General features: G+C 53.9%; 1 protein-coding gene and 1 long non-coding RNA gene across 3 annotated transcripts; one reads left to right on the top strand and one right to left on the bottom strand.

Moving 5' to 3' along the window:
* Positions 1–23755: 23755 nt before the first annotated feature.
* Positions 23756–26873, bottom strand: LOC106005141. The gene is made up of 4 exons (XR_006608193.1): positions 26613–26873; positions 25521–25715; positions 24811–24929; positions 23756–24648 (listed from the first exon to the last, which is right to left on the bottom strand). It is a non-coding gene; the product is annotated as an uncharacterized LOC106005141 (long non-coding RNA).
* Positions 26874–26981: 108 nt separating this feature from the next.
* Positions 26982–46327, top strand: SALL3 (spalt like transcription factor 3). 2 transcript variants are annotated; one of them, XM_045085250.1, is made up of 4 exons: positions 26982–27513; positions 39081–42020; positions 42237–42577; positions 43604–46327. In XM_045085250.1, the coding sequence occupies exons 1-4, from the start codon at positions 27432–27434 to the stop codon at positions 44033–44035; spliced, it is 3795 nt and encodes a 1264-aa protein (XP_044941185.1). In that variant the 5' UTR covers positions 26982–27431; the 3' UTR covers positions 44036–46327. The 2 variants fall into 2 exon arrangements, with proteins under 2 accessions (XP_044941185.1, XP_044941184.1); XM_045085249.1 differs by having other exon boundaries at positions 39081–42577.
* The last annotated feature ends 23351 nt before the right edge of the window (positions 46328–69678 follow it).

The following is a 69678-nucleotide window of genomic DNA, read 5'->3' on the forward strand; positions in this document are numbered from 1 at the left end:
TAAAAGAAAATTTAATTTGTTCATGGTTGTTGACCTTAACATACGATAGGGTCTCTTGGTTCCCAAAGCAAAGGCCGGTGTTCAGAAAAGACCTGGAAACTCCGAATTGTCCCATGCCCCCAGGGACACAAGAGTCTCCGGACACTTTTTCCTATGTCTGTGTGGTTCATTTGTGCCTCACCAGGAGCCTGTAGCTTGAAGAAACCGTTCCCAGCTGAGGAGAGTGGACACGTTCTCACTCATGAGCCTCCGTCTTGCTAAAATCCTCAAAATACAGCTTCATGGGTCGACTCTGCTTGGGTGTCACAGAGACGCAACCGCCCCACCCCAGCGGTCCTGCCGAGTTTCCTCTGGTGCCTCCCTGTCTGTCCACCCCCTGTAAGACGGACACCGTAGTCACTTTCCACGCATCCGTCTCTCTGGCTGGCACCAAATTCAACAGGGAACCGCGAGGAGCTAGGACATAACCAGGATAAGGATCGGGCCCTCTTTAAGTCACCAGGGAGGGGCCCACTCGGAGGCTGGCTCTTCCCTCAACATCCATCCACGCGGCCCACACAGGCACAATTTCCAGGATTTGGACTTGCTGCATAGACAGGTCTGCGCGAAGAACGCTGTAGAGAGAAAGATTCAGCTGAAGGTTACACATCACTGTCTCGGGGAGCGGAAGAGAGAATCAAATGGAATAATGCCCCAAGAAGAAGGGACAGGACACCCAGTGACGGAACGGATTCAGAGCAAAGTGGAGGGGCGCCTGCGGGGCTCAGTCAGGTAAGCGTCCAACTCTGGGTTTCGGCTCCGGCCATGATCTCAGGGACGTGGGATCGAGCCCCGCATTGGGCTCCGCACTGGCCTGGAGTCTGCTCGGGGCTCTCTTCACCTCCCTCTGCCCCTCCCCTCCCGTGCGTGAGCACCTCTCTCTCTCTGGCTTCCTCTCTCAAAAAAATAAATGAATGCATGGATGAATAGACAAATAAATAAGAATACTGTAAAAAGCCACATTAGGTCCTCCCCAAAGGGCAAGCTAACATCTTCTCAGATTCTCCAAGAAACCCCAGAAAATCGTGGGCCCCCTTCCCTGACTCCCTGTGTTTCACATGAGCTGCGGCATCCGCGTGCTCGAGAGCCTGGTGAGCCTCGAGGGTCGAGGGCAGCCAGAGAGCCGTCGCGTCCTCAGGCGTGGGCTTCGCAAGCCACAGTGCAGAGAACCCTAGAGGACCGGGCAAGGAAGGGTGGCCGTGGCGGCGCGGGTTGTAAACAGAATTTCGGGAATGGACGGCTCCGCTTCAGAGCTTTGGGAAGGAAAATCTCTGCATCTTACAGTCTCGGTTTTACAGTTTGTGTCGTTCACACGTGAAGGGAAACGTAGGAAATCTCAAGTACGACCAAGGCCTGCAGGGACCCTCCACCGCGAGACCCTGCACACTCACCCACCACCGCGAGACCCTGCACACTCACCCACCACCGCGAGACCCTGCACACTCGTCCCACCACCGCGAGACCCTGCACACTCGTCCCACCACCGCGAGACCCTGCACACTCGTTCCACCACCGCGAGACCCTGCACACTCACCCACCACCGCGAGACCCTGCACACTCACCCACCACTGCGAGACCCTGCACACTCGTCATCCCTCCACCGCGAGACCCTCCGCACACTCATCCCACCACCGCGAGACCCTCCGCACACTCGTCATCACCGAGAGAAGCTTTTGCCCCAAACTGCAATCCGCAAGACGAGGAGAGTGACGGCAGCGGCCGGGAGCGGGACGTGGGAGCTGCGGGGCTTCTAGGCGGCGACTGGGTCCCTGGGTCCCGTGCGTCGTGCGCCCGCTGGAGGGGGTCGCTCGCCCCACGGGCAGCCCAGCTGGACGTGCTCGCTTTCCCTGCGCCCTGGGCCACCAGCTTCCTGGACGGAGATGCCTACGACATTCTCTTCTCGGTTCAATCTGTTTTACCCTCTTGTCTGATATTTTCCAGGCCTTTTAATCACAAGGCCAGCGGATTGATCAGTGACGGATATGAGCAACGACTTTTGCATGCTAACAGTGCTGGATTTTTTATCTGAGATAATATTTCTCTCTTAAAAAGCCTCTGCACGGCTATGTATTAATTAAAATCTAAATACTAAATATTGATTGATGCGTTATCAGGCCATAGCAGTTGGGCCCTGCCACATTGATTTTTTGCTGTGATTTATTATCATATTTAAGAAAAATCATTTTGTGTGATTATACGAGGAAATAGACTTTAGCGAGGGTGTAATTCTTTTGTATCACTGCTGTTGTGGGGGCCGGACCAGCCCCTCAGTGCGGCTGTGATAGCTGATATCCTCCACCGCGTCGCCGCGCGGCCTCCGCCGGCTAATGCTTTAAGCCTGCTTGGTCTTGTCATTAGAAATAATGGGTATTAGGATTTCCTCCTTAATCACAACCGAGATTAACAGATGGATGAACCCACGTTCTTGAAATTATCTGGTTATTAACAAGTATTTCTTTTTATCACATTAATAACATTGTTGCAGAGGATTTTTCTTTAACAAGTAGAACGAAGCAGAGCCCCAGAGCAATGCTCAGCCTGGCCCGACGGGGAGCCGTCAGTCGCTCCATCTCTCCTCTTGGTGCAGAAGCCAGGGGTGTGGGACGACCCCCAGCCATGAAGAAAAACGGAGCGTGTGTCTGGGGCGGACGAGGGCTGTCTCCTACAGAACACACCTGCAGTCCTTCAGCCCCTCGCACAGGAACGACACGGACTATTCCAGGGGAGACCGCTGACCGCCTTGGATGCCGACTGTTTACATCATTCCCCAAACAGCAAAGGCAGAGACACAAAATTGACCATATGAAAATATTTGCACTTCAAATCACAGATTAAAGTATTGATGGAAATATAATCACTCTGGGTCATTTGAATTATTGAGTCTAAATGTTCCTCGTATTTTATTTTCTTCACATTTATTTGTATATTCATCTTGGGCGAATAAAATTACTTTTGTATTAGTTGAAACCAAAGACCACTCATTGTTTTCCCACTCGCCATCTCTTACCTAGGGATAAAAACTAAAGAAAACAAACGTGTTGCCTTTAACTTTGTGCTGGTGATTTTTTTTATTATATTCAGTGATCCTTCCATTCTACAGAATTTCGGCAGTAAGGAAGGACAAACAGAGAGGAACAGAGGAAGGACAGGGAGAGGCGAGGAGAGGCAGGAGTGAGGCGGGAGGAGGCCGGCGCTCGCAGTGAGGGCTCGTGTCAGGGCTGTGCACTGCCAGCCTCCAAGCCCGAGGCCGGACCCAGAAATGGGCCCAACACCAGCCCCCGAGCTGCCCGCCGCGTCGTGAGGGGCCGTCCCGCGGACAACCTGAGGCCCCACGCGCGCTACGGGGACACGGACAGTTGCCATCACAGCCACGGCAGCCGGTGTCCCCGTGATGAAAAGGCACCTGAGCGGCGTGTGGAAGAAGCGGTGGAGGGGAGGCCGCTGGGCCGGGGCCGCCGAGCGCAGGGCTGGAACCTCGCTAGGGGCGTTTTGTGGGTCATGAGGAGTGTGCGTTCCACGGAGTCCAAAAATGTATTCGGGATCCGGCCTCCTACTCCCGAGAAGGGAGCCTGAAGCTAAATCTGTGGAAATTATTTTATAGGAAAAGCACTAAATTCAGTCCCACCTATAAAACCCTGTTTTCATGCCTTGGCGTCTGTGGCTGAATTATGAGACAGGACCTAACAGTCGGTGACCCGTCCGTCGACTCGTCAGCTCCGCACACGCCCGAGGACGGAAGGCACAACGTGAGGGCGGACGGAGTGGCCTTTAGTGGCCTTGCGGGCCTCTCACAATGCTCACGCCTTTTCCTGGACGAAACCCAGAAAAGCGGCTTGACCGCACGACGGACGGCCTGGCCCTCGAGCTCACACAGCCTCTGCCGGGAGGTGCGTTTGCGTTCGGTCGTCTTCCTCACACTTGGGCAAACACCATCATCCGTGCCGTGTGGCAGGGACGGTGTGGCTGCGAACGTCCCCACTTGGGGGAGGGCAGGTACCTGCAGTGCAGGACAAACGGACGGATCGCCCCCCCCCGCGGAGGTCAGTGACCTCACACGCAGAGGCGGGGGTCACCCTGAAGGACAGGTGACGGGTCTGGGCCCCGGGACTCGAGGTGAAGAAAGATGAGGACTGAGAGAAAGAGGCTGGCTCTGACCCAGCCTGGACTTCATTCTGCTCCGCGGTCACGGGGCCGGGCACCGGCGTCACACACGCAGCGCTCCCAGTGGAGGGCCACTCGAGCCACAGCTGACCTGACGGTGGGGAAGAGGCGCTGCTTACAGCAGGGCCGGGTGGGCGGAGATCCCACCGATTCTCAGAATCACGGCCGCTGCCACGGACGGCACAGAGACCCGCGTCGGGACATTGCCGCATAGGACTCGCCATGCCACCCGTGAGACGCACGGTCTCACAGGGTCACGCGACGCGCGTATGGGACCAGCCCCGTGTAAACGGCTTTGCGGAAAGTCAGCTCTGCGGACACGGGAACTTACTACGACGTGACGCCTGCCCCGTCGCATATCCCATTGCCATGTGGACGTGGCGGAACGCCGCGTGGGCGAATCCTCATGGCACAGGAACAAGCAGGACGCACCTTCGTGGCTCCCTGCCCGCGCCCGCCAGCTTCACCCCTGCACAGACACAGGTTCCCGTGCGGGGGCGGTTTCCGCTCCTCCCGATCGACATCGGCTCTGGTATTGTTTGTTACTTTCTCTGTCTTTGTGAGTCACGGTCACCACCGCTTGCTGATCCGGTTTTCCAGTCACACGGAGGGACCGGACGCAGCCCCGGCACCCTCAACGCCCAGCCTGGTGGCTGCCCAGTAATAGCCTGGTGACCGGCGTCCCCCGCTGTGCGGGACCGACAGTCCCGGCAGGAACAGGTGGTGCCCATGAGAGATGCGCGACACGGTCACTCGTGACCGCGGGTCCCTGCGTGCACATTATCTTCCCGTTATTGAAAAATTTTGCCCCCAAGTGAGAAATCGCTGATTTCCTCAACCGCAGCTCAGCGTTACATACAGAATCCTGCATTTGCACATCTAAACCGACTCGTTGGCTCACAAGCGTGAGTACGTGTGTCATGTTCTTTCTTTTTCTTGGGGTGCGGGCATGATCACAGTGGGCTGAACGGTGACCCCAGAAAGATCTAGTGAAGCCCTAAACCCCGCTCACCGGGAATACAGTCCCCAGAGGCAGGGTCTGCAGGTAGGCAAATTGGAAGGAGGTGACGGGGAGGCTCGTGCCGTACGGCCAAGACCCTCGGAAGGAGAGGAGTCAGACGTGCAGGGGGAGACAGGAACACGGGCCAAACACAGATTGCCACGGACCGCTAGCCACCACCAGAAGTGGGGACCAGGGCCAGATCCCAATGGGTCTCCATGAGAGGCGGTCCCACACACACGTGGGTCCTGGACTTGTCCTACAGAACCTGGCAGGGGAAATGTGGTGTTCCACTGGGGGTCTCAGGAAATAACCTCTGGGCACACGTCTGCCACAGGGATGCTGAGGGGAGACCCAAGGCCATCCTGTGAAATGCCTGCACCCTCAGCCGAGCCTTTCCTCACTCCTGCTCGGACCGCCTTCTTCTTGTCAAAGTCTGCTCTGAAGCACACTTTCACCTTGCTTTTGTTTTTGTATTAAAGACTTTATTTATTTATTGGGCAGAGAGAGAGAGAGATCACAAGTAGGCAGAGAGGCAGGCAGACAGAGAGGAGGAAGCAGGCTCCCCGGTGAGCAGAGAGCCCGATGCAGGACTCGATCCCAGGACCCTGAGATCATGACCTGAGCCGAAGGCAGAGGCTCAACCCACTGAGCCACCCAGGCGCCCTTGTTTTTGTTTTTAAGTAGGGCTCCACGTCCAGTGCAAAGCCCAGGGTGGGAACTCATGACCCTGAGATCCTGACCTGAGAACAGGTGCTGTTCTCACCTGACTGAGCCACCCAGGTGCCCTTGGAGCCAACCTTCCAAGCCTGTCGTCATCACCGTCCACAGCAGCAAAAGGACGACACTAATCGCCACCGTGAGCAGACACCCTCTCTGGCTTCCTGGTGAGCACAGGATGCTGGCGTGTTCTTCATTACTGGTGGCCCCTGAGATCTGCTCTCTACGTGGTCAGTTCTGAATTGGGTATGAGAGTCCAAATTAGGTCCTCCATTCCACTAAGTCACGATTTTAGTGGGGACCACGGAGCGTGGAGCTAACCTGTTAACAGGCAGAACAGAAGTGGCGACAAGTGTGGGTTTGCACGTGCTGCAGCGCCCACACGGACTGGACCCGTCACACAGTGCGGCTTGCCTGTCCCACATGCCCTTGTGTGTCCCAGGCGGACGAAATCGGGCTGTGAGCCGGCAAGGTAGATTAGAATTGCACTCTGAAAAGTTTCCCACATTTGCAGGATTTAAAACATCAGCTGCAAAGTAAAGATAAAACATCATCATTACTTTGACTTCCCAAAGAAACCGGACAAGGTCCTCACTCAGACAGAAAGATTCCAGTGTGGGGGACCAGTTCTGTCCCAGCGTCCGTCCCTGCCGCTCACTGAGTTACGCTGACATCCCCAGTGCCACGCACTGCTGATCAAGGGCAGCCAAGGCCAGCGGACATGGCATTCTGAGAACGGGCTCACCGTTTTTGTCCCTTCCCTTTGCTGCCCCGAGATGGGGAGGCGGCGTGGCATATCTGACGGATCCTCCCGTCTGTGGCGACATCTGTAATGTTCGACCCGCTGCCACGTCCCCAAACTGTCCTCTGCGTGCGTCCCGTCTGCTGTTCACCGGCCTCAGCTAAGTGCAGAATTCCTATGCTACGTGGATGGAAATGAAGACCATAAATCTGTATGGACGGTCCCGTGTGCCCAAATCTCATCACGGATTTTTCCACTAGAGCGGCACGATGGTGACCCGGCTCCGACCCCGTGGACACGCCCGCGAAGAGCAAACAAAACCACACGGCTGCCGTGGACCCACAGTCCTGACTTCGTCACCTGCCACGGTTCCACGTTGCCCAGCGTGGCTGAGTCTTGCACACTTCGGCGCATAACCGCTAAGAACACCCACCCAGTACGGGTGTCACGGGCTTCAATTCACACATCGAACACCCCCCGACAGAGAAGGCTGCCTGTCCCCCACGTCCACATCACTGAACGCAGAATCCCGTGGGACATCTAACAGACAGGTCCCACAGAAAAGCCGTCACTCTGAGAACCCAGGGCTTGCGTGGGCTCTCCCTCCTCACCCAAATCAAGGAAGCTCCGCCTTCACACTTCCTTCTGACCCTGCCAGGCCAGGAGCCAAAAGACACACACCTCCGTCCACAGCGCCCAGCCTCCCTAGCTGGCGTGCTGGTGCCACCGCCAGCAGGCACGGGGGGCGGGTCCAGCCATGCGGAGAACCCGGAGAGGGGCAGTGGCCACATCGGCCTCTAGTACGGGGTCCACAGGGAGCTCCTGCTGTGACACGAACCGTGCCAAGGAAGGAAACCCATGCGCGGAGAGCCAGGAACACAAACACCCCATTACACGAGGTCCCCCCCCCGAAGACCGGCTTGCTCTGGAAGAAGATGCCTTTCTTGGAATAATGACCAAACTAACAGACATAGGAAAAGTCTTAAAAACTGCTAAGACGAGAAAAAGTTATAAGCTATAGCATTTTCAAACACCCTGACCCACAGATCCCGGACAAGGTCACACGAGAACAGCTCTCCAGACGTGGAAAGTGCAAAGTGTCTCTGTGGCATGACTGTCCCTAAAGTGTCTGTGTCCAGAGAGACGGCCCTGCACCCACCCCCGCCGCCGCCCTGCCTGTCCCCGCCAGCATGTGGTTTCCCAATTCACCAGGGCACCGTCCTCCGCTTGCTGCAGAGGAGAGACAGGGCGGAAGAAAAGGCGCATGGCTTCCCCACTCCTACGTTCACTCGACGTTCTTCCCGTGGCTGGCGTCCCCGATAAGCCCCCGCAGACCTCTCCCCAGGATTTCATGTCCTTAGACTGCGGGACGCACGGCTGTGAAACCCTGGCCGTTCAAAACACAGAGGAACTTCGCTAACTGAGAAGGGCACAGCAAAGTCTTTGTGACCAGGTGGGAATCTGATCATGTTGTTTTTTCCTATTAAAAACAAAGAAAGAAAGGAAAAGAAAAAGATAAAAGAAAGCTCTGTAGCATTCCCAAATACAGTACGACCGGAAACGTGATGTCTACGCGCGGTGGTAGCTGACATCTGGCTACCCCCTCCCCAGTGTCCCGGAACTCGTATCCAGTGAAACACTAAGATGTGTGTGACCTTCTCAAGCCTACAAGGAAATGACAAAGTTGGAAACAAAAATATGTTTTTTGAAAAAACATAAATACTTGCTGCTTCCAGGAATTTCTCCTAAAATTGGTGCCTACATGTGCCATGCAGCAGGGCCCCAGCCGCTCGGTCTCCGGGCTTCTGGGTGGGCTGGGCCCCGGGTACCGAGCTGTCCCAAAGCCCCAGAAGAACCCCACCATGTGCTCACAGACCTGTGCACCTCACGGGCGAGTTACAACACCATCATCGCTGTAACCGTGAGCTCAGGGGGACGAGAACGTCATTCCCCCCAACCCCACCCCCCGCCGCCACTGTAAGCCCCCAGCGAGCAGGTGCCGGCTCTCGGCCTGGAGGGACACGCCCAGCCATGGCGCAGCCCACTTACCAAAACCAGTGACCAGAAATCCCAGGGGAGAAGCTGTTTAGTTAGGAGTCAAGTCGACACTTACAATGCGTGCTCCACGCCTTTCCGCGGCAACCTGGGAGGTGCGGTTGCCCGGCTTGGTTCTTCCACACACCACAGCCCCAAGACACCAGCACCAGAGAGACCGGAGCTGTGTGCTTGCGGGAAACACCTGCTGTAGCAGAAGACATAGAGCAGACAAGACGAGAGGCTGCAGACGTAGCTCGCTCGCCGGGCAGCATTGAATTTGGTAAATCTGGAGGCCCGACCCCTTCCTCTGAGTCGCCAGTGTCCTGGGGACACGCTGCGGGTCGGGTGCTGCCTGGGTCCCCTAAAGGGTCCGATTGTCACCGTAAAACATGCTGGGCCATTGGGCTCGCTCTGTGGTCACGGTTTTGCTGTTACTCCCTAAAAGTAACACGTTGGCGTCACGAAGCGCTCCTGGCACAGAGACCTGGTGAGGTTTGCGAGCCATCGCCAAGTGGAGACGCCCGTGATGACAACTCCAGACCTTGGCGTGGGGCCTGCCCAGCAGCAGAGGCAACATGGCCTGGCGACAGCAAGCTCGGGCCACACTGTGGACCTAAAAAGAGACAAAAAGGCCATGGCTGTGGGCAATGTGGGGTCATGTTTCTTCTGCTCACCGGCTGCCCTCACTCCTCCCCGCTTCTTCGGGACAATGCCTGTTTCCTCCCACACGGGGGGCCAGCAGTGGGCGCGACGGGCTCAGTCAGAACACCAACACACTGTCAGCAGCTGGACGTCCTTCTGTGAATGTCGGGGGTGGGGGGGGTCTGGCCCAGAGGGCTGGGGTCCAGCATGACGGAGAGCTGGAGCCTCGAACAGCATGTGTCCATGAGCGCATAGGAGGAGCTCCCAGGAAGGGGACCAGCACTCGGGACCAGTACTTGCGACCAGCACGCGGACCAGCATTTGCAACCAGCACTCGCGACCAGCACTCGGGACCAGCACTCGGGACCAGCACTCGCGACCAGCACTCGCGACCAGCACTCGGACCAGCACTCGGACCAGCACTCGCGACCAGCACTCGGGACCAGCACTCGCGACCAGCACTCGGGACCAGCACTCGGGACCAGCACTCGCGACCAGCACTTGCGACCAGCACTCGAGACCAGCACTCGGACCAGCACTCGGACCAGCACTCGTGACCAGCACTCGCGACCAGCACTTGGACCAGCACTCGGACCAGCACTCGTGACCAGCACTCGCGACCAGCACTCGTGACCAGCACTCGGGACCAGCACTCGCGACCAGCACTCGCGACCAGCACTTGGAGCAGCACTCGCGACCAGCACTCGGAGCTCTCTCCAAGCTGCAGCAGAGCTCCCAGCTCGGGGCCGGCATCGCTGTCCTCACCACACACCGTGTTCAGTCTGACTTAGAAAAAGCGTCACCAGCACTCAGGTGCCCTTTGGCTGGGATGTCTGGCCCGGCACATGTGCTCATAGAAGGACCAGTCAGGCAGGAACAAGCGCCCCCGGGGACTGCCCACAGGGGCTGCCTAAGGCCTGTGCTGGGCAAGTAACCTGCCTGGGCCCCAGCACTTCCACCTCCAAGGGCACAGCCTTCAGCCGAGGACAATTCAGGAGCATTGTCCCCGCTCCATTCAGTAGGCGGGCACAGCAAGGAACGCGCTCGCCCAGGCCACAGGCTCCTCTGGGCTCACTGACGCCCCACATTAAATCACAGTAATTCCACTCACCTCCAGCTGAAGCCCCAGCCCCAAGTCTCACATTGGGCCACCATCGGCTGAGCACAGAGCAGCAGGGGACGCTCGGAACCCACCCCCCACTCAGGCTTGCTTTTCTGCAGACGACAGAGGCCAGTGACCCACAAAGGGAAAGTTTAAACAAAATTCCCACTGGTGAATTCAGGTCACCCTCCCTGGACGGGGAGACACGCAGGGCAGGCTTCGCACCTGTTACCCCCAAGCGGGGAGTCCTGACCTGACAGGGTCAGAAAAGAAGCACCTGTCGTCACTGCGGACTCTGACAGACCCTGGAAAGTGGGGCCGTTTGCCGTATGTCCGTGTCCACTCAGCACACCTGAAGGCAGAAAAGTCAGCCAGGTTGACCCCGTTCACTCTCATAAGTGACATTTGTGTCACATGTGGCAATGCACACCTCAGCCTTTTCCGGTAATGCGAAGGTCGTATATTTACTCTCCAATGAGCTCATGACAACCAAGGATAAACGTGGTTTCGATCTTTCAAGAAAGTCACAGAGTATAGAATAAAACCAGCTTTTTCCAATGAGCTCCGAACAGACCACCAGTTCGTGTCCCCATCAGCAGGGCTGCTGTTCACCTTCGCGGCTGTTCCTCCGTCTCGGGGCCCTCTAGGAGGCAACTCTCTGGCCGTGGCCACACGCACTGTCCCAGGGACCAGGAGACCAGGGCCACTTCCAAGGCCGGCAAACCCTGGGAACCTAGTGATGTTGACATGTGACTCAAGGCAACCCAGATTCTCAGGACGCGCCTCACAGAAAGCAAAGCCCCTGCGTGTCAACCTTTCTCTCCGGATTTTGGGAAGATTTCTCCCGCAACGGAAGCGTGCTGTGAGGGTTATGAGAAAGACATCTGGCCCGGGACCCTTGAACTCTCGGAGGGGGTTTATGATATGAAAGGCACACACCTCCTGCTCTACCCCGAGTGCAGGAAACACGGCCATCCAGCGAGAAGAAAGCTCTAGACGTCATCTCCCCTTGGTTGTTGCGCCCTGGCCCTTTGCAGGAGCATCTCCGGGGCACACCCGGGCCCGGCCAGGGGGAGTCTCGCGCTCCCTCCATGAATGTGGCACAGCGATTAACACCGGCTCCCCGAAAGTAAGACACGGGAGAGAGAAAGCAGGGCTGTTAGCAAAACAAGCCCAGAAACAGCCGTTCAAAAAATGCCCTGGCTGATTCTTTGCACAAACACATTTAAGGTTTGGTGGAGTTTTTTAAAAATCACAATGTGATATCGCGTTAATTCTCCTTGAAATTGGTGCATTGTGACAAAATAATAGCAACTAAATTATCTCTCTGCGTTGATATGACTACAATGTGTGTTTAACGGGGAATATGAGGGGCTGATACACTCCAGAGCCACGTGACCCGAGGAGAACAATCCCAACTAATTCCGGAATGAATTATAATGACGGTTCCCAGCAAGAAGCTGGAATTTGCAGGCGTGTGTGCAGAGCCACACACGCGGACCGTGGGCGCACTGCACAGGCGACCCTGCGGATCGAGCCCCGGAAAGGGCCCCGCGAGGGGGAGCGATTAGTTACTTTCACAGCAATTACAGCACGTTTTTAGATGGCTCCGCTCTTAATCAAACAGAAAAACGCAGAGAACGCCCGAAACACGTGTGTACGTTACGTACCTCACACTACGGGCGTTTCGTATCACACTTTCCACACTGAGGTTTCCAGCCGCGATCTGATGCAGGGGACATGGTCAAAGCCAACGGAGACAGCAAAAGCCATCAACAAAGTGGAAGACAGACCGCGCTGACGTCTCCGGTGACGATGGGAGGAGTGTGTCAGTCAGGCCGGCAATGGCCTCTGACGTGACTTGGTGCGCGCATGTGGGCCCGACCGGCTCTCTGCGCACCGCGCGGCGGCAGGGTCAGAAGCACGCTGGGGACGGAGGCGTGTCGGCGAGCCTGTCCACCAACAACCAACGCCGCGTGCAGCCGCGTCAGCATCTGCCCGTGTGGGAGAAACCAGTTTCCTGCCTCTCAAAAGTTCGAAGACTAAAGAAACGGACCAAAAACTGAATTACAAGGGCTCATCCTCTGCAGAAAACGCTGGTATATGAAATTAGCTTTTCATAAGAACATGCCAAATTGGCCAAATTTCTAAAAATATATATACCAATGCCATAAGAAATGTGGTTAGGCCAACGGAGAAAAGACGTGGAAAGTTGAGCCCACGCGAAAGGCGTGGAGGATTCTGCTGGCTTGTCACACCGCCCTCAGCCACTCGACCCTGCTCCCGCCCGCCCTCCCCTGCCGACTCCCACGCAGGCAGCGTGGGGGTATCGGGCGAGTCCTTACGAATGTGACAATAGCTGGTTTTCTGGCATAATTCTAAATCTGTCCGTCCTTTTAATAGTTTATGGTTTCCCACATGTTGTTTGATAACTGCTGAACTCGGGGACTTGGTCCCAATGCTGGGGAACAAGCTCCTACAACGTAGGACACTTGGGTTCACAATATTAGATGAGTATGTTGTGTGTTAACAGAAGGACACACCAGCTCAGAAAAAGGTCGGACAGCAGGAGCCTCATTTCTCCATCGGAAAGCGAATCTGGGGTTTGAATACGGGTGAGCAGACACTGTCGTGTGAAAGTAAAACATGACATGGATTCGAGTTGTAGTCTTAATTTTAAGAAACCATAGCATTTGGGGCGGCCACTATACAAACAGTATGGAGAAGCCTCAAAAAATTAAATGGACCCACCATGCAACCCAGCAATCCCACTTCTGGGCATCTACCCGACGGAAACAGAGACTCCTGCCGCCGTGCGCGATGCACGTCATGCAGTAGCCTCAGCATGGGAACGTCACGCGTGTCTGTCGACGGACGGAGAGGGGAAGAAATGTGATCTCCTGCGGTATTATTTAGGCATAGAAACGGAGGACAGCAGAAAGAAAGAAAGGAAATCCTGCGATTTTTGTTTAAAGATTTTATTTATTTATTTGTCGGAGAGAGAGAGAGAGAACAAGCAGGGGGAGTGGCAGAGGGAGACGCTCCCCTCAAGCAGGGAGTCCCACACGGCGGGACTCGAATCACAACCCGAGCCAAAGGTAGACGCTTCACCGATGGAGTCACCTGGACATCCTGGAAATCTTGCCATCTGGGACTTGGGTAAACCCAAGGGCATTCTGTGTGACATTAAATACACTGGACAGAAAAAGACAATACTGTATAGCCTCACTTACATATGGAATCTTAAAAAAAAAAGTCTGACTCGGTGGAAACACAGCAGACTGGTGGCTGCAAGGGGCCAGTGGTGACGGGGAGATGGTGGCTGCAGGGTACCAACCCCCCATCAGAAGACAAATAAGCTCCGGGGGGTCACGTCAAGCATGGTGAATAACGTCTCATAACTGTATTTTCTAAAACAGGAACCAAGCAGCCTCCTCCGTGAGGCTGGTATCGTGCTCCCCGAACAGTGAACACGGACTTGCACTGCCGCGCTTCGACGCTGGGCGCACCTCGGAGGCCACCCACGGCAGGACCCACGTGTCCCGGGTGGGGAGCTTCTCCTTTAACCGAGATTTGGCTGTTACACAGATTCCAGGATTGCTTTAAGTCGGGTCCTCAAAATTCAGTTTTCAAATGGTGCACATTTTAATGAATTATAATTTTTAAAAACTTCCGAACTCTGGGATACGTCATAACAAACGTCATTCCCGATCACTGGTGCTCGGGCGTAGCGTCATGCATCATCCCCGCCGACCACTGCTGACGGGCCTGGGCCTCCCGTCCTGGGCCTCCCGTCACTGCTGTGTCTACCTACAGACTTTTCCAAGTCAGCTATGAAAACAAGGTATTCGTTATTTCTACCCTCAAAAGCACCCGTGAGACTGGAGAACAAAATAATAATTTGGTCGGATGCCTCAAGTGCGCTATAATTGAAGAGGGGAAGGGTGACCGCAGGCACCAAATTGTGGAGCAGAAAACTACACCCATATGTAAGGGCTTGGCCAGAGACACAGTCTGTCAGAGCAGAAGTTGAGCTGCTCCAACTGCAGTGTGGGCCCTGGCCACAGAGCTTCCCAGCCATGGAGTGTCCCGGCCACAGAGCGTCCCTGCCAATTCTCAAGGGAGACACGCCACAGGTTGGCCAGGTCTGCTTGTCCATTCATCTGCCACAGTGCCTTAGCCACCTCCTCACCCCTGGGGCCACCAGGCATCTTTGAGGGGCATCTGCAGACCCCAGCGGCCAGCCCCGTCAGCTGGTTCATCCTGGCACCTCCCCATCTCTCCTGGCACAGACGCCCCAAACGAATGTGTCCCGCACCGCACACCTGTTCACACCTTGGGCCAGTGCCGCTGAGCCCACGAGGCAGAGTCCCACGGGCCCCAGCCCTCGCCTCCCGTGCCCGCCCTGGACAGCATCCGAGGGGCACCTCCATGCGAAGTAGCAACGTCACCACGGCAGCTTCCTCTCAGTTCAAAAAACCAAAACAACAAAACTGTTTTTCAAGAGTTACACAGAGACACAATCCGTCACCAAGGTCCCTTTATTCCGCCTCCGGAATGTCCCTGGGTTCTGGAGCGCATCTCCCGCGGACGGTATTTCTCCTGATGCTTCCCCGTTGCTCTCATCTACCCAGGCCGTAACCCTCTTCTCGCTGTGAGTTTTAAGAGATCGGTATCTTCACCTGGACACCAGGCGTGAGGCCTGCGGGTGGGCGATGGCCTCCTGGTCTGGATCCTCGGCTCCCGTGTCAGCTTGTGGAGCCGGGTCCTGCACACGCGTCCCCTCAGGAAAGGACAGCCCACCCCAACCAGGGCGCTGCTCTGCGGGATCCCTGAAGCCAGGCCCTGGCACAGCTCCAACCTACCAGGCCACCCCCTCTCAGGCTCCTTCAGCCCCGCCAGGCCCCCCAGGCCACCTTCCTTCTGTGCTGACTCGCCCTGGGCACGTGAAGTCCAAGTCGGCCAGCTCCCAGGGCCTCGGACACCTGCCTCTGCCTGCCGGGTCTGTCCTGCTGTGCTCAGCCTGGCCTCCCCGTGCTGCCTTCCTCCTCACTCAGCCCACCTCTGCGGTGCCCACCCGAGTCTTTACCCACATAATGTCCCCCGGACACCCCCTCCAGCCAGGATCTTCAGTCCTGGAGGGACCCCCGCCCTGGGAAAGGGGCCCCCCACGGGCAGAAGCCAGGGCCCTGCCAACACCCAGGATGCATAGGAGGGTCCACGGTCAGCAGGGTGAGGAGAGAGCCCAGCACTCAGGGCCTGTTGGGGCCATTGCCGGGGGCCAGCTGGGATTTTCTGCAGATACATTCAAGAGGCTCTTCCACAACCACAGAAATGCTCCTCAGCCCAAACTTTCTGCAGGATTTGGAAGGAACAAGCTCAGCCGGCAGAACAAAGCAGCTTGCCTGACAACGCTGCCGAAGCCAGACATCCCGGGGAAATACGGAGTCACACTCACGAGAGGCTTCCTGAACAGCAGGACTTATCAGGGCTTTAGAACGCTATCCTAAGGTGTGGGAATTCTCAGAGAGTTAGAGAACAGGCAGAGCTCCAGCTTCTCTCCCTGACCCCGAGTGCCCTGTGTTTCGGATCTGTGGGCAGCACTGTGGCCAGTGGCTGGAGGTCAGCAGGTGGTCGGCTGCCACACTCCGGGCATCAAGACCATCACTGCTGGACATGTTCACTCGGTCCCGCAGCCCTCACCACACCTACAATTTATCTTCAATCATTTCCTCAGAAATACTCCTATGAGGGTAAGAAATGAACTGAACTGAGTCTCGTCCCCCGTCCTAGGTCGTGAGGGAAGCTGGTGGGCGTCTCCAGAAATACAGAAACGACACGCAGACACAAGCACGCGGATGGATGGGGCAGGGGTGGCCGCAGCTCACAAGCCCTTTCCCGCGCGAACAGAAGCCAGAGGCACCGAGGGGCTCCGGACGCCAGACGGCCACAGGGACACAAAGACAGAGCCGGGATGTCCCGGGCACCTCTTTTCTGGGCCCTGTCTGGTTCTCCTAGCAGTCCCTCTGTCCCTACAGGCCGCACGCGGGCTGGGTCTTCACCAGCCCCAGGAGCCAGCCGGTTCAGCGAGAAACGCACCCACAGCGGTTCCTCCGGCCCCTGGGTAAAACCGTGGGCGGCCTCCAGGCCCCCTGGGAGCGAACCTCCACGAGTGGTGGTCAGCCAGGCGAGCGCCTCCAGCCGACCCCCTACTGGCTGACAAGTGCATTCAGACTCCCCCAACAGTGGCCCTTTCAAATACGTATTTGTGCCGTGAAAGCTTTCTCCTTAGATAAAGTGATGCCTGTTTCTAGAAACAACGGTCACGAAACGTCATTCCGCCTACACTCCGCAGCGTCTCTGTCTCTGACAAAGCCGCCGGGGGAAGTCGCAGCCCACACCCGCCATCCGGCCACGGTGCAGGAGTACTGGGGGACACCGATGTGCACGTCACGACGCACCCATCAGAGGAGAAGCCAGGCCTTCCCGGAACAGGGACGCGGAGGCTCCGCATAAACCGCACGCGGCTCCGGCCAGCAGAGCTCCTTCCTGTGTCGTCCCCGTGGAGGACCCTCTCGGCCCAGGCTGTGCATCTGCTTCCCCGTGCATCTGCCACTACGGCCCCCACCTCCACACACGTTGCTTCTGCACTAACCCTTCCTTTGAAACGTGTATCTCCTCTGATTTAGCACGAAGAAGAGAAGGCTCTAATGACCAGACGAGAGTTCTTATATAAGTGGAGGCAATTTTCTTAATTCGAAATCCTGCAAAGGTTCAGAGACTAAGGAAGGAGCTTGGTCCTTGGAGATGCCTGGGTGTTGCCTGTGTGAGCTCAAAGAAGGGGCTGCGCTCATGGCCACAGGTGCATCTTTGTCCGTGGTGACCCCTCCATCCACAGAACTCTAGCACTGTGGCCCTGGACAAGGGACAAGAGCTCGAGGGCCTCAAGCCCCTCCCCGCAGAGTGGGGAGACAGGAAGGACCTACTGTGAGGACCCAAGCATACAATGAAAACCCTTAGCACAGAACGGTAGATTATATAGTGCGTGATCTTACTTAAGGACACACATGACTGAATCACGTAGTATCCATGATGGCTAAAAAATACACAAAAGCAGGGGCACCTGGGTGACTCAGTGGGTTAAGCTCTGCCATCGGCTCAGGTCATGATCTCAGGGTCCTGGGATGGAGCCCCGCATCGGGCTCTCTGCTCAGCGGGGAGTCTGCTTCCCTCTCTCTCTCTGCCTGCCTCTCTGCCTACTTGTGATCTCTGTCTCTCTCTGACAAATGAATAAATAAAATATTTTAAAAAGAAAAGCAGAACCAGAGAGTGAAATACATGTAATCTTGAAACACTTCCTCAAAGGAAAATGTCAAACTGGATCCAAAAGTGAGTTAAGAAAATGAAAGCAGAGGTGTTTCAGATATGTTAGATGTTCGAAGAGCGGAAGGTAAGCGGGAGCCCACAGGGAAGTTGGCTTAGGTGGGACAGAGCAAGAGGGGGGGTAAGAACTGAGCTCATCAGCTCATCTGAACAAATCCATCTGCAGAAGAAAATGATACACTCTGCCCCCAAAACCCAACCAAACAATAGCAACCATGACAGGAAGGACGAGCGCAAAGTGCTTCTGGGGAGGGCGACATGCTGCTTACAGAGACGGATTGCCAAGAAAGCTACACCGCACAGACTGTGAATGTCAGCCTTGCCAGAGAAGACATCAGCAGTAAAAGGAACTTTGCACCATCATCAGGACAGGCGACGCTCACTGGTGATTGTCTCCAAGGAAGACCAAAGTGTGGGCAGCTTCCGCTACTAACGTGGACCCTTGGGATGTCCTAAATATCAGTGAACTGACATCAATGCATCTGTAAAGTGGGTTAATGAGCAAAACAGGTGGAGAAACCAAGGAGCTTCCGACAAGACGCCTGGCCCCATGGATGTTGGGCAAAGGTGCCTTGGTGTTGAGGCACTCTGAGAAACCACAGAACACATTCTTCCCTCGAATTAGCTCAGGAAACCTGACAGGGAGCAAAGTGAGAACTTTACCCCGGGGGCACGTGGATGTGTTCGTGCACGTCAGAGAACCCCTTCCCACACCAGCTGCCGCAGAAGCACTCACGGGGCTGAAGTTCTGGAGAGGACGGACGCAGAAGCTGGCTCTGAAATGAATTTGAGAACAACATAAAATGAAGTCTAACCAGAGCTCGATTCTACGGGAAGGACCGTGATCTTTCAGAGTGAGTCCCGAGAAGACGGGATGAAATCTGAGCTCGGAAGCTAGCACAATTTCTTGTTCTCAAATTCGCCGAAACAAATAAGCGGCTCCCACCGCGTTCCCGTTTACCAAACGGAGGCGCGCTGTGCTCTCAACGCCGTGGAACGCCTTCGAGCAGAGGACAGGTGTGCCAGAGGGACTCCGTAATGGAGGTGCCGTCAGGGGCTTGAACACTCGTAGTGTGGATGCCGTGGGGACAGGCGCATGGGAGACCCATCCTGTCACATGTGACTCTGCGTGCTGACATGCAACTCTCCAACCTCAGCTGTCCCTCTAGGCTCCGGGCAAGCTCGCTGCTCTGAGCCCCGATGCCAACCACCTTCTCTCCTGGCTCTGCCCTTGCTCCTTCTGAGACCACAGGCCCTCCAGGCCTGCACCCTCGCACCCCCTTCTCTGGTTTGGGATCAAAGATCACAGCCGTCCCCTCTCTTCTTGCTTTCCTGGGCCTCCGATTTCTCTTGCCCTCTGCTGCCATAAAAGTGCCCCCACACGCAGGTAAACACGCCCTCTTTATTAGTGTCTGATCTTCTCTCCTGCTTGGACCCCTTCTTTTAGCCTAACATTTTCTCTCTCAGCCTCAGAGCACGCTTTTCCTTCCATGTGCTGTGACCAGGCCTGGTGCCTTTGCTGCCCAAGGGGCCAGGTCAGAGCTGACGTGGGTGAGCAAAGCTGTCCTTTCCGCGAGCAGAGCGGAGTAATGAAACATACGGCAGCGCGGGCACATCCAGCTGAAGGACACCGATCGGAAACTTCCCGGTGCTGAAGTCACCTTCAGTGATGCAGTGAGCCTGGACTCTGGAATCAGTGTGCCCCCCTAGACACGGGCTAATTTACAGTATTACTGTGGCACGGCCTCCTTAAAAGGAATCTGCGTTGAATTCTGAAAAGTGAAAAACTACCTGTAAGGCAAATTATGACCCCTTGCACGCTCAGTCCTACAAATCCAGTCCAATAGGTTTTCTTAAAGCGGAGCACGCATGTGGAGAAGCCGACATTTCCAGACTTTGGGCAAAGCCACTGCTTACCCAGTGATCAAATTGTTATTAAGTCTTTTTTTTTTTTTTTTAACTTTCCAATTTCAAGAAAATCCACGTCTTGGGGGGACGGAGTATCCCCGTCTCTGGAGAACGGGGACCCATCCTTTCATGCGGGAGCTCTGCAGCACCTCCTGCATTCTGACTGCAAACAGAAAAGTCTGGAAGAATCAAACACATACAGTTGAAGGCCCAAAAGACAGTCAGTGCCGATGGCCAGCATGCCGGCCTGACACCGTCGCAGCGCGTATAAGCTCCTGAACCCAGAGTGCTGTCCTTTCCCCAACGGGTCTCACTGCGGCAGAGAGATCAGCTCCCCCTCAGCAATCCTGCCAGGGAGGCCAGGCCGCGCGGCCCACGTGTGGGACATCCCTGCTTATCTATTTAGCTCATCAAATCATGCTGCAGGTTTGAGTAGAAGAATGTTCCTTCTGCTGTCGAGATGTTTTCCTTTTCCTTTTATTTTTTTTTTTCCTGGGGAATGAAAACTGACTCTGCTCTGTGTGATACTTGTTCCTCCTCTCCGGCGGCCGGCCTGCCAGGACGGCCTGAAAGATCTGCTCTGCTAATAGCCCAGCGCCACGGTGCACAGTGAAGACATTTATCCCAGAGCAAGAGCAGGACCCCAGCACCTGACCACCTTTGTCCCCATCCCAGTGGTTCAAGATCCGGAGTGAGCGCCTGCCCCCAGGCCGGTCTTCTGCAGAATGTCAGTCCTGCACTTTCACAGAGCTCGCAGCCAAAGCAAATGACATTTGTGATAATGAGAAAGCCAAAACCACTGGGAACCGTCACATCAAAGTTGTGCCCACTTTTTAAAAACTTCTTTGAACATGTTAGGAAGAGCGGGTGTGCACTCCAGCCAGGGACGTGGGGAGGGCGTGCCCCACGCAGTCAGGGCGCCAGAAGCACAGGGGCCCCGAGCAGGGTGGTCCCGCAGCTCTCACGCCCCATGCAGTTCGGCAGCCCGCAGCCCCCAGCGAGCAGGAAAGCAGGAGGAAGAGACTGCTTGGAGCTGCTCCGGGTGTGACACCCGCAACCCCCCACCCCCCGCCCGCCCCTGGCCTGGCCAGCACTCCTCTCAGGGACCCAGGACGACTGTGGGGCGGCGCGAGGTCACGAAATCACTCGTGGGGTTTCATCCAAGACGCCCCCGGACAGCGATCAAGCAAAGTGGCCCACGTGGAGGGGTGGGCGCCAAAGGGGGAGGTGGGAGGCGCCCCTGAGCCTGGGCCTCTGGGGTCCCTGCGAAGGCGGGCGGCGCGCGCCCAGGGGAGTGAGCCGGGACCGCCCCCAGCTAGACGCGAAGGCGCCCCGCCCCACCTGGCGGGACCCCCGCCCCGCCGGCGCCGCCTCCCCCCACCCCCGCCCCACCCCGCGCCGACCCTCGGGACCTCCCTCGGGCGCCTAGCGCGGGAGGGGCCGCAGCGTGGCTTTGTCCTACAGTCCGGGTGGAATCCAGGCCCCCTTGGCCTTAATTAGGAGGCAGCGGAGGATGGGGAGGGGAGGCCGCGCTCCGTGGCCACGTCCTTCTCACCCCCACGGGCTCGTGGCAGAGCGCTGCGGGGAAGCGGGACGGAGCTGATGGGGGGGCGTTCCGCGGAGCGAGGCCTGAAGACAGCCGCCCCCCCCACCCCAGACCCGACTCGAAGCCTGTAGATGCGGACGCCCGCCCCGAGGAGGTTCTCGGACTCGGAAGTTGTGGGGTCCTGCCTGCGCCCCTCCTTGCCCGCACCCCTACGCCCCCCCCCAAAAGGCGCCGGAAACTCGCCGGGGGAGGGGCCCGAGCGTGCAGCGGCGCCTGCGGGGACACACGCGCGCTCGCGGGGCCGCTGGTCCCTGCTCCGGGGCTGCCCGGCCGGCGCGGGGGCGGGGCGGCGGGGGGAGGGGGCAGGAAATGCCATTAATTGGGGGAAATGCACACCAATTGCGAGGCGGTCTTTGATGTGCGCCTCCAAGCGCGGCCCCTCCACGCCCAGCCCACCCGGCAAGCGCCCCACTCCCCGCGCTCCCGCGAGCGCAGCCGGCCGAGCGCCAAGGACAGGACGTGTGACACTGGTTTGAAAAAGCAGGAGGCCCTGGGTCTCCTTCGGTCTCTAAGGTCAGACAGCTCGCCTGGAGCCCCCTCCGTCTCTCCCCGAGGGCCCGATTCCTGGGGGTGGGTGGGGAGGCCGAGCCCAGGCGAGGCTGGCCACGCTGACTGCGGGCGCCGACGAGGAGCGGCCGCCGCGGGTCGGCCCAGCGTATGGACACGTAGAAATACAGTGTTCGTCCCAATGACAATCCGCTCAGTCTCCTCTCGCCTCCCCTTTTCTTTTCATCATCAGCAAATAAAGATTAGCTGGTAAGATTATAAAAAGCGTTTTCAGGCTGGGGCTGATCTTTATTCCAGAGGCTTTGTGACGATATTGATGATGATGATGGTCAAGTGGACAGTTTGATTTTTGTGTTTGGAGCTAGTTATAAAGAATCAATATTATATCAAGGGGTAACTTTCGTGATAAAGGACTTTAACCACTCTGGCTATTCATCATAAGTCTGTAGCAAGCAGATAGGTCAAAAGAAATTATATTGCACTAAAGACTGAGTCTTCTTATCTCTCCCATACCAGGGGAATAGGGACAAGCCGATCGATACAGTAGCTGCTGTATACTTCTTGCAATTATCAATAGCTGATTTCGCCTTTTGAGGCCTGCATCTAATAATGCAAGCTAATAATAATCGTTTGAGCTTCCATGCCATAAGCAGGGGAGTCAAAGTTTTAGCTGGCCAGCATTATTTTTGTCACCATACACTGAGGTGCCCCTCCTGAGTCTATCCGCAGCCCAGATACACAGGTCAACGCCTACAAGAGAAGGACTTCCATATCCTTTGCATCCCTGAGTGTGAAGATGGGTGGCCATGCGCTGCTGTTTCTCTGCGAGACATGAAAAGCCCCAAAATGTTTGCCTGGGAGCCTACTGCTGACGTGGTAAGCCATCCTGTAATGTACAAGACGCTGGGACGCACACAGACCTAGATGGATTCATATACTATTCTCTTGGCTCCCATCTATCGAAAATTGCAACACAGTTACCTCAATAGCTTGGACAGGCAAGCCGGTGACAGCAGGAGCTGAGCGGGAATGTGGGCGGGGCATTAGTCCTGTACCGGTTGATTTAAGGAGAACATTTTTTTTAAGAGGGTAGAGTTATCTTCAAGTGGGTGAGCAAGAAGCTTGGGAAAAGGCATTTTCAAAAAGTCATAGACATAATTTGGGGCTATATGTTTCCTGGCGCCCCCGCAATGTCACAGAAAAGCAACATTTATAATTGGCACTTGACATGCTGTTTGCGTTGGGCTGTGGTACACCAGGCACAGATTTCCTGTTGATGGAAACATTTATCATTGTGACTGCCCCAGAGTGGCAGGTGGTGTTATCAATTACCTCTTCTTACCAATAATAATATTAGTATGGTAATATCTTTGCTCAAGTGAGAACCAATTAGCGGTCACTTGTCACAGCATTAAAGACACAAAATCATGCTGGATTTAAAGGCAAGGACCTAAAACAAAAGTTGGGGGTGGGGGAGGAACCCGAGAGAAAGGAGTGAAGGCCAGTGACAAGAGAACTTTGACTGGGGAAGGGGGAGCATGAAAGGAGACAGACAATAAAGCTGTAATCCTTTAATACTTTTTCTGTATCAACTGGCTAGGGAATAAGCGCAGGACAGAGTATCAAATGTGCACCGCAGGTAAAGGGCGCTCTGGGGACGGAGGGCCAGGTAGCTTCCCTAAGCTGGGATGTGGAAATAGAACCGACTCTTCAACCTCCCCTTGTCAAATCCATCTTGCAGATAGGCTTTCTGTCTTATTTGAATAAATGATACAAATTAAAATCAAACATCTAATTATATGTTCCACTAATGTAAAATCTACAGTATTAATTTGTAAATAATATTATTAAGCAGACAAAATAATAACGTGTCGCCTCATAAGATGAAAACAACATCGCAAGAGGAAAGACAATTAACAAATTAGATTTAATTATAGAGAAGAAAGGCAACTTTTGTTTTTGCAATAGTATTTAGGTATTACAATATTTTAATAGGCAGTGGTCACGTGACGGTGAGTCTGAGTTCTGCATGCAGGAGTCCCTGTCTGCACCTCAGGCGCACATTCCGGTGCTTGCCCTTAATCTAGGCACGACTGGATAATCCTGTCCCTCATCTGTGAAAATATGCTGTTGACACGCTGTCACCTCACAATAAATCTGTTGTTGTGACTCAAGCTTAAAATATGTACGCTTTCATCAAAACTGGCCGCACTGCGTTAAAACAATTAAAGAAAAGTTTCGTATCTCTGTTGGGAGCCAAGAAAGGCAGAACAGGTAAGAGAGGAGGTAATGCGCCTTTTGCTTTCGACCTTTTAAATATATACATATTGATCGTGTTTACCCCAGCCGATTTTTTAAAGGGGTGCACCTCAGATTCACCGATCCGCACCATCAGAGCCCTGGCGGGGAATCTGCAAAGGTTCTCGTTTCATATTCTCCCTGACCCTTTCCTCCATATCTGCTCGATTTTCTCAACGAAATCCCAGCTCAGTGCACTCAGAGGGCGGTGTGGAGCCTGCCACTTCCCCCAGCTCACTCCACCCTGCATGCCTGGGTGGGGACCAGTGCTCACACAGGGCAAGGCGGGCCGGGGCAGCTGCCAGTCCGGCGTTCGCGCCCGCTCGCCTTGAGCCACTGTCCACCACAGCGCCAAGCAGAGCCCGCTGCACCTTCCCTTATGAAGCTCGGCACGCCTTGTATGACACCTCTGCAGTCGGAGGGCTTGCTGTTACAGATACTGGGCCGGTGTCTCAGACTGACCTCCGCAGGAGGAACCTCAGAGAGCCTCTCCAAGACCGTACCTCGTAGAAAAGGCAAACCAAGTTGACATAAATTAAAACAGTTGCGTTTGGAAGTCCCATAAAGACCTAGGAAAATCGTGCCAGTGTGTTGGAGAGAGGCTGGGGACAGGGGGAGACGGACGAATGGCCTTAAGAACAAAAAAGGTGGGGGTCGGCACTCACAGAGTAACCGAGGAGGAGGAGTCGGTGCTGTGGGGGCCAGGAGGCTGCGGGGGAGCCGGGCTCCGCTTCCTCTGAAAGGCTTCGGAAGCTGCGGGAACCTACATTTGCTTCTTATTCGTCTTAAAGTGTGGATTTAAAAAAAAAAGAAGAAGGGGAAAAAAGAAAATTCACCAGGTCCCCAAAAGCAGTGCACCTTTAACCTGGGGTCTAACCCGCCGATGAGGGCTTTTGCATTCTTTCTCTTCTAGAAAGACGTCAGGGAAAGCTACCTTTCTGCAGCGACTCTGCGACTTCCCCCAACTCTGGCCGGTCCTGTAAATTCTGCAAGAAACTTCCATCCGCCACAACCGCCCCTCCTCACGCAGACACGTTCCCTTCCTCCCCTGCTCCCGCTTCTCCTCGCCTCTTTCTCCGCTGGGAAGTTCCTGGCCCCGCTTGCCCCAAAGCCCCGGCTGCAGCCTGCAAACTTTTCACTGCAGCTCCGTGCGGGGTGCAGGAGCGTCCCCAAATGCTCGCGACATTCGCGGAAGTTCACAGGGTAAGGGCAGTATAAGGAAGCCCCCCGCCCCTCCCCCGGCTGCACCATAAAAGGGTGGTGTGGGGCGAACAACTCTCGACTTCAAACATCTTTTATTTGTCTTTTTTCCCTTTTCAAAACCAAAATCGCCCGAATGAATATGCCCGCTACTAAAAAGCAAAACAAAACCAACCTTAAGGGTTTTGTTGTTGTTGTTTTGAGGGGGGACAAATGTGGCGGCGGGGGTGGTCTTTGGAGGCGATGCCGACCTGCGCGCTTCCTTCCTCTCTGATTTTCCTGCGCTTTCCTGGAGCCCAAAGCTGTTGCTTCGTGAAACTTACACAATTAGAGTCGGGCGAGAGAACGCAGGCTGGGAATCGAGAAGATTCTAGAAAGGAAAAGAAACCCGCGGAGAGGCGGGCGAGCAGCTCAGGGTCGGGGTCCATCCCGTGGCGGGGGGGGGGGGGCGGGGGCGGGGACCCGAAGCCGGGCAGAGTCCCACCCCCGGCCACTCGAGGAACTCGCAGCCCTCCGTGCGCTCGGGGCTGGCGAGTCGCCGCCCGCATCCCCCCAGCGCACGACCCTGGGGAGGCCATCTGTGCCAAAGCTTCGTACCACACAGGGCCACTTGCAAGGACAAAAATAAGAAATTTAGGAAATGAAAAAAGAGAAACTGGGACAAGGGGCGCACAGCGGCGGGCGCGGCGGCGCCAGGGCCTGGGGCACATCCTGGTGGCCGCTCGGGGACCGAGGACACGCGCGAGAGTGTGCACGGGGACGACGGGGTGCGCGCGCGGTGCGAAGGCGCGTGCGTGAGCGCGGGCGAAGGGTGGGTGGAGGTGCGGGAGCGCGCCGCACGGGCCGCCCGAGGGTGCGGGGCCGGGTCAGACGCACGCGACCTCCTTACCCACCACCCCCTCCCCCAGTCACTCCCGAAAGTCCTAGAACGCGGCGGGCCGCGCGCGAGACTTTCGTGGACTTGGAACTTTGAGCCGCGTGGCCTCGGGGCACCTTGCGCCCCCTGCCCACTCCGCAGACGCCCCGGCCCTGTCCCCGTCGGGAAGGGGAGCTGGTGTGTGTGTTGGGGGGAGACACCGGAGCCCCGCCGTCCCCTCCCTCCCGTTGGCTTTAAGGAGCCGCTGGCGGCGGGGAGGCCCGGCGGGCGGGGCGGGCGCTCAGAGTCGGAGGGGCCCGGGGGGGGGGGAGCGACAGGGGGACGGAGGGGAGGGGTCCGCGGGGAGGGGAGGGGAGGGGAGGAGCCGCGCGGCCCGCGCCGCTTCCGAACCGGAAAGTTGGTCTTGCCGAAGTCCCGCCACCCCGGCGTGCGCACTCCGCTCCGCTCCGGCCGCGAGCCTCGGAGCCGGCCGGTCGCCGGCGGAGCCCGCGGAGGGGACGCGAGCCCGGAGAAGAGAGACGGTCCGCGGGCAGGGGCACCTGAGCCCGAGCGCGGCCGGCGCGCCGAGCCAGACCCGCCGCGGAGGAGCCGAGCCGGCCCGCCGCCCGGCCCTGCGCGCCCGGAGCGCAGGCGGCGCGGCGCCCGAGCGGGCCGGCGAGACAAAGGCGCCGGGCCGGAGCCCTGCCCGCGGCCGCTCGCTCCGGGAGGGGCGGCCGGGCGGCGGGGGGGCGCGCGCGGGGCGCGGGCGGCGGCGCAGACTCTCTATAAAGGGGCGAGCCCGGCGCGCCGGCGGAGACGGCGCCGCGCGGACGCCGCCAAAGTTTGCCGCCTGCGCCCTGGGCAGCGCGGCCGCCGCGCCCCGCGCCCGCCGCCCCGGGCCCGGAGGAGCGCCCGCGCCGAGCCGCCGGGCCGCCTGGGCCGAGATGTGAGCGCCGCCGCGCCGGGTCCCGCAGGCGCCCCTCGCCCCGCGCGGCCGCTAATTGCGAGCGCGGCCTCATTTGCATAGGCCGCCGAGTCCGCTGGAGACCGGCCAATCGGCGCGGCCCGCCGCTAATGGCCATGCATTATTCACCAGCCTAATTGCTCAGCCCCATGCGCGGCCCGCGCAGCCGCCGCCGCCCGCGCCCCGCGCCCCGCGCCCCGCGTCGTCCCCGCCGGCCGCCCCGCTGATGCCGATGTCCCGCTCGGGGCCCGCGCGCCGCTAGCAGCATGTCTCGGCGCAAGCAGGCCAAGCCCCAGCACCTCAAGTCGGACGAAGAGCTGCCGCCGCCGGACGGGGCTCCCGAGCACGGTGAGGGGCCGCGGGGGTCGGGTCGGCGGGGGTCTGGCGCGGGGCGCCGCGGGCTGGGGGGAAACTGCTGGTCCCAGAGCCGGAGCGCGGCGCCTGGCCCCGGCAGGCCAGCCGGAGGGACCCCGGTCCTCCCCGGAGCGCGTGGCGCGGAGTTGCGGGCAAGTAAACTTGGTTCGGTTGCTCGGAGTTGGGGCGCAGCGCGCGGACGCGCCGGGGCTCGGGCCGACTGGGGGCCGGAGCTGCCGGGGCAGGCGGTGGGGGTCGGGGGGGAGGGCGCAGGGGGCCGCGCCGCCGACTCCGCGCTGGCCTTCCGGGACCCCGCGCACGGACCCTGGGCCGGGCCTCGGCGACCGCGCGACCCCCGGGCCGGCGCGGCAGCGGGGAAGTGTCCGGTGCTCACCGACCGCCGGACTCGGGCCGGGCAGGCCGCCGCCCGGCAGCTTTGTTCGGAGCCGGGCCCCGGGGCGGTGCGCGCTCGGAGCGGGGCCGCTGCCCTGACCCCCGGCCTGCCCCCCACCCTGGCCGGCTGTCGGCCGCCTCGTGTGCCCCGAGGGCCGTGCAGCCTGCGAGGTCCCGGCGTGCCGACGAGCCCGGATCCCGTTCCGAGGCGACTAGGAAGTCAGTGTCGCCTGGCCTTTCTAATGGCCGCCTTGGGAATTAAGCCGGGTGAGCCCCGCCGCGGCGTGGGGGTGGTCCTTGCACGCGGTAGGACCCGGCACGTTCCTGGTGGCTCCAAGTTTCCTCGGGCCTTTCCTGTTCTCTCGGATGCGCCCCGGCACCTCTGCAGCCGGTCGGCTGCCTGGAGCTCCCTCCGCATCCCGAAGGGAAGGTAGGCGCCGCGGAAGTGGGAGGCGGGCGAGTAGGGGACCGGCCGGGGCTGCGCTTTGCCGCCCGCGCGTCTGCGGGTCCCCCGGGTGCGCCGGGGGCGGCCGGGGGCGGCCGGGACGGGGGCCGCCCGCGCCGCGCCGAGCTCCGGCCGCAGCTGCTGGAGAACGCAGGCCGCCCAACTTTGTGGACGAGCCGGCTGTAAGTTGTGGCGGGGCAGGGGCGCGTCTTTGCTCCGTGAGACTCGAGCAAAAAAGCGAAAACACAAACAGAAGGAGTGTAGGAGCTTATCACACGGTCCCGCAAAGTTTGGCGAAGCAGGTATGTGTGCGCGTCGGCTTCGGGCAGGGAGAACGCGTTATCGCGCGGTGGGAGTTGGTGAATTAAAGAAAACGAGTGAAGTCCTTCGTCCTTTTTGTCGCTGAGGAGGTGGGGAGTCTTATCGGTAGCCCTAGTCACCCGAGATTGGAACAGCAGATATGCTAAAAAGAAACGCTTGCATATGGTGGGTAGATTAAGGACAAAGACTCTTTTTGTCATGGAAATGGATTTTTTTTTGTTTTGTTTACTTCATCACATAGAATTTCTCACACTTGGTTTGTTTTGTATTGCCCTCAATGACTACATGATCAAATGAATGGATTTATTTCTGCCGAATGAGAAAGACAGTCTTCCCTTCAAAAGAACTACATTGCATCCCAGTGAGGAATTTTAAAGCTTTATTATTGTGGCTTCTGAATAGCTTAAAATCGGCTTTCACAGCCGCCCCAAAATGCAACAATGTAAATACTTCTCAGCTTTGTAGGGTCCTTATCAAAATGTGCAATGTCTCCCTTTATTAAAGCATATTTTAATTAATAGAGTAAAACCCCTCGTATTTAACAATTAACTAGCGGAGGCCCTGCTATTCATTTTTAATTTCACGTCAGAAATGCGAGCGTGGGGAGCCTAATCGTGTAAACATGTTGAGGGATATGTAGCCTATATTTGAAAACCTAGATGGAGTAAATTATTTACAAGTTCTCCTTTGAATTCCTCTTGTTACTGAATTTACTTAGAGGTGAAGCATATTCAGGGTGTGTGTTTTTTGTTTTGTTTTGTTACCCATCGTAGGATTAAAGTTTGTCAAGCTTGGGTTTTCCGCAGTCGTTGGGAATTGTAATGAAGATATTGCCACAGTTCCTGGTCAAATTTTGCAACAGGCCAGAAATAGCCTGTCTGGGGCTGAGCCGTAGTCAAGTAGTATGTTTCCTGGATCGTTTTAAAGGTACTTTAGGCAAACTATTTAAAAAATAGTTCTTTCTGATTTAATTATTCTGAAGCTGATTATTCATGGAGTATAAAAGATACTCTGTTCTCTGTTCAGTCAAGGAATGCTTGTGGATCTATGGTCGTGCTGATCATCATTAGGAAGATAACTAAAATATTTTTTTAAGAGAAAGGGTTCTGAAAACTCCCTGACTCCAGCATGAATCAGATATTCTGAAAATGGTAATTTTGTTAAATGCAATGGAAGGAAACAGACTGCATGAAGTTCTAAGAGGGCTAAGTTAGTTTATAGTGTTTTAGAGACAAAGTAAATAGTTCTTTTGTATCAGTTTGGGCGTGACATATTAATTAAAGCAGTAGATGCATGGAGTAAAATTGAAGGCTATTGATAATGCCATGAAACACAAACACATGTACAGTTTTTAGTACAATATGGGGAAAGGCAGTAATGCACAGTCACATTAATTTACAGAATTACAAAAGAGATCAGTTCTTAAAAATATAGAAATGACTATTTCTCAGGCTTTGGTTTTTAGGCAGGCCATGAAATCGTGACTATCCAAAAAACAGCGCCAGCATTCCCCAAACCTTCTCATGGCAGAAATGAAATATGATGACGTAGCTACAATGAGAAAAAGTAATAATGGGTTGTGTTTAAGTTCTGAAGTTATCCTGTTGTATAATTTTATTTGAAGGATGCCTGAGACTTAACTTTCTCTCTAGGAACCATCATTTAAAATTATAAATTATTTCATTCTTGTCTGAAAATTTAGAAATAAATGTGATGCAGCTTAAGAATTCAGTTAAATGCACGCCACGGGATAATGAAATTTTTTGAGCCATCTGAGTATTTTTGTCCTAAGGAAAATTAATTAAAACTTCTGACAGAACAGCACTTGTACTCCTACTAAGAACTTTAAAATAGTGTGCTATTGCTGTCCTTTGTTGTCTAAAGTACAACTTAATAAAGATGTATTTTATTGTCATTACAAAGAATATTTAAGGAAGAACAAAAAGATACTATAACTTAAAACAATTTGCCATCCTGTATTTTGTTTGTTAGCACTAATTGTTTCAAAGTGTGTTTTTATTTTCTGCCAACTTACAGTCGCAGGGCTATCTTAAAAATCCTTTTAAATGTGGTATGCATGTGATTTAAGAATTTACCAGTGGTCTTCACAGACTGTGTTTAAATTAAGGGAAAGAAGGCCACCAGCCCTCGGTGAAGAGATCTTTCTTCTTTTATCTGTATATGCATGGTTTGCCTTGAGTACTCCCCCCTCTCCCAGCCCACACTACACACATTTACAATTCAGCATTCCAAAAGCAAACAATACAGAAGCCACTTTCTACCATTGGTAGGCAGATTGTTTTCTCTGAAACATGAAAGGTGAAAAGTAACTAAGGGGGTGGGGGGGTGGGGGAGAGAAGAATTTGCAAATATTTATTTTGAAAATAACATTTTAGAAACGTAACCTATTTAAAGATGCATCCGTTGGTGGGCACCAAGAAGCATGCCAATTCCCACCTTACAGAGAAAGACTGGTTCTGTAACAGTTGGGGTTTATGTACATTTTAAACTTCCACAACACATGCATAATCCAATATTTTTAGATCTGTTCAGAGCCAGAAAAAGAAGAAGGCATGTACCAACAGCAGGAATTACTTAGCAAGCTGATTATTTTTTGTACACAAGATGATGGCAAAAGTGGGTCAGATTTCATTTTCAACCGCAATCTCTAAGAGGCTTTCCCATTCATCTCAAGGTAGCTCTGAGAGCCCCGGGAGGGAATGCAGCCAGGATGCAGCCAGGGTGTCCGCTGAGGCTGCTGGACATTAGCTGGAATTTAGCGTTTTTAAGTGTGAGAATCGACAGGGGGTGTTTTGGTGTGTTTTTGTGTTGGTGGTTCTGTGCCCCCCCCCCTCAGTGAAACAAGTCTTCACTGCTCCTGCCATTCAGCACTTTTAATGTTGCAGAATTGTTTCAAGGGGATACTTTGTGCATAACATTTATAACAGGAAGGGTGTTGTGTTTTGTTTTGTTAGTTTTTATTTTCCTACATGATTTCTTGACTAGTTGCCAGAATAAGACTAAAGTATCTGACTTAGTCTCCTGGAGACGAGATCTGATTCTGCTGCTCCTGGGACAGGTCTGTGAGGACAGCCTGCGCCAAGTTGTTTCCCAGTCCATCCGAAATCAGAAGTCAAATCTATGTAAAATGGTTTCCCTAGTACTTTAAATAAACTTACATATTTAAAAAAGCAGCCCTGACCTTAGATTTTTCTCTTGTAGTTGGAACACTTTCATGCTTTAAAATGCAATTTAACTGTCAGTGTGATTTCCACGCAAACAAATAGGTCAAGTCACGTTACCGAAAGTGTAAAATATTAATTGAAATAATGAAATAACGTAATGGGTTCTATTTATGTGAGAGATTAAGATTGATTTGTTTGTTAATTAAAGGGGACCCTCTTGCGGCGGCAGAAACGTCCACCAGAGACCTGCCGGGCACCAGCCTGGTGGCTGCCTCCTGTCGTCCATGGGCCTGTCTTTCTCAGTCAGCCCGGGTCGGGCCAGGCCAGCCATGCGGCTCCCTGGCCCCCTGCGTTGCCAGAAAGCAGAGGCCCAAGGCCTGGAAGGTAGGGCTGCAGAGCCAGGGAGCTTCCACCGGGCTCTCCCTGAGGTGGGTCGTTAGAGGCGCCGTGACAGGCCTTAGCTGATTTAACCTTTGCCTGCTTTGCCCTGCCAGGGGTGGCCACTAGATGTCAAGCTCATAATACAATTAGTGCATCTGTGCTGTTGACCTTGGCAACACGACTCAACACGGTTCTATTAAGTGTTAACACTGAATCTGTTAACGGGAGACCTGCGTCGGCTCCGAGCTGCGCTGCGTATCCGATGCCCATCTCGCTCCGCACAAGTGTTTGCAGTTCTTCAAGAAGAGAGAACGGGGTGCCTTTGTGCAGCTCTTAAACTGCACAAATTAAACTGTTAAATTAACCCCGCAGGTGCCGCGGCCGTTGGTCTGCGTTCCCGGCCTCCCCGGTCCTCCCTCCGAGAGTGACCGGCTCCCCAGCACGGATGGGCAGCCCCGCCGTGGACTCCCATCCGTGCTCGGGCAGCCCGGGCAGCGGCTCCGGCCAGATGATTCTGTGCATGTGTGTAAACTTCGCGGACGGGCGCTGAGAAATGAAAAACGGAGATGATTCTGTGCCCGGAGCCCACGTGCGAGGCGGCTACACCTCGTCAGAGCCTTGCCGCTGGACACAGCGCACTTCCGCTTCTCTGGGCTGTTCGGGCCCAGGTGTGTTTGGACGTGTAAGTGGCCGTGCTTATTTGTGTATTTTTATGTTACGTGAATTTGAAAACTAGCTGGCAGGAGCGAGGGTTGGAGCACAGGCACCTTCGAGGAGGTGTGCTGGGGGCCAGCGTGTGGCCGATGGGACTCAGCCCGACCAAGTCTTCAGCCAGAGTGGCCCTGTGCAGGCTTTGTTTCCCTCTCCCCAAACCTGGGTGGGAACGGTTGGCATGGCCAACCTGTTTCGGGGTGCTTCCGCGTGTGGATGGCGATGCGTGTGCGTTCCTCTCGGGTGTGCCTGCCACACGGCATCCAAACGTAGGAGCTGCTTTGCGACCGCAACTGTAGCAAACATCTTATCATGCGAGGCGGCGTCGAGGCGGAGTTCACACCCGTGGGTGTCGTGGCTGCTTTCCATCTGCGTGTGTCCGTGCAGGAAACCGCGCTTTCCCTCCCCGGTGCTTCAGCACGCAGAGTAGAAACTGCCACTGCCCTCAGCAGAAGACATTTGGTGACTGTGCCACAGGTGGTCGTTACTTAACAAATTTGAGATGTGGGCCAGTGAGCCGCCGGAAGCCGAGCGCGGGTCAGTGCGGGCGTTCCGCATAGCAAGAGTGCCCTCCACTGTTCGCCGCCGCCTGCACAGGCCTGGAGGTCTGGGGAGAGGACAAAATTTTTCTATTGCGTCTGGAATTTCTTCTACATTGTTGAACACAGTAGGGGTCTCTATTTGTCCCCTCCTGTTTCACAGCTTGGGTTCAGTGTGTGATAATTCATCTTTCTTTATGGGATTCAGAGCTATCATAAGGAGTTAAAAAGAATTAATTTGCAAGAAAATAAGTGTCTCCACACAATTTAGGACGGCTTGAAAAATGCTCCCTAGATTTTGAAGGGTTGGTAAAGGCCAAGCACCGAGTACCTCCTGGTTTCCCACAGACCCACGTGGCATTTTATAGTTACTAATTAAAGTGGAAACTGAACACCCCTTTTCCCACACGGAGCAAGTTTCACTTCTCCTTTTGTTCATTGCAGAGAATTAACAAATAGGTAGCAAAAGTGTAGCGGAGTCCCCGTGGGCATTGGGGTTGCTCCGCAGAATGATAAAACCATCTCCTGTGTGTGGAATCGCTTAGCTTCCCTCCGCGGGTGCCCGCCCCCTCACGAGGGGGGATCGAAAACGAGCCGCAGCCGGAAATGTTGAGGGGAGCCCTTAGGTCTCCGATGTTCTCAAACGCATTCCAACAGTGCCTTTCTCTGGCCTTAGATCGCCCCGCGCGTGAATATCCCTCCTGTCCTCTGCCACGTCATTCTTGGAGACGGTCCGGTGCGCTGCCAGCGAAAACATGATCCCTGCTCATTATGTAACAGACCAGGAATCAAAACAGAGAAAAAGGAAACCGTTTGGGGGCTCCTCACACGGAGGGATTTGTTCCTAAGAACAGAAACATTTTTCGTAGACGTTCTCTGTGCGTTTTATTCATGAGAAGAAAAAGAAATCCATCCATTTTGAAGACTGCCCTCGAAGGTATCCTTTTGTTCGAGGCTTTCTCCAGAAGGCTGTGGGGCCCGTTTTCCTTCTGTAGAACCTGCTCTAGAATTTCGGGGGAGTGATAGAAGGCCTGAAAGCCTTCAGTATAAATAGCAAGTGTGGGATCGCCGTGAACTAATTACACATTTCCTCTCGTAAACTGAAACAGCTTTATCTCCCAGCCTCTCTTCCCTCCTGACCGCGTTCAGGAGAACAATTTAGCTCCGCGCAGCAGCGCCCAGCTTGAAGCCCGGCTGGGCCACGGAGGACACGAGCCAAGGAGAGGTCCTCCCCAGCCGCTCCCGCTCACGTGGACCCGCAGCGGGCTCCCATCTGCAGGGCACTGGGGGGGGGGGGGGGTCCCCAAGACGTGCCTGTGAACAGGAAGAGAAGGTCCTGCCTGCACGCCGCCGCGGGTGAGGTGCTGGGCAGGCCCATGGCTTGCGCTGGGGACGCCGGGCCCTGTAAATTCCTGCCTCATCCCTGGCCTGTTTACAACCCCACGTCTCTCCGTCCTGTCCTTGAACGGTCAGAATGCAGAAAATAAATTACCTTGACAATAATGATAATGATTCTAATGCTGGTTTTCCAGCCCCCTCCCTTAAGACGGAGAGAATTTCCCACCGCTGCCGGAGAAATAAATTCCTCTCCCCTGTGGGGTTGTCCTGTTACCTTGGCTCACCGACTGACGTGGTTTTACCTTGAGATACAAACTGTAAGCCACGTTAACTAATGGATGTGATAACTTCTAACTACAAAGGCCAATTTGAAAAATGTAAATTTCACGAAAGGATGCCACAAGCATGTGCGTCCGGAGAAATGGCGTCCAACAACGCGGAATTAAAGGGCCTTCGAAGTTCTCTGAACCGCATTCAGAGTTTTCCAGCATGGGCTTCCCTGTCGTAGAAAGCAGTTTTATAAAAAGAAGAAAAAAAACATCCACACGGGTGCTGGTATTTCAGCACGTCCTCACTGAATCGTGGTAATGAGAGGCGCTGTCTCAGCCAGTTAGAACAACTTTCTGTACGTCCCCCTCTGTTCTGACCACGCGTTCCCCATGCTTTCCCACCATGCTTCCCCCCTGGACTTCCGCAGTCTTCCTCCTTCTAGGAGCTCTGGGAAGAGGGACTCATCCGTGTTATTTCCTCCCGGGCAAGTCAGGTGAAGTCATGCTTGTTGTTCAAGGCCGTTCTCAAAACATGCAACCAGAATTACGATTCCATAATGCAATATTAGGGGTTTTACTCGTACGCATCATTTTCACCACCATCTCATGAAATGTGCGGTTCTCTCTCGCTTTCGTGGGATGCGAATCACCTGCACATTTTGGTAGTGAAATACTCTGACCTTACCTGGTAGTGAATGATCTTAGCAAGTGAGTGCGACTGTGTTTGCACAGATCCTAATTAAACAAAAGAAAAAGTGGTGATTCTGAATTATTTGCCCCAAGTAAGAAATCTAAATTGTATGTGAAGAATTTTTTCCTTCATTCATTGTAGTTTTTAAACTATGCTTTAGCTTTAAAAGGCAAATTTATTATGAAACTTTGCTTATAAGATCCAACGATTGATTGTCTTGTTAGTTTCATTAACATAAATGAACTGTTAACAGGTCCAATGGCCAGAATGCCATTTTTACACAATTTCCTCTGCAGGTTTGCTTTCCTGCTTCAGTTTTAAAGGAATATAAGTGGAAGGGTACTCTGCTTTGACAAGAATATCTTCATTACGTTTAGGTAATTATCATTTACAACTGCACTAAACAGAATTGCTCATTATTTGGTAGGAAGGGCTGAGAAGCTCAGTGCTCAGTTTCTGCAGGTCAGGAGTAGCTGTGTGTTTGCAGACCCGCCCGTGGGAGACAGAAAGTACCTGGGAGGAAGCTTCCATAAATTTGGATGCAAACCCGAAAAGTCCTAGCGCACAAAGAACCAGTGGAAACGTCAAAAGTTATCTTGAAAGTAAATAGACGTTTGTTTGGGTCACTTAAGCTCTGAGAAAAACATGGCAAAAAAAAAAATAGTATTTCTGTATTTCACATATTTGTTACACAGCATATCTGGGAAATATTCGTTTGTAAGGTATCATTTATTTATAATTAAGTTAATTTTTCAAACACCGAACGCACTTTCAGTCTGCCTTATTGTAAGCGTTTATTCAGTGAATTGTCCCTAACACATAATCCACATAAAGAAAAAGCAGTCTTTGAATGAGATCCACATAGTGTTTACTTGCATAAAATTTTAAATGTTTACACCATGTGAATGCTTCTGTGTGCCCTGTGATGACACATTTTATCTCTGAGGAGTTAAAGGTAGAAAATAATTCAACAAATTAGCAATATTTAATTTCTTGGTATTTTACTCTTTGAAAAGTATTAAAATAATAATCTTTAGAAGATGAGGGCAAGCCTTTAATATTTCTTTAAATATTGGGAAAGAACTTTAAGAAATACTTTGTTCTGTTTAGCTAGAATAGTCATGATACAGTGTAACATTGATTCCAACTTGATTACTTACTATATCAGAAGCTGTTTACCTGAAGATTTTAGGGGTGGGTTTTTTTTTTGTTTTGCTTTTTTGGGGTGTGTGTGTGTGTGTTTGTCCTGTTCTATAACCTTAGCATGTTTAAAATTAGATTTTGCATACATTGAGCAAAGTTAAGAACTACAAGTATTTATTTTGTTAATGTTCCTATCTGCAGTATAAATCAGCTGTGTCTTTGCTTCCAGCTATATTCAACCTCATTATAGACACCTATTACATTCCTTCCTTATACAGTAATGAGACTTCATACAGTCTGATCTTCAGCACTGAATTTAGTTTAAGAGTCTAGCATGTCTTTATGGGCCGCAAGCTCTAACTTCTTTTCCCCCTTCAGATGGTTTAGCCAGTTAAGAAAATGCTAATTGAACACTGCTAATAATTTTTTTAAAGGCACGTATAAATTACCTGGAAATAATGGCCTCGTGGAGAGCAGCTGACTAGCCTCGAAAAATATTTTTATTTTCTTTCCCAGTAGAGGGACTAAGTGATTTTGCAGTTTATTTTTTAAAAATCAGATTTCTCTACTAAAACCGGCCAAGTTGTTCTTTTTCCAACTCCCCCCCCCCCGCAAAAAAAAAAAAAGAAGAAGAAGAAGAAGAAATATGGAGACTTTTTAACAAATATATTTGTTGATGTTACAGCAGCAAATTATTTGCGGGGACACAGACTTGAGGGTGTTTTGTTCTCACACTCAACAGTGCAGGATAACAAAAAGCTGATTTGCAGCTGTCATTTGTCTCTGTTCAAACTGATTTGTGGCCGTCACTCCTTCTGTAAGTTGACGAAAAGCAGTTACGAGCCAGGAATACGTACGGCAGCACATCGAGCCCGAGTAATTACCAGGCATTACCTTTCATCCCAGCTCCCAAAAAATAGGAGCTAGGAATGTGCCCATGTGCTGATGCCTCGCTCCTGGATGGCCATTTATTTGATCAGGTGTGAATTAGAATTGTTCATTAAACATGGTTGTTATTCGGCACAAGAGGGTACGGGAAGTCAGGAAGTAGCTGCCTACAACAGTAATTAAACATGTGTAACCAATTAGAGGGCTTTCCACTATGGCACAAGCATATAATTTGCCAAGTCTTTCTATGAGAATAGATGAAAATAGGTACAAAAAGTGTGTCTGACTACAACATTCTCATGTTAAACATGTCAACATAAATGAACTTTAAATATATAATTTCTAGTTTGTTAACAAACTGCCGAACTCTATTGGCTAATCACAACAACATATAATTTTGGTTCATTTCGCCAAGAAATATTGCATCTGACAGAGCCAATTAATTGTATTAAACATGATTAATTTTCGGCCCAGACTATATTGATGATATTCATTTCGCAGATCCTAAAATGTAGAAACGTGCCCTGTCCGTGAGGAGAGTCAAAGGGCTCGCTGAGAACATTCAGGATTGATTGGTTGATCGAACTAGGAGTCAGGGAGATGATTTTTCTGAGCAGGGACATAAGAAGCGCTTATATTCTCTTTGTTACATTTACAGATGAAAGTATTTAGATGAGGTTTCATACGTGAAATAAATGCCCATTGATCTGGAAGGTTCTATAGAATTACATTAAATGCGTAATGTCTCTGCGCCGTGCAAAGACAATAAATCTCGTGGTCCAACCCTGCGAGAGTCACGGCGGCCGGCTCCCCTGTCAGGTGCTGACGTGAGTTTGAAAGGTTACAGATTAGTTTAGCGATGTTAAGTGAACTGGCAAAGGCATCTCTAATTTTGCTGGAAATGAGGAAGCCCGATGGTAGGGGGAATCCTAATGAGCCCGTCGAAAGCTGCCTTTGTGCCCAACAGACAGGGTGGCTGCAGATTGTATGAAAATATTGGAAATCAATGGCTTCTATGGAATTTCATTAAGAAGCCGTATCCACAATTGATAGAGCCTCATAATTTGATGGATTGTGTGAGAAAATGATTAGCCAGCTAGAAGGAGTCATAGAATACACACTCTGGGACGTCAGGAACGTTGAAGTGGGGTAATTTGTACAAAATAAAAAATATTGATTTTACTTATGTGCGAAATTTTGAAATGGAGGTGGTTGTCTCAGGCGCCTCTGGCTGACGTAATCTCTTGGTTTTTGTAGCCGTCCCCGGGGACGGGGCCACCGCCGGGGACAGCGGGAGCGAGGCCAGGAGCGGGAGCGAGGACACGAGCGTGTGCGAGAAGTGCTGCGCCGAGTTCTTCAAGTGGGCCGACTTCCTGGAGCACAAGAAGGGCTGCACGAAAAACCCGCCGGTGCTGATCGTGGGCGAAGATGAGCCGGCCCCTCCGTCCGAGCACTTTCCAGAACCTTCCCCAGCCAGCTCTCCCAGCGAGCGGACAGAGAGCGAGGCGGCCGAGGAGGCGGCGCCCGCAGACAGCGGTGAAGGTGGTGAGGCAAGGGCCCCGGAGAAAGAGGAGGAGCCCATGGAGGCCGAGCCCGCTGGGGACGAGAGCTTCCAGACCCCCGGCCCCTCGCACGCGGGGAAGCCGCCTCTACCTCAGATCCCCGAGCCAGCGCCCGTGGCCGCCTACAGCATGCCAAACACCAACGTGACCTTGGAGACCCTCCTGAGCACCAAGGTGGCCGTGGCACAGTTCTCCCAGAACGCGAGAGCTGCGGGCAGCGCGGGATCTGGCGGCGGGGTCACGGCGGTGGCCGTCCCCATGATCCTGGAGCAGCTCATGGCCCTGCAGCAGCAGCAGATTCACCAGCTGCAGCTCATCGAGCAGATCCGCAGCCAGGTGGCCATGATGAACCGCCAGCCCCTGCGGCCGCCCCTGAACCCCGGGGCGGCCACGGCGGCCCCGAACGCCCCGGTGCCGGCCTCCAGCCAGCTGCAGGGGCTGGCCACCCACTCCGCCCTGCAGCTCTCGGCCGGGGCCCCCCCCACGCCCACGGCTCCTGGCCCCGCTGCCCAGCCGGCCACCTACGAGGGCCCCCAGCCCCTGTCCCAGCCGGCCTCTGGGGCAAACACCCCGCACGTCCCCGGTGGGGGCCCCTCCATCCCCACCGAGGCGAGCGGGCCGGCGTCCTCCGGCACGGCCCCGGCCTCCACCGTCCCAGCCTTGGCGGCCGGCCCCTCCAGCAGCAGCTCCCAGCCGCAGAACGCCTCGACGCCCCCCGCCCTGGGGCCGGGGCCCCTCCTCAGCTCAGCCCCCAGCCTGCCAACCCCACTTCTACCTCAGACCTCCGCCAGCAGCGTCATCTTCCCCAACCCGCTGGTCAGCATCGCGGCCACCGCCAACGCGCTGGACCCGCTGTCGGCCCTCCTGAAGCACCGCAAGGGCAAACCCCCAAACGTGTCGGTGTTCGAGCCCAAGGCCAGCGCCGAGGACCCCTTCTTCAAGCACAAGTGCCGATTCTGTGCGAAGGTGTTCGGCAGTGACAGCGCCCTGCAGATCCACCTGCGCTCCCACACCGGCGAGAGGCCCTTCAAGTGCAACGTCTGCGGGAACCGCTTCTCCACCAAGGGCAACCTCAAGGTCCACTTTCAGAGGCACAAGGAGAAGTACCCCCACATCCAGATGAACCCCTACCCCGTCCCGGAGTATCTGGACAACGTGCCCACCTGTTCCGGCATCCCCTACGGGATGTCGCTGCCTCCGGAGAAGCCAGTGACCACCTGGCTGGACAGCAAGCCCGTGTTGCCCACGGTGTCCACATCGGTCGGGCTGCAGCTCCCGCCCACCATCCCTGGCGTCGGCAGCTACGCAGACTCCCCCAGCCTCACCCCCGCAAGCCGCTCCCCGCAGCGGCCCTCGCCCGCATCTAGCGAGTGCACCTCCCTGTCCCCCGGCCTCAACAGCTCTGAGTCCGGTGTCCCGGGGGCAGCCGAGTCCCCCCAGCCAGGGCTCAGCGGCTCTTCTCAGACCAAAACTGAGCCCATTAGCCTCCCCTGCGCGAACCCCAGGCCAGGGGAGGGACCCGGGAGCGGGCAGGTCTCTGCCACGTCTGCGGCGGCCATCCTGACGGATAGCAGCGCCTCCACGGGCCTGTGCAGCCCGGTCCTTCCGTCCGGCTCGGACCAGTTCAAGGCCAAGTTCCCCTTCGGGGGCCTGCTGGACTCCATGCAGACGTCTGAGACGTCCAAGCTGCAGCAGCTGGTGGAGAACATTGACAAGAAGATGACGGACCCCAACCAGTGCGTCATCTGCCACCGCGTCCTGAGCTGCCAGAGCGCCCTCAAGATGCACTACCGGACGCACACAGGGGAGAGGCCCTTCAAGTGCAAGATCTGCGGGCGCGCCTTTACCACCAAGGGCAACCTGAAGACACACTTCGGGGTTCACCGGGCCAAGCCGCCGCTGCGCGTGCAGCACTCGTGCCCCATCTGCCAGAAGAAGTTCACCAACGCCGTGGTCCTGCAGCAGCACATCCGCATGCACATGGGGGGGCAGATCCCCAACACGCCACTGCCCGAGGGCTTCCAGGACGCCATGGATGCCGAGCTCCCCTACGATGACAAGGCGGCGGAGGTCCTCAGCGGCTACGACGACGACGCGGATGAGAACTCCATGGAGGACGACGCCGAGCTGCGGGAGCCCGCCGGCGACCCGCCCAAGCCGCTGCTGTCCTACGCGGGGTCCTGCCCGCCCTCGCCGCCCTCGGTCATCTCCAGCATCGCCGCCCTGGAGAACCAGATGAAGATGATGGACTCGGTCATGAGCTGCCCGCAGCTGACTGCCCTGAAGTCCCTGGAGAACGGGTCCGGGGACAGTGACCGTCTGAGCAACGACTCCTCGTCAGCCGTGGGCGACCTGGAGAGCCGGAGCGCGGGCAGCCCGGCCCTGTCCGAGTCCTCGTCCTCCACACGCGCCCTGTCGCCCATGAACAGCAACAGCGAGAGCTTGCCCTCCAAGTCCCCGGGCCTCAGCGCCCAGGAAGAGCCCCAGGAGATGCCACTAAAGACCGAGAGGCCGGACAGCCCGCCCCCTGCCCCCGAAAACGGAGGCGCGCTGGACCTCACGGCGGCCCCGCCCGGCCGGCCTGCCGTCAAGGAGGAGGCCCCCTTTAGCCTGCTGTTCCTGAGCAGAGAACGCGGTAAGTGTGCGGGCACTGTGTGTCGTGTCTGTGGCAAGCCCTTTGCTTGCAGGAGCGCGTTGGAAATCCACCACCGCAGCCACACGAAGGAGCGCCCGTTTCTCTGTGCGGTCTGCGGGCGCGGGTGCTCCACTATGGGTAATTTAAAACAGCACTTACTGACGCACACGTTGAGCGAGCCGCGTTCTCAGTTCTGTGACCCCGACTTTGCCCTAGGTCCCAGCCAAAGCACTCCTAGCCTGGTCGCCGGCCCCGCGCCCGCCATGATCAAAATGGAAGTGAACGGGCACAGCAAAGCCATCCCGCTGGGCGAGGGCGCGCCGCTGCCGGCCGCGGTCCCGGTGCCCCCGGGGCCCCAGGCCGTGATGAGCCCCGGCCTCGCGCCCATGCTGGCCCCCCCGCCGCGCCGCACCCCCAAACAACACAACTGTCAGTCGTGCGGGAAGACCTTCTCCTCGGCCAGCGCCCTGCAGATCCACGAGCGCACGCACACCGGAGAGAAGCCCTTCGGCTGCACCATCTGCGGGAGAGCCTTCACCACGAAGGGCAACCTCAAGGTAAGGCCCAAGGAGTCCGGGGTCGTGGCCGGGGTGGACACGCCAGGTGCCCACCCACCGTGTCACGTGTGCACCTGCTCACCAGGGAGCACGTGCTGTGTGGCGGTAGCAACGGGCTCACCTGCCCGAGCGGGCCGGGCCTCCCTCTGGGAGGCTTGTGCCACCTGTTGGGGGCTGACCGCGCAGGCTCTGCTCCCGGGCAGCCGGTCGCAGAGCCCCGTGCCGTCTTGAGTCCAGAGGAACCAGGACAACAAGATAAGCTGGGCTTTTAAACACTCGCACAAGATACAAATACTGTGCATCCTGGGCCGGGGCCAGAGCTTGGTTCTGCCTTTGTCCACATGGTGGCCAGCAGAGGCCGGCAGGCATCTGGTGAGGAGCTTCCCAGCGTGAGGGCCAGTGTAGGATTCCTATCTAAGATGACGACCACACTGCCCATTCTCCCCAGAAGGTGGGGTGTGCACGACACGCTCAAGGAGCCTCTTGCCCTCATCTGTCCACGCCACACGCCTGCCCGGGTCTCGGTGCACTCTTCCAAGACTGTGAACAGCTTGAAACCGGTGGCGGCTCCTTCCTGTAGGACAGGAGCCGGCTACACGTGCCCCAGGGGATGCTTCCGTGTTGGGGGAGAGCGACCATGGGGCCCAGCAAAGCTGGGAGTTCAAGTACACGGCCGTCCTGTGGAGCAGGGAGAGGCAGAAGGGGCAAAATGGTCTGCGCCCTCTGAGCTTTGCACCCTCCCAGCCCCCTGTGGCCTGTGGGCTTTCCACCCTGTGGGGGAACCTTATTGTGTCGAGGTCATCAAGTGAGAGAAACGTGCACGAAGAGATTGACTGATTTTGCTTTTTGTGTGAGGAGAACTATTGCATGTGTAAACATGAGACCCTGAGAACGGGGACCGAAACCGACTCCGACACCGCGGCGCTGGGTCTCCGACGGCACGTGGGCCGCGTGGAGACAGACACACCCCGCACCCGGAGCTGGGCCGGCTCACCTGTGCCTTGTGTCTCCCTGTCTCTCGCGCAGGTGCACATGGGCACGCACATGTGGAACAACGCCCCCGCGAGGCGCGGCCGCCGCCTGTCCGTGGAAAACCCCATGGCTCTGCTGGGGGGCGACGCCCTGAAGTTCTCAGAAATGTTCCAGAAGGATCTGGCAGCGCGAGCAATGAACGTTGACCCGAGTTTCTGGAACCAGTATGCGGCAGCCATCACCAATGGCCTCGCCATGAAGAACAACGAGATCTCCGTCATCCAGAACGGGGGCATCCCCCAGCTCCCCGTAAGTCTCGGGGGAAGCGCCCTCCCCCCCTTGGGTTCTCTGGCCGCCGGGATGGACAAAGTGCGCAGCGGCGGCAGTCCGCCCATTGTGGGTTTGGACAAAGCCAGCTCCGAGACAGGAGCCAGCCGTCCGTTCACGAGGTTTATCGAGGATAACAAAGAGATCGGTATTAACTAGCTGAGGTCGGCTCCGTCCCGCGCGCACCGTCGAGGGTGGCCATCAGGCTGCGCGGCCTTGGGCCCCGGTTCCCCTGAAAATGGTCCCCGTAGCAGGCCGCGTTCCCTGTGCGGCTGCTGGAAGGCTGTCCCGGACACATGTACTCTTCCCACGCGAGCCTGACTGCTCTGGGGACTCGGCCGGCTGCTCGTAAATTGAGATCAAAAAGAGGAGCCTGTAGGACCGCCCTGGGAACGCAAAGGGCTCACACCCCATCCGCTCGTTCCTCCCAAAACCCGATAACCCCCGCGGGGGGGGGAGGGGTCCCCTGCGTGTCCCAGCGACACTCACTTGAAGGTTTTGTTCGAGTTAGTTAGAAACTTGAACTCGGCTTTTAGACTGTTGAGGATGTGGTCGGGTTCTCCCAGCGCCGTCTTCTGGCCACCCCTTTGTCTGTAGTATTTATGATGTTAAGATTATGCGGGTAACAGATAATGCAGCCCCACCTTTAGAGGAAACTTTTGTACCGCAGAATACATCTGGCTATGTGATTTTTTTCTTTTAAAGCAGAATTTGTTTTACTATAAATAAGTGAGTTTTTTCAATGCAGGCAGACTGTGAAGTCCCCCTGCCGAAGACCGCATGCTTTCGTGTGCAAGTGCCCGTCAGTGACAAGCCTTTTTTTTGTTGTTCTTTTTTGTTTTTTTGTTTTGTTTTGTTTTGTTTTGTTTTTAATTTAAATGTTTGTAGCTGCTATCTGGACAGTTGTTCCCTAGTGTGGTCTGTAGCCCAGCGATTGGGAGCAAGTTACAGACAAAATGTCACCGTAAATTATTCACAACATTATAAGTGGTTGTGAGGACATGCTTCACGTTATCAAAGTTGTACAATAAAAAGGTAATGTTTGTATACTGTGGTTGCAAACTCTTAATTTATACTTTGCACTTTTAGGATTTTGTATTAGGGAGGTTTGTCTATAATTTGAAAACTTAAAAAGATGTAAAGTATTTTATAAATAGTACTTTGGTTTAAGGAAAATGAAAAAAAAAACTGTCACAGTTTCTTATTTTGTCTTAAGGTCAAACACTATGAGAAATCCTTACCACCTACACAGAAAAGCCACCAAGACTTGTCTGTTCCTCAATAAATGAGGGCCTGCCATTTCTTAAATTAAAATGATTTATTTAACTTTTCTACAAAGCCCATGTAAAACCTGACCGCCCCTAGCACGAGTCTGATGAATTAACCCAAGGACCGTGAGCCAGCGGCGGGCGGGGCCCGGAGACGGTGGCAGGCGCGCAGACGGTGGCGGGGGTCTGGTGTGCGGTGACCGCCCGGCCCTCGCTCATGCAGGCGGGACTCGTGTCCAGGCTCTGGTTCTCGTGTACAGTTAGCTGCAGAGGAAGAGCAACATCGGGCAGTAGAATCCGTCACCACCGGAACGTTTTCTGATTTATTTATTATCTTCTCAGATGAAAACGAAGCACAATGTCGCCTGACCGTGGAAATACGGTCCGGAGCTGCTGACCTTGTTTAGACGGCTTGGCCCGAGCTGGGGACCGCGGGTGGGGTGGCCCGCGGGCAGGGGTGTGTGCGCTACCTCATTTTGTGCGGTGCAGGCCTGCTGGCGACTGGGACGGCTCGCCTCCTCCGACCGTGGCGTCCAGAGACGCGGTTCCACGTGTGTACCCTGAAGCAGGAGCCGGACAGCGATGTCTTCTTGGCTAGGACAGGAACACGGGACGATCTTTCCCACGCCTCCACAGCCGCAGCGAGGCCATGTCGTATCCTGGAGCAAACCAGTCCCGAAGGCTCCTCACTCCACCAGCCTCGCCGTCTCCTGCTGTTGGAGCCGAGCACCGAGCCCGTGGGCGCTGCTGGGCGGCAGCAGTGGAATGTCTTTATTATTTATGTGTCCTTTTGGTGTGGTTTTTTTTTTGTTTGTTTTTTGGTTTTTTTGGTTAGTATTTGGTACCATGTAGTGTTCTCTCTTCTCCCGGAAGGATGTGTATATTACTTAAAAAAAGAAATGTAAAGTGTTGTAAATAAGATGGCTCATGAAGGGCCGGCGAGGCGTGCCCCCTTCTGTATTCAGGACCAGGCCGTCCCTCCCTGCGTGGTGAAGAGAGACACTATTTTTCTACTGCAGCACCATGTAGGGCTGGACCCCGAGCCAGCCGGCGTTCTTACCGAGATCCAATATTTTTTATGACAAATCTGTGGCTCGACACATCTACTGATGGAAATGGATGTCTTAGACTAGGTTACTATTTTTGTCATACGGAAATGAATAAAATGCAGGATGTAACATGACTTCTGAATTGCGTTCCTTGATTATTCGAGTGGAAACCGTGGAATTTGAGGTTCTGGTCGTTGATGGTGGATGTCCTGTCTGTGGTGTTTCTCCGAGCAAAGTCCATAAGGGTTGACAGCTTAGACGTAAGAATATCTACATGTATCTTGATTGGTCTTGAAATTTTTATTTTTCACTTTTTTCCTAAAATAAAAATGCAGCCTCCTAATTGTGGATTTTTTTTTTTACATCTGTGATGGACGAAGATGTAGAAATCGCCTCCTCGTTAGAGACCGCCTGCCGTGCCCAAAAATGGCCACTCTGAACTGCTTTCCCGTCGTCAACCTTAAGTGAACGTATTGGCTCTTGGGATCGCTTGAGATCAATCGCTGAGCATCGAGCTGGTTCCAGGTGGGGCGTGGCCGGGGAGGGGCCGCCCGCACCTCTGTCCCCGCTCCCAGAGGGAGGATCTCTTTCCTTCACCAGTAACGCTTTATAGGACTTAAAACTTCAAAAAATTTGGTAACTCCTGGAATTCAGTATTCATCCAACCCATTCCTTTTTTCCGATAGCTACAGACACTTAGAAGCCACAGTGATTCTTGCCTGGGGAGTGTGGGGCGAGCCACCTGCCGGGGCCAGCCTTCCAGCACAGATCCTAAACCTTAGGGGCTAAACCATGTTGGTTTCAGGGCTAGGATGGAAATTAGCAAACATGAGCGGGCTCAATAAGACCATAAATTCGTCTGTTTCTTAAAATGATAAGGAAATACAGCCCTTACCATTTGAAATAATATTAATTAAAATGCAGGAAAAACAAGATCTACTTACTTCGAAAGCATTTCCAGTGTAAAAATCTAAGGCTGTTGCCGCTTAACAAGCCCGGATATTTACTTCCTGACGTCAACTCTCGAGTGCTGAGACCGTGCATCAGAGAACCATCAATGCCAACAGTCCCTAAAAATTATTTATTTAAGTATATTTCTATTCTAAGTTCATTACAGGAACCATTCACATTTAAAACTAATTAAAAAGTATCGCTGAAGGGCTGAAAAGCAATTGTTCTCAAACTCTGCACAGTGTCGTTTTCTCCGCGTGGGCGCGGGAAGGCGGCGGTCTCCCTGCCTGCCGCCGCTCTGAGTTGGCAGCCTCTGCCGCCCCGACTGGAGCCACATGAGGCCACCGGCGGCAACAGGCCGCTCCTTTGTCTCCCATTGGCGCAAGCGTTTCCAGCCCAACCCTCCACGGGGCTGGATTTATCTTGTCTGATATCACGGAAGCCCAGACCCCTCGCCTGGGTCCTCGCATGCATGCTGGTGGCTCAGGGGTAACGTCCCACGTGTGGAGCCCCCAGCCTCGCCTGCCACCCCACCCGTGGGCCTCGGGCCTGTGGTGCTCGTTCGCGAATTGCCGGCGGCCGGGGAAGGTGCAGGACCCGTGTGTGCCTTCGGAAGGGCTTCGGATGGCGCCTCGCGGGGAAACAGGCCGTGATGCATTTGGACGTGCAGGTCTGTTGGCTGACTTTTCAGCTACATTAAATTCGATCTACACACAACAAGGGAAAAAATTATGTTCTCGCTTCTTTTCCCAGCTACTGGGAACTCCTGGTGTTCAGCACCCTTCGCGGAGGGAGCTTCTGCTGTTCCGCCCACACTTCTGTCCCCCGGGTGCAGGTTGGGGTGTGGGCGTGCCCTACGCTATCTGGGCCGTCGAGCTCCGTGGGGCATGGCAAAGGGCACCAGAGGCACCGGCCGAGCTGGCCTCCCTGTGCTCCCTCACGTGGTAGAAGAGAAGTGGCATTAAAACTCCTTCCAATTCTAAAATGCAGGGTGGGGTGTGTGCGTGTGGTCTGTTTGTTTGTTTGTTATTTTGAAAGACCTACCACTAATGTATACCTTCCTTTTTCCTCCTAAAAGTCATGAGACAAATTGACAGTATTTATACAGAGAAAATACAAATGATGACCTATGAATATAAATACGAAAATTCTATTACAAATGACTTCGCTAAGGAAAATCTGTGCAATCATTTTTGGACCATGAAAACATGTGTTCGTGTCTCTGCTTATTCTAAATCTGAGTTTATTAGGGCTTTTTAAAATGAAACTATAATTAAGGTAAAATAAAGGAAGTTCTGTAAACCTTATGCTTACTGCATTTTCTATCAGAAAAGAGTCTTCAAATGCTGCTCTTCCCATCCGTGTGCAGCACCCGAGGCACACGTACAGTCCCTCGTCATGACCACACGCACGCACACATGCACATGCACGTGCACATATTAAGAGGAAGATGCCATCTAAAGCGCGATGCTTATTTCTTACTGTCCTTTTCAGTAAGATAGTAGAGGACATGAACTATTAACGGGGGTTTTCCTGCCCTAATTTATTACCTAACTTAGTATGTCTGCGTTTTCTGGCCTGGCTTCGGAAGTGCGGCAGATTGGATTTGGACGGCTCTGCCTCTAAGTCCCCCACTTCCGAGTGAATTCGGTGTTTCCCCGAGCCCTGGACTAACCCGGGGGAGATCACGAGGATGGCAGGGGCAGGGCCGGGAGCGTGCCATGCTGTCCCCAGCCAGAGCCCCCGGCGTCCCCGAGGGGAAGCCTGTGGCTCCGAGCCCTGCCCTGGAGAGGAGCCGGCCTCCTGCATCCAGATGAGTCACTCTGAGTGACTCAAAGGTGGAAATACATGTCTGCTTTCAGCTCTTCCAAATGGGATTATTTGAGAACACGATTTTATAAAGCCCCAAACACCTTCTAGGTTGGTATGATACACATATTTTTAGATTTTAGAATGGCCCCTAAACTGGAGTTTATAGGTGGACGTGTGGGTCCTTTCCCTCAGCGGCCATCCTGGTGCTCGAGGCGCTTTGTCTCCTTTCTAGCTCAACTTAAAGGACGCCTGAATTTTAATCGCTTTTTACAATCAGGGATATAATATCCAAGACAAAAGTCTTACATTTATTTTACAACTAGACTTTTATTATATGCAGAACATATAATGCTATTTGCTGTAGGAAGGACAATCTAAGAGCAGCTCCTGTTCTGACCTAGAATCACCCAGAAGAAACCGGACACGCCCTCCCAGGAACACGGCCGCTTCGGAAACTGTTTTCCACACTTCAGATGGTAAAAGCTGTAGCGATCCACGAGGGGGAAATGTGTAGAAGCCTCTCCATACGTTTAAATACTTTAAAGATAAATTAGATTCTGAATTTAAGTCCGCTTTCCTTCGCCAGTCAGCCGGGAGCCGCCGTGCTTTCCCGCAGGGAGTTCCAGGTGGCGGCGAGCGCAGAGACCCAGCATGTCCCCCTCGCCCCCCTCTAGTCAGTGTCTGTGGTTTCAGTGGGCGCCGGCACGTGGCGCGGCCGTCCGGGGCCCCCGATAGCAGGTGAGCTCCACCCGGGGGCCCCTCGAAGGGCTGGGTCCGGGGCCACGAGAAGAGAATCCTCTGGCCCTGACGTTTCTTCTTCGGGGCTTTAAAAGATTTCACGGACCCTCCAAAGAAGTAGGCATCGCGAAGGTGCCTCTCAGGGGCCCTGGCCGTCCGGTGGTCCGGCACCGTCTGCGGACACGCGCAAAAAGTGCGTCGAGCCAGTGGCTGAGCTACCCGAGCTGCAGCTCCATCTTCCCTGGCTGTGCTGGTGGCCGCCAGCTCGTCTGAGAGCCCGGCCTGGAAGCCACCAGCCTAGGAAATGAGCAACTGCAGTGCAAACCCGAAGACGTCCCCCACCTGGGTCCCAGCTCCCGCATCCGCCGCCTAGACTCAGTCAGGAACTACAGCAATCTGGGGAAATGAACTTTCTCCATGAATATCTGTAAATGATTCGTTTTTCCTCAGGAAAACGCCAGGCGTATTTTTCGTGGTCTCCGTGCCTCTTACGGGGCCTGAAGAAGCTGGGCGTGCTGCTGAAGCTGGTGGCTCCCGCAAGTCCTCTGTCCCCGATCACGGCTTGCCTAGGGAGGGACCATTGAGATGGACTCTCGTTCAGGCTGCCCTCTCTCATCCAGAACGTGTCTGCCAGGGCAGGGCCTCTGGGTCTCTGGTGTCTATTCAGCCTCGATCCTGGCACCTGGTGGGCTGGTGCGCCGGGCAGGACCTACTTCGGAGAGCATATTGGAAGCCACAGTCCTCCTCTGGTTCTTGTAGGGCTCGTCCCTCAGGCCGAGCTCTGTGCCCCGCAGTCTCCGGGTCCTGAATTAGATGCTCGGTTTTAGAAACGGTGTGAGATCTGCCTGGCTCTGGAAAAGGCTCTCACAAATATCCTTAAACCCCAATCTGTGTCTTTCCGCAGTCAGTGCAAAGAACTCACTGAAATTGTTTTGATCTTTGCTTCAATGTCAGAAAAACATGTACGTTGTCGATAAGCTCTGTGTGCCTGAAAGAGGGACTCCTCAAAGAACTTTCTGCGGAGATGTGATGGATCCGCTCCGTGAATACCTGCTTGTCCAGAATAACAAGGAAAGCTTCTTGAGCAGAAAATAATGCTGCATTAATTATTGTATTAATGCATACTCCCTGAGGTAAGGAAATGCTAGTTTTTCTAAACTTTGTAGGCACAGATAAGACAGTTGGCATATGTTTGCAAGCCTAGCTTGATTGTTAGAAGAGAAAATATTCAATATTTTACATGCATTTAAAAATTGCATATTCAATTGCAATCATTTGTATTCTCTCTACTTTTGTAATTAAAGAGATTGGAGTTCTGCCCTTGATGTGTTGGAACTCCATTAGCAGAATGGCTACTGGCTTAGAGGTAATCCTGGAATGTTGGACTCACTAATGTGAGTCTGGCCAGTCCTCGTGCACCTCAGCATGAGGGCCAGCTGCACAAGCTGTGGGAGCCCTCCTCGTCCCCAGCGATGGGCCTCCCCGTGGGCTTTGCTCTGAGCTGCTGACAGCTCACTTCTCTTCCCTGCACCTACTGGAACCTTTGATATTTAAGTTAGGGTGAGTTTCCTTTAGAAATGTGAAAACCATCTTAAAACATTCCCATCTTTCCAGACATAAAAAATGTTTTCCAAATGAAAAATAAAATCTATTAAACAAGCTCTCCAGCATTTGAATGCCTAAAGCTATGGGTGAGGAGTGCGGGGTCCGTGTTCCACCTCCCAGCCCTCCCCCACACCCCGCTTGGATGGTGGCTTCCCTCCTGCTCTCTGTCGCCGCCCCCGCCCCCGACTGGCCGCAGAAGCCAAGCTATGACTCCGGGACAGCTGGAAGACGCTGGTGGGCTCTTAAACTGCTCTTCCTCAGGTAATTGCCCACCAAACCCCTTGGCGTTGGGTCTTGAAAACAGTGTGTCTTCGCAGGCGTGGATGAGATTGGGCCTCGAGGCGGGAGAGCCAAGGGCAGCCCTGTGCATCCCCAGGGCTGAGTATCTAATCCAGGCTGTGAGGCCAGAGAGCCCACGTGGGAGAGCACCCACGTGGGCCTTTAGGGTGTCTGCCAAACCCAACCCCTCCCTGGGCACAGCTCTGGAGGGAGCACAGGTGTGGCCAGAGCAGCGGGGTTCAGGATCTCAGGACACAGGGTTCCTGGGGAAGGCAGCTCTGAGCACACTGGACGTGTCAGCCCATCCACTGCCTGAAGGTGCACTGGGCCCGGACTGGCTTGCCCGCGCCCACATGCAGCCCCAGGGCCCCATGGACGGTCATCCCGGCCGGTGGAGGGCACACCTAGCCCTCCCAGGAGCAGCGGAATGGTGTTGTGCCCTCCGAGGAGCAGCGGAATGGTGTCACACAAGTAGACACAAAGACAGTTGACCCTGTCCCCACAGGCCCCTCTGACCTTCAACCAGCCCCTGAGGTGAGGTCTGTCTGAGCCTGGGGGCTGCCAGAAGAGTCCCAGATGGAGGCTCTGCCTCAGGCTGGTACGTAGGCTCATGGCCCAAAGGCAGTTCACCATCTCCTGGCCACAGAGCACTGATCGTGAGGGGCACCAGGTGCCTGGGGTGTTCTAGGGTGTCTCGGGCTGTCCGAGGGCCAAACTGTCCCTGTGGTCCTTCCCTTTGAGCTCGGCTAGAGACAAGGTTTTTCCTCTACCTCAGCCCATGGTCACTGTCTGCTCTGTCCATGATGTACCTGAGGCCCTAGGTGGCATGGATGTGTTTGAGGAGGTATCATCACTGCTTTCTCCAGTTACATCACACTTTTATTTTAAGTGCACTGCGTGTCGGTTCCTGCTCTGAGCACCGAGACCAGCCGTGTCCCCAGCAGGCAGTCTGCATTGTCAGTGCCTGCATTTTTCCAAGGTGCAGAAAATCTGTAACAGGACAGTTGAATCTGGACTGTCCACCCACTGAGGGGCCAGACTAGTTAGCTCTGTTACTGGTCAGCATGCGTCCCCAGAGAGAGGCTCAAACAACAGAGGTCTGTCCCAGGGACATGTAAGGGCGATCAATGTGAGCAAAGACTTTTGTTCAACCTCTCTGACATTCCTGACTTCCTTGACTAGATGACTGGGTGACAGTGGGGAGACGGAGAGATGGACCAGTGATGGGCGGTGGGTGATAAATGGTGGTTGATGGGTCGATGGGAGAGGGATGATGGGTAGAGGATAGATAGATGATCGGTGGGTGGTGGGGATGACGGATAGATGGGTGATAGGATGGACGGATGGACAGATGGACAGATGGATGGATGAGTAGATGATAGATGGTTCCTGTACTCTCAGAAAGAGTAGAAATTTCACTGAAATGCCATACTTGCCCTCAGGAAACCTTGCTTAGCTAGGCTCTATCCCTGTGCTGAGGCCACAGGAGGCTCGGGTTGCTTCGCCTCTACTACACACACCTCCCTCCCCCTTCGCCGTGGGTCTCCCGTTGAGCCGCTGCTGGTCCCACAGCTGTGTGCTTCAGAACGGCCTGGGCTGCTTCCACTGCAGATGCCCAGGCACACCACAGAAGCCAGAAGCTCAGGGTCAGGTTTGAGGTTTTGGGGTCCAGGATGATTTGTGTTCCTCTGGCATAGGGACCAGAGCGGGGGTTGCAGCCCTGGCCACTCCTTGGAGTCCCCTGCAGAGATGCTCTCATTCCCAAGCTCGGCTGGCCTCCCTCCAGACCAGGCGAAGCAGGGACTGGGGTGTTCAGCATTCTGGACACACCAGGACATTCATCCAGACCACCTGGAGCTCTTGTTAAAATGCAGATTCTGGTTCCACAGCTCTGAGGTGGGGCCTGGGATTCTGCATGTCTAGCAGGATGCGACGTGGCTGGATCGGAATAGCGCTAAACACAGAGAAGACACGGGGAGCCTTGGGGACTACTCAAGGACAGGATCGAACACACTGCTGTGAACAGGAGACGCTCAGCTTCCACACGGCCAGAGGCTCCCAGTCCGACGCCCTTCCCTTTCCCCAGGCCCTTCTCCTGCAGTTAAGTTTGCAGTCGGCTGCAAATAACAGAAACTCCATCTAATGACTTAAATGGAGGGTTATTTTTGTCATGAACAGTCCAGGGTTTGATAGCTGCTGGGGCTGATTCAATTGTCGCCAGGGGCATTACTATGTTGTTTTGTCCTCATGCTGCTCCCTCGTGAGCCCAGAGTAGCTGCTGCCGTCCCAGGGTTGCATTCGCGCTCCACTCAGACGAAAGAAGCGAAGAGGACATGTGGCCTGAAGTCAATGGCCCATCTCTTTACCAGGAAAGCAAAAGCTTGTTTACAAAGAGCACCTGGCAGACTTCTGCCGTCCTTTCTCGGACCAGCACTGTGTCACATGCCCACCCCCCACCCCCACCCCGTGCTGGAAGAGGCTAAGAAAGTAGGTGTGTATGAGAGACGGTCAGCAAAAACCAGCGCCTCTGATGGTTTCTCACTGACACCTGCTGGTGGAATCTTCCAGAAGGCCTCCGTTCTGCCTGCCGTACACTCTCTGCTACCCAGGGGGTATACAGGTTAGGATGCGGTGCCATCCTGTTGAGAATGAGCTTTCAGACCAGAGAGACCTGCGCCAACACTCAGCTCTGACGGTGGCCATGACCCATGCTCTCCAGGTCTTAATTTCAGGGTCGGTGCACAGGGCATAGGGTACCACCTGACTGTGCTTCCTCGGGCTCAGGTCCAGAGCACCCCCAGCATGAGAACCACTGTTACTGGGCTGCTCCCTCTATCCAGAACGCCTTCCCGGGCCCTTCCCAGGGTGGCTTACTCATGGCCTCAAGACCCATCCCTCTCGGGGCGCCTGGGTGGCTCAGTGGGTTAAAGCCTCTGCCTTCGGCTCAGGTTGTGATCTCAGGGTCCTGGGATCGAGCCCCGCATCGGGCTCTCTGCTCGGGGGGAGCCTGCTTCCTCCTCTCTCTGCCTGCCTCTCTTCCTGCTTGTGATCTCTGTCAAATAAATAAATAAAATCTTTAAAAAAAAAAAGACCCAGCCCTCCCAAAGAGGGGCCATTATCTACAAGCAGAGCAAGGATGAGGCCTCTGATGGGGCTGCCTTCTGAAAGCACTGGAGGGGAGCCTGGCAGGGGCACTGCACCAGTCCAGGCCCAGTGGATGCAGGCCCAGTGGATGATCTATCCCCTAGCAACTTCTGCTGAGAGTGGGCACAGCAGGTGTGGGGCATACTGCCCCAAGGACTCAAGGACCCATGCATCTGAACATTGGAGGTGAGGCTCAGCCAGCCCTGAGCTCTGACACAGTGAGAGCAGACAAAGCAGGCCTCTGGCTAGAGGTGTAACAAAGTCCATGCCTGCCCCCCACGCCCACACATCTGGCCACCGAGCAGAACCATTGCAGTGGCCACCTGCAGTGGGTCCCTCCCCCTCACTCTCCTCCGTGTCCACTGTATGGTACCCACTGCCAGTGACGCAGCCCGGCTCTGGACAGCCAGAGCTGTGTGGCGCTGAGGGGCACAGAAGGCAGGCCCTGCATGTTGACAACCCCACGGAAGGCCAGGGACCCTGGGATTAATCTTGTCGTCACCAGAGCAGCCGTCCTTCGCTCGGGCTCTCGCCTTCCTGGGCAAGCCCAAAGCCGGCACGTGGTCCATGTCTAACAAAACATGTTGATGGCCTGAAATCGGTGTTGCATATGCAGAAATATTCTCAGCACTTTAAAGAAGTGTGGGTAAACCGAGAGGAAAGCGAACACGCCAAAGAAGCTGGGCACTTTCCACCCGCCTTCTCATGCTTCAGTCGTGCTTGCTGACAGGGAATGCGGAGCCGTGTCCCTGCGGTCACATCTCTGTGTTCGGCTTAATGATGTGGGCAACGGCAGACGGAGGTGAGGATAACTTGAAAAGAAAAGGGTATTATTGGTAAATGCGCTAGAAGCCTTGCAAATTTGAGAGGATAAATTGAAATTTTACAGGACTAATGAGTTTTTGAAAACTGTTAGCCAGGCTTGTCCAAACAGTTCTCTCCCTATTTAAGATTTTCTAAATTAGAAACTCAGAAATTTCAGGAGCTGTTTTGGTCCTGGAATGAATAAACAGCCAAAGTAGATGGTGTGTTTCCATTCATTAAAGTTACATTGTATCTCGCTTCCATTATAATCATAGTGTATTATTCTTACTGTAATTGATGGTCTGTTCCAGCACCTGCTTTTCTGAGCCAAAGTCTCGATACTTTGTAACCATCTGTGGACTAAGCTGTCAAGAATATGTGGATTCTAGGCATTTACATATAATATTTTCATGTACTGTGGTATCCTGAAATATTTTCATTTAAACCTAAAATTAAATGTTGAGGTAAATGCAATATTTTTGAAACTGTTTATGGTTCAAAGAGCTTATAACCCAGGAGTTATGAGAAGCTTGAATCTGATCTTGGGTTTAAGTCCTTTGAATATATAGTCATCAATGCACACTGCTCTGTGCCCGGAGCCACATTTGTGTATTTGACTCCAAAAGTCTTGCTTTGAGGGCTGAACTAGTCATACACTTGAACCATGCAAGTAACCTTCATTCTTGCTACACTCACCAACAACTCCATCCAAGACCCCCGTCAGCTTGTTAAACACCGTTCGCCTCCGCATACTTCACCTGCTGCCTCAGATCGGTCATGCCCGTCCATCAGCAGAGCTGGCACTTCGCTTCACAGTTGAGACTTCCACCATGTGACCTCATGTCGTGGCACGCGAGGGGTAAGCTAAGTAGTCTGGCACACCATTTCCTTCTTGCACAGATCATGTGGGACTATCTTGTCTTTAGCCGAAACATTATCGGTAAAGGATTTTATCCCCACTGCCTAAAAACGTTCTGAAACGTAACACAGATGCATCAAAACTAAGTTGGTTGCCATTTATATTGACAATGATGAGAAATAATTATAAATCCTAAATTTTGGTGTTTTGAAGATTTGTTGCCCTCTAAATATTTAACATAAGAATTTTGTTAACATGGTAGAATTTTTCAGACTCCAGCTTTAACCCATGCCATTGGTTCACAGGGACCTTAATGCTAGAATAACGGGTTCTGAAGTTTTTGCCCCTCCCTTTCAGAATGAGAATTCCGAATTTGTACAGATGTGTCTCCTCTTTAAATGAACCTATGCGTTCATTGTGTCAGTGATAGTTTTCAAAGTGTGAGTCATAACCCATTTGTGGGTCATGAAATCAATTTAGTGGCTCTAAACCAGCATTTTTTCAGTGAAGGAAAGTAGAATAGAAAATAGAAATAGAAAAAGGCTGCAGGCAAGTTGAACCAGCGAGTCCTACTTTGTATGCACGTGCACGGAGACGGCACCTGTATGTGGCACGGTCATGGTCAAAACGTTTGACAAACATGGCTAGCTTTATAGAGCTTTCTCTTTCTCTCTGCTTTCTCTTCTTTTGAGTCTTTGGGTTACTTAATAAGGAGTCAAGGCTAAGGCAGAAAATCTGAAGTCTGCCAAAATTCAGATTTGGGTCCTAGCATGTACTAGCTGGCACACTGATGAAGCCATGTACCTCAGTCGTCTCGTCTGGAAAATGGGTGCCACCCCAGCACCTGCTTCAAAGGCTCGTTGGAAGTTCCATGAGTTCACTGGCCTAAAGAGTCTGGGCCGGTGCTTGGCAGGGAGTAGGTCCTTGGTAAGCATCAGCAAATGCTATTATCAACTCCTGACTGCTCATTTACCGTGTTACATCCCTTGTATTTATTCTTTCAACGTTTTATGTTTGGGGTTAAGTTTTAATTTTTAATTAAAATTTTTAATTTTTAGAAGATTTTATTTATTTATTTGACAGATCACAAGTAGGCAGAGAGGCAGGTAGAGAGGGGGGCGGGAGCAGGCTCCCCACTGAGCAGAGAGCTCGATGCGGGGCTCTATTCCAGAACCCTGGGATCATGACCTGAGCTGAAGGCAGAGGCTTTAACCCACCAAGCCACCCAGGCGCCCCTTGGGGTTTAGTTTTAAATGAAGACATACATTCCTTTATACTGGAATTATTCATACAATAATTAAATTTCTTGCAATTCCTGAGATGGAAGCTTTATTAGATATTAAAAAGAGTGATTCCCGTGTGAATTTAAATATATTGGAACAAACCTAATGAAGTTTCAGTTACAGGAACCGTTCCCCGAGTGCACGCACTTCTGATGTAACAGTGGAGGAGTTTCCTAACGCGGGTTTCGCACGATGAGATACATGGGGAAATGTCACCTGCTACTTGGCAGTGAAATGATGAAATGCAACAATTTTTAGGGGAAGACACGTTTAAGAGTAAACACCAAGATATATTCCTGGGGTTTTTGGAAGGTTATTTGTGATTTCTATGAGAAATTAAGGAGAGTGGGTCTAACTATACCGAAGCAATGGCAAGCTATACTCGTCCAACCAGAGCTAGTACGAGAGTCAGAAACAAATCATACTTGAGGAAGCTAAAATAAAAGAGAGGATTGTTACTTACAGTTCGATCCTAAAAAATGTTCAATCTTTAAGTAGAGAAAACCATCAGAACTGTAATTTTGTAGGTCTGGCAAAATCAGATTCTTGAAAGGCTACATTTAATATGAACAGGCAAGCATTCCATTCTAATGAGTGACCATCTGACTTCTGAAATTACATGTAATTCAGTGACCAAAGAATTATAAATAAGAGGTGCCTGGGGGCTCAGTCACTTAAGTGTCTGTCTTCGGCTCAGGTCATGATCCCAGGATCCTGGGATCGAGCCCCACATCAGGCTCCCTACTCAGCACGATTCTCTCCCTCTCTCTGTCAAATAAATAAACCTTTTTTTTTTTTTTTTAAGAAAAAGAATTATAAACAAAACTCAGAAGGAGACATTTCATCGATCAAGCACCTTAACTTCACAAGGCATACCCCCAAATCGAACAACTATCTGGGCAAACACTACTCTTTGTATTTTTCATGGTCTAAGAGAAACAGTAGCTTTTTGTGAATTATGAGAGAATGTATGTGCTGATGCATGTACACATGGGATTTTCGACCCACGGCTTTCTTTCCTTTGGTGCAATAAATCTAGATTTCACTTACACGGAGACCCAGAAGTCTTTTTCCCCGGCAGAATGTGTATAATTGGTTGTTGAGGAAAATACATAATTCGTTTTGTAAACATTAGCGTGATGAAAGCATTTCGGCCTGTTCTAGATATTAGAAATAATGGCAGAAACAAAACCTTCTTCATAACAGGAAAACTTGTTTCAAATCCTGAAGAAAACGGACGGGGTTGCAGCGTCCGGCAGAGATGAGGTGAGTCTCCCTGGGCTGTAGGGCCTGCGGCTGGGCTGGGGAGGAGCCGTTTGCACAGAGAGGAACACACACAGTCCTGTGTACACAAACCAGGAGCTTTGCACTGGAAACAATGATTCAAAGAAGCTCCAGGACAAAGTGTTCCAGACCTGACTTGTCTCAGAGGGTCTCTCCTGGAATGGGCCGCGTGACAGGACTACCAAGTCAGGGATTATTTTGTTCAAAGACCACTTTAGATGTGTAGCTGAGCGGGAACTCTGCGAGCTGAGCGTGCTGTCAACACTCGGTTACCACTATTCACACTACTCGGGCCGTCACGTCTTGGGTCCTTCCAGACACGAACGCGTATGAGAACCCTGTTGGCCGTGAGAACCCTGAGCTGTCCCGGTGCCCTCTTGCGGCACGTTCAGCGCCACAGCTTCTCTGAGAAGAACCTTGTTCAAGGCTTGTCTTAGTACTGAAACTTCCTGACTCACGCCGGGTTTCAGTCTACGCCGTAACTGGATTTACATGGGTCCAAAAGTGGCCTGGATACTTTTGTGTTGGATATTCCTTTAATTCTAGGGTAACATCAGGAAAACAGTATTTCCTTGGGGAGCCTGGTGGTGCAGTTGCTTGAGTGACCGACACTTGGTTTCTGCTCAGGTCCTGATCTCAGTTGTGAGACTGAGCCCCACATTGGGCTCTGTGCTCAACAGGGCGACCGCTTTTCTCCTGCTCCCTCTGCCCCTCCCCCCTCACACTCATATGTGCTCTCTATCTAAAATAAATAAATAAACAAACAAAGAAACAAACAAATAAATAAGATCTTTAAAGGAAGAAAAAAGAAAATGGTATTTCCTGAAGCAATCCTTGACTAACTTGGAATTGTGATGTTGGCCGATTAATTTTTAGTCTGTTTTGGCTGGTAGTTACAACGTCCGGTGAAAAGCCCTCCAGCTTCAACGTCTGCTCCACTTGCTCCCCCAAATGATTTCCTCAGTGTCTATAAACAGCGAGTCGGCAGAGTAGAAACTGCTGCACTGAGCAAGGGTGTGGCCTGGGAGCAAATCATCTTGGAAAACGCTTGGTGGAAAGGTTTAAGCATGTTTGCTTCGCTGCAGGACTTCTCAGAGCCTGAAGAAAGCTAAAGACCATCCTAAATCTCAAAGAAAGCAGTGCAGTATGCATGTATCCCGGATGTGGACCACAGAACCACGTTTGGGAAGCCTCGAGCTCCACGCTCTCACTCAGCTGCTACTCTGCTGTCCCCCGCCGTGGTTGGCCAACTGCTCTGCCTAGATGTGGCCTTGTTCCTGCCAGGCTCTCTCCTCCTGGTACTACCTGACTGTGCTCTGTTCTCTAGGCCCACCTCCCTTTACACTGGCTCCTGGGGCTGCTGGAGCACAAAGTCCTAGAGCGAGCCTGAAAGAATGGGTGCTTGTTCTCTCCAAGTACGAGGAGCCCAGCTCCCCAAATCCACATGTCAGCAGGGTCCAGCTTTTGGTGCTGCTGGCGATCCTTAGTTTGCACAAGTGTCACCGACCTCTGCCTTTGTCTGTGCATGGTGGTCCTCCCCCCGTGTCTCCCCAGATTTCCCTCTTCTTACACGTTAGGGTCCAGACTAAGCCACACAACCTCGTGGCACCCAACTACCTGTGACTTTACTGACTCACGGCGAGCTCGTGGAGTAATGGGCGTTCCCCATCTCTGTCCCACTACACCGGCGGGGTTCAGCAAGCAAACGTGCACTTCTTCCAACCACCGTGTTTCATCATTGTTTTTATCTGGATTCATTGTGGAATTTTACCGCCAAGTCCAGATTTCTAGCTTGTATAAAATAGCCATGCCTGGAGATACCAGGCCTGCTTGTCTACACAGCCCCATCGCCCAGAGCTAGGGAACAGCTCTCCTGGAGACAAGACCTCAGAGGACATCAGATTTCCACCCAGCCATTTCCCCACATGCCCTGAGGCCACAAGCACCCCATCTGCCATCCTCATGTGGGACCAGGGTTTCCCTTTAACAGTGTTTGCACACCTGGCCCACTCATGGACCCACCTGCTCCATAGACTTCGGCGTGTGCACGCCTGCCCCGGGCGTTCGGGCTTGAGTTCTTGGTACGTCAATAGCTCGGCTGCTCCGTTTCCTCCTTCCTCCTGCGTGGTACAGACGAGTGTGATTCCCAAATTCTGCCAGAATGCCTCCCGCCCACAGCTGTGAACGTGGGCGGAAGAGTCTGGAAGCTGCCCGGGCCCTGGCGGCGTGGTCTCTTGGCTGAGGCCCCCTGGGAGGGCACCCACACTGGGGAGGTCGGTCTCTATCACTTCCCACAGGCATCGCCCGCATCTCTCCTGCATCAGCAGGGTTTAAAAGCACGCGCTCATCTCGCGCTTATGTTTGTTTGCTTCCGGTGCTGGGTTTCACTGTTGCCTTTTAGTGCTAGACGCAGGTGTCAAGCCGAAGCAGGTTTTGAAGAGCTGAACATCAAGGTTCTCCTTGACTTTGGTGTTTCCCCTGAGAGCACGGGTTCCACTGGAAACCAGAGTGAGAGGCGGAGCAGTCGCCAGGTACCCCTGGCAATTTGGTGCAAACCGTGAGGGCCTGGCCTTCATGACCTGGAAACAGCACAGGCACCGCCAGGGTCCGGGGAGCTGCTCCTGGCACATCACCAGACATAGTTGCCCTAACCTGCCGGGGGGAGGTGCAGGCTCCTCGCGGCCACGCCTCACAGCCCCTCGGAGAGGCCACAGACTGTCCTCCGTTCCTGTCCCCCAGACCTGAAACCTTCATGCCCCTTTATTTACATCTGTATTCCCTCTAACCCTCCAGACCCAGCCTGCCCACGAGATGCCGGCAGGGGGAGGATGGGCGAGTCCACTCCCTTCCGTGCTTAAATAGCTCTGGAGAACCTCTGTGCCTTTGGACCTTCCCAGTAACTGTTATCACGCAGATGATAAACAATATGGGGATATTTTGCAAGTTAAATCGTTAACGTTTGTAACGGTGGCAGGTCCTGTCGCCAGCTTGAAGCATCTGAGCGCCTACTGTCTCCCCAGCTCACGAGCTGCTCAGCTGGTTCAGGGCGCTGGGGAGAGAGGCCAGGCCCCCGAGTCCAGATAAAGGACAGTTCGCTACCTTCCAGACCCTCAGCATTTCGCCCTGGGGGCCAGAGGGCGGCACCAGAACACAGAGCTGGTCACAGGAGGGGACTCTGAGTGGAGGGTCCCCGATCCTTCCCTAACAGGCAGGAAGGGCCGGTCTCCTCCCCTGTTGCCACCCCCCAAAGCCAGAAGCCAGCCTGCTACTGCCCCCAAAGGAGACACACTCCTCATCTTCTCCTGCCGTTCATTGTGCCGACATCATGAGAAGGTGGTTTTGAACAAAGAGCCCCTGGTGCCTCCCTCATGGGCTGGGCAGGGATGGAAGAAAGCCATTTAAGAATTGTCTTCCAGCAGGAATTCAACCCTGACCCACAACAGCCTTCGGCTTACAGAAAATGCAACCATTTGTTAAAAATGTGTATTTAAGTGAACATACACTGTCAAGTCCTTTTTACATATGAACTCTGACTCTCATTAGGTGGAAAGGCATAGGACCTGGCTCTTATCTAAAAATCAGAATAAATGCCCAGACTTGGGACTCCTGTCCCCGACCCAGAAGCCAGATGTGGTCTTCAGACCCATCTTCTCCTTAGATGTCTCGTCCTGTCACGCAGCATAGAAGGCAGAGGAGAACCGCGGCCCGCAGTGCCGGGTAACAGCTGACGCCGCTATGACAGTGGTCCTGAAGGCGTCCATCAGCACTGTCGGCCGCTAATTCAGCTTCTCAGAACGGCGGTGATGGAAGGCTCCTTCCAAGTAGATGACTTTTTATGCTGAATCAATTTGGTTTGTAAGAAAAAGAAATGAAATCCGACAGCCGCATGAAGCAAGGAAGCATTTCCCATAGTGTCCCTGTTTCGAGCATGCTTCTCCCTATTGCGCTCATTCCCATTACTAAGAAAAATTTCTGCCCAAAGAGCTGTTGTTTTGTGAGTTATGGGGACTGGGTAAGTCCTAAGAAATAAACAGTCTGCCTCATCAGCGGTGCCCACAATACCGGCTCCCAGCCCTGGGGCCGGCGCCCGTCCCCAGGGCTCTCGCAGTCCCCCATCTCCAAGCCATCGGGAACCTGCCACCTCCTCCGTGTGCCTCAGGCCTTCCTTCAGCCTGACTTTGTCTCTTGATGTGGTCGCCCACCCCGCCCAGGGTCTCCACCGTCCCCACCAAGTTAAACAACTGGGCAGTTACCTGTTTGTATTGATCAACACGAGGTTCCGGGAAAAGCCGGTGTATTTACAGCAAGCTCTCAGGCTCTGAACACCGGCATGCCGCATGCCCTGGGAAGCACGAGCTGGCCAGGGCTCCTGGTGTGTCCCCAGCACCCGGCCTCGCCACTGCCCCCCCAAGACACCAGCGTGGAGGTCTGGTGTGCACAGGCCAGTGGGCTGTAGGGCTGGACCAGATCTGAAGGTTGTGCTTTTCTCCTCCGGGAACAGGGGTGGACGCTCCTTGATAAAGGAGCTGACACGGAGGATTCTCCAGGCCAAACACAACGACTGACAAGGTCGTCCTTTGCCAGGCGCTGTCAGGGGTCCTGCGGGAGAAGGAAGGAGACACGCTTCTGGCTCCTCAAGCTTGCTATCCCCAAGGAATGAGGAGAGAAGTACACACAGCGAATGAGTCCCGGAGTGTCAGTGCCTCGCAGGATCCTGGTCTAATCTGACTTTTCTAATCACAGGTCCATATCACTGGGTCCTTATTTGAAAAGACAGACATGACCTTAAGCTGCTGGTACTAGGAGCCCGGGAATGAGAGGAAGGGGACCACCTGTTTAACGACTCGCAGTAACTGGGTCCTACAGCAGGAAAAACTAGCGAGGTGATGAAGGTACGCACATGAGGGTACAGCCATGTAGTGACATTGTCACATAATTGTATCAAATACACCATTCCAGTGTAAAATGTTAATAACAGAAACTAGATGTGGGGGTGTATGCAGGATGGTCTGAACTCTCTTTGCAATTTTTCTATAAATCTAAAACTCGCTAAAATAAACCTTTATTTAAACTAATTTTTAAAAATGAACTGAACTGAGTCTCGTCCCCCGTCCTAGGTCGTGAGGGAAGCTGGTGGGCGTCTCCAGAAATACAGAAACGACACGCAGACACAAGCACGCGGATGGATGGGGCAGGGGTGGCCGCAGCTCACAAGCCCTTTCCCGCGCGAACAGAAGCCAGAGGCACCGAGGGGCTCCGGACGCCAGACGGCCACAGGGACACAAAGACAGAGCCGGGATGTCCCGGGCACCTCTTTTCTGGGCCCTGTCTGGTTCTCCTAGCAGTCCCTCTGTCCCTACAGGCCGCACGCGGGCTGGGTCTCCACCAGCCCCAGGAGCCAGCCGGTTCAGCGAGAAACGCACCCACAGCGGTTCCTCCGGCCCCTGGGTAAAACCGTGGGCGGCCTCCAGGCCCCCTGGGAGCGAACCTCCACGAGTGGTGGTCAGCCAGGCGAGCGCCTCCAGCCGACCCCCTACTGGCTGACAAGTGCATTCAGACTCCCCCAACAGTGGCCCTTTCAAATACGTATTTGTGCCGTGAAAGCTTTCTCCTTAGATAAAGTGATGCCTGTTTCTAGAAACAACGGTCACGAAACGTCATTCCGCCTACACTCCGCAGCGTCTCTGTCTCTGACAAAGCCGCCGGGGGAAGTCGCAGCCCACACCCGCCATCCGGCCACGGTGCAGGAGTACTGGGGGACACCGATGTGCACGTCACGACGCACCCGTCAGAGGAGAAGCCAGGCCTTCCCGGAACAGGGACGCAGAGGCTCCCCGTAAACCGCACGCGGCTCCGGCCAGCAGAGCGCGGTGGCCTGCGAGGCCGGTGCTCGGGAGCAGATCTGTGTCTGCAGAGCCGCGGACCCTCTTCCTCTGACCACGGCATCCACCAAGCCAGAGCGGTGTGCAGGTGACCGACCCGCGGGCCGCCGTCGTCGTGGGGCGGAGATGTTGGTGGCACCGCACGTACCACAGCCTTGCGAGACGCCAGGCACAGCGACAGTCCAAAGGCTGACATGTACACACGCTGTCCGGGGAAAGCCACTCTGTATTCATTTCTGCGGCGGAAAAGCAACCGGCCGACGTGCGTGCTGCCGTCTCGCTGAAGTCGGAGTGAAAGGGCTGTCGGGGCTTAGAGCGCAGCCACGCTCCGCCCGCGGCCGCATTGTGAAATCGGCCGGCTTTCTGCAGAGCGGGACGCCGTTTCTTTTGTTACTGCCCACCTGCCGGTTTTAAACCCGAATACCCCGGACAGCCCTGCACGGCCGTCCCATGCTTGCATAAGCTCCCTGCAGCACACCCAGATTTTCACAAGCGGATGGGGGAAAACAACCTCAGAGCAAGGTGTTGGTGATGTCTGGGAACTTGTCAGTACACACTCAGGATCAGCAGGGACTCCATGGCCCTCCACGTGGCTCAGACTCTACTGTCCGTCGGTAACTTGGGCTATGCAGAGATGACTGAGTTCCATGTAAGTAACCGTGGACTCAGACTCAGCCTGTCCACCTCCCCCTCCCTGCCGGGGTGCCCCCCTTCCAATACAGATGACGGCCGGTTTCCCGTACACCAGGCTCAGACAACCTTGGGAAAGGCATTAAAGGACGGCTCTCATCTCCTCGAGACATCCTGGGAAGGCTCCCTACGTCAGTCCTTGAAGCAGAGCTGGGAGTGGGAGTGATGCCGAAGGAGGGGCCACTCCAAATCAACAGTTGACCCAGTGACCACGGAGCACTGGTTATACCGTGCCTTGGCGAGTCCCTCTACCTTCGTCACTAGCTGCATAGCTCGACTGGGGCCCTCCTAGAAGGAAATTGTAGAGGTGCCCACTTGAGAGAATACTTCACTTATAGTCAGGCACTCCGACATGCAGCGCCCTTCCCAGGGCGGACCTACAGTCTGTTACTGTTGATAAGTGTGAACTGTTTCGGAAATCAGAAGCGGTTCTAGAATTTATCTGATGGTGAACCTGACCTGAACTAACAGGCAGCTACTCATGGGACCGTGTGTGCGTGCATGTGTGTGTGTGTGCTCATGTGCATGTGTTTGCGCACACACACACACACACAGGCACACGCGTTTTCGGGGCTGTGAGCATTTACGTGTCCCCCACCATAGAGCAGGTAGCACCGCAGATGTTCTGTGACAGACGCTATGTGGAGCACGCCACTTCTCTAAAATCCAGAGAGCGCTGAATTTCAAGGGGAGGATCTCAGGATGCGGAGGGATGGTCTGTGTTTCTGGGTGCCGTATGGGTCCCCAAGTGACCAGCCTCACTGACTACACAGGACACTCATTCCATGCTGCTTTGCAGAGCTGCTTCTGTCATAAATCGAGCGTCCAGATGGAAAGACCTGCAACATGAGCTCTGTGTACCCCAGGCCCAACCCAAACCTCAATCCCAGGTGAGAGGCAGAAATGCAGAAAGTAAAGTAGTACATACAGAAAACCACAGATTACAGTACAGTTATGAGCCAAGAGAAGGTTTTTCAAAACTGAACATAAAAACTTACTAACTGAAAAGGGAAACAAATGATCACAATTAAGGACTTCTGTCGATCAAAAGATTAGGAGGCTAAAATCGGCCAGCATGGGTGAGACATGGAAGCAGCACCTCCAGGAGGAAGAGATGTCATGCTCTCCTTCTAGAACGACTAAAACCCTCTGGCTGTTACCTGCAAAGCACACCTGAGAAGACCGTGCGGTGGACAGAGACTGCTCCGGGCCTCCCCAGACTCAGAGCTAGAGGGCTGGATGCCCAGAGAGCACCGGGCAGAGACAGAGGGGCCCCAGCGGGAGCTGTGGTCTTCAGCCCAAGGACCAGGAGAGGCGCTGCCGGGTCAACTACTAGGCAATGACCACCCTCTAGAGTGGCAATGTGGACACTCACCCCCCCCTCGTGGCGGTGGTGACCGTGGCGGGCAGCCAGAGCCCCCAGCAGGTGCCAACGGTGGCTAGCACAGACCCGGACTGCTCCCCGCCGGGCACAGGGGAGGCGGCCCGTCCACCTGTGCTGCGGGCACAGCGCCAGGCAGAGGCAGCCAAGCTCTGGGTTCAAATAAGGTCCGGATGCTCACGACGTTACATGAAGCCGTCCCGGCTGCCATCGAAAATCACTCGTCCTAGCAAGAACCAGGAAGGTCTCCAGTGGAACGAACGTCCACTTGGAGACAGCGGAGGGGGACGCCGGGAAGCCGCAGCTCGAGAATCGGCCCCGTCCGAACTGCAGACAGAAGCAGAGAGAGAAGCAGAGACAGAAGCGGAGCGAAGAGAAGGCGCGCCTCGGGGCCGCGTCGCCACCGGAGGGTCCGAGGGACAGGGCTGGCTGGGAAATGCTCCAAGAAGCAGTAGCTGCAAACTGTCCAGATTGGTAAGGTACAAACCTACAAAGCAACAAAAACCCAAATTCACACCAAGACTTGTCACAGACTTATGCAAGTTAAAGACAAAGAGGTGCGCCTGGGGGCTTCGTCGTTGAAGCCTCTGCCTTCAGCTCAGGCCGGGATCCCAGATTCCTGGGATCGAGCCCCCCATTGGGCTCCTTGCTCAGCAGGAAGCCTGCTTCTCCCTCTGCCTGCCCAACTCCTGCTCTCTCTCTCTGTCTCTTAAGTAAATAAATAAAATCTTTAAAAATAAATAAAAATGTCCCACAATGAAATTTCATTTTACAAAGATTTCCCTTCCAATTTTTCAAGTTGGAGTGATTCGTGTGCACTGCAGGAAATGTGGTAAATATGAACAGACAAATAAGGGGAAACACCCCAATCCCCATGACTGGACTATTTTTTTGTTTTGTCTTGTTTTTGCTGATATTTTCGTGCACTTCCTTCCTTTCCTGATGCGTCCACATTGTACACAGACAAACGCACACACACAAAGATTAGGAGCATATCACACTGGGCCCGTGGTCTTGCCTTGCCTTATGACATGAGTTTTGAAAATGAGGGGTTGCCACCTACTGTCCCAACCCTGTTCACGTGGGACCTCCTGTGACAGAGGTTTTGGCGGGTGAGATGCTTCCCAAGGTCCCATGACCACTAGGAAGGTCGTAGGTCCTTAAGGTTTTCATCATGAGGTGGGGACATGACCACAGGAATGAAAAATATGTCCCTGGGCCCCACGGGGCTGGCCAGCAAATGAAGTTAAATAAGAGTGTCCGGGTCTAACAGGCGTCCTCAGGCGTCCCCCGATACCTCTAGTTTTTGAGGATAAAATGCCGAAGGTGAAAAATGTTAACTTTATACAAGAAAACTGCATTTATGTCCATAGGTGACGTTTAAAAGCCCCTTTAAATATGTCTAGCAATAGTGGTTCTGTGCGTAGGAGCTTGTGTTCATGGGTGCGAGCCCGCGTTGAAACGTGCACATGTTGCATTTTCATTCTCTAGCAAACCCCTGAAGCAGCGCGGCCTCTTACAGAAAGCCTCGATCACAGCCTGTACTTTTTTCTTGTTGAATCTCCATCTTTTCACACCGTATTTTCTTTTGGGAAGGAAAGAGAGCTGTCAACATGTGATAATATGTTTGTGTATCACACTGAAAAATAATCTGGGTGCCAATCGGTACATCCGGCAATTATCCAGCTTCTGACAGGGGACTGGTGAGTGCGCTGCCCGAGGCCGACGGGGGCCCAAATCACCTGGCCGGGGGCAGAGCTGCGGCTGGGAGCGCCCACCTCCTTCCGGTCCACGCGGCTCTAATGGAGCCGTCATTTATACGTGTCAGTGGACAGAATCAAAGGGTGATCGGAATTTGTTCCGGGCAATTTCTCCTTTTGTTTTTCGTAATTCATGAGTATTAATATTCTTTAATGAGGTTTTTTGTATTTTGAGTGTTTTGTTGTTGTTATAGGAGAGAGATCTGGAGTGTCAAGCATTAGCAAGCTTGAGGTAACGGAACATAACAACAAAAGTGTATGACCGGCCCTGTATAAAGGGAAGAGGAGAAGGCTTGGGGTGCACTCTACCAAGAGTGGGTGCCGCTGAGGTCACAGGGATCTCGTGTGACGTCCGCAGAGGCTCGAGATCGTCATGTCACTCTGATGCCCTGTCTCGCATCTCCGTGTCTTATAAGATGGAGCTGAGGTGCGGCCTGGTGCTCGGCCTGCAAACATCTGGGCAAAATAAACCAGCAGCGGTGGCCGTGAAGGGGTGTCCACGTCCAGGCTGAGCGGACACAGGGAAGCTGCCATGGCCGCGAGCTCGCCATGTGTCTGCACCGGGCCAGACGCTGCGCATTCTCCCACTTAGTCCTCAAATACATCTCCCAAGTTGGGACTCCCTCCATTCCCGTTCTTCCGGTACAGAAACATACTCAGAGTTTAAAACCTGCTTGCGGGTGGGCAGGTAAGTGGGAGACAAGAGATGGAGACCCAGGTGACCCACTGCAGGGCATTCATTCTGGGACGCTGAGCTATATTCGCACCTAAATTTAATGAAGGCATCACCGTGCCTTAAAATACACCTGAAAATAAATGTGTCACACTCTCTGTTGGGTGTTACGTTTCCACCGTCAAAATTCTTTCCTAAAATTTTCAGCAGGAAGAGCTGTGGCAGGTGTGATGACATTCGTAATAGTAAGCATCTGTCCAGTGCGTTTTCACAAAACAAAGGCACAGTGTTGGGCAGGTTGGTGTAGCAGGAGCATCTTCCTCTGGAAGGGAGAGCATGG

The sequence above is a fragment of the Mustela putorius genome, unplaced genomic scaffold (genome assembly GCF_011764305.1).
Source record: "Mustela putorius furo isolate JIRA1106 unplaced genomic scaffold, ASM1176430v1.1 tig00000835_pilon_pilon_pilon, whole genome shotgun sequence".
NCBI lineage: Eukaryota > Metazoa > Chordata > Mammalia > Carnivora > Mustelidae > Mustela > Mustela putorius.

Excerpts from the sequence above, each read along its gene's own strand:
- SALL3 (XM_045085249.1), top strand. The coding sequence starts at position 27,432 with ATGTCTCGGCGCAAGCAGGCCAAGCCCCAGCACCTCAAGTCGGACGAA. Across the intron at positions 27,514-39,080 it reads GGACGGGGCTCCCGAGCACG|CCGTCCCCGGGGACGGGGCC; the intron begins GTGAGGGGCCGC and ends TGGTTTTTGTAG. Across the intron at positions 42,578-43,603 it reads CCACGAAGGGCAACCTCAAG|GTGCACATGGGCACGCACAT; the intron begins GTAAGGCCCAAG and ends TCTCTCGCGCAG.